Genomic DNA, 72,089 nt, shown 5'->3' on the forward strand with positions numbered 1-72,089 from the left:
CTCTGCAGTGTTCCCGTTGCCTTTGCAGTTTGGGTGTTGAGCTGTCCCAACGCAGAGAGCGCAGGGTGCACAGTATTCACTCACTTCTGTCGCTCTGTAAAATTCCCTCTTGTGTATATTTTTATATCTCTGTATATACATAGCGTAGGTGATGGTACCCTTCCATTCGTGTCGGAGACTGTACGCCCTTGATCAGGAAAGCCAAGTGATAGTTACGTGATTAAAGAACTTCTTTTCAGATGCATGCCGTGTATAAAACCCTACTTAAAATAAATGTTTTGTCTTTCCACGTTTTGCTAAATTAATTTATATATTTGAAACTGTTGCAATGACTTTAAATGTAGGCTTTTGTTCTGATAGAGCCGCTCCTAGACAGCAGCAGAACTAGAACAAGGAATTGCTTTGTAGGCAAGCTGCAAACTAAAAGGGGACGTAAACTGGATTTCGACTTCCTATTCAAAAAGGGAGTGGGGTTTTTGTGTTTCTTTTTGGTTTGGTTTTTTTTTTTTTTTTGTGTGTGTGTGTAATCTAAATGCTTTCCCATTCAGAAAAGTATTCGGGATTTGGAAAGAGGCAATTTTGGACCAGATTTTGGAAAGATTTCAGGTTTTGATTTCAGGAAAGAATTCAGATTTTGGAAAGAGGCTTTTCAGGTTGAGAACTAAGCAAGCACTGAGGGATTTAACGGACAATGGAACCGTCGTCCTCTGTTCACCTCTGCTACTTATGAAAGACTTAAAAGGGGGCTTCTTGTCATCTTTCCTGGGAGGCTCTAAAGTGTAACTGCAGCTGTAGCCCACATCTGTCCAGCAGTCACTGAAATAATCGTTCAGTACTAGAGCAGGCATTTCACCGTGAGCTTTGTTGCAAGACCAAAGGCGGTACACTTTCTGCAGGAATTTCTTGGGAAACAGTGGAAAACGGGCATGGTGGTGCTTGTCGATTTGACTTTTAAAAATTGACGGAAAGTATTTAAGGTAGGCCTGCGCCCCATCTTGCTGCTCAAAGACAGGGAAAGACTGAAATATGCAGAGCTAATATTTTCTCCACCTTCACTTGATTTGTGTGGTTTCCTCCTTTTGCTGAAAGAGCTGTAGATTGATTGGCCAAAGCCCTTACCCAGGGCAAGATGGTTTAGACTGCAGGATCCCACAGGTTAGTAGTATTTAGCATATAGTGAACTGAGATACACAGCTTCAGATGTTTCCTAAACCACATCTTTACCTTACCCTAATTAGGAGTAATTAACAGAAGATGCAGAGTAACTAACAGATGTAATGGCTTAAAAAAAAACCAACCCAACAAAACCAAACCCCCAAAAGACAAACCACTGCTGTCTCCTGTAACTTAGGAGGCAAAGATGTAAGTTAAGCAAGCCATGCCTTCTCTCAGAATGGTTTTCGCATGCCAATGAAAGCAGAACACAAAACTGTTGCATGGAAAACACCGTTCCTTACTTTTAAGACATATAGCTCACGTTCTTTTTACATCTGTGAAACTTGTGTAACACTTGTACAGGAACCCCTTAAATATAGGCACTCTTCCCTCTCTCTCCCTGAAGGACATTTATATAGAAATCAATTTTAACATGCTATTTTTTTATTTACCTTCACTTTTTTTTTTTCTATTGGAAGGATCAAGTACTTCTTGCATCTTAACCTTGTAGAAACTTAATCTTTCCATGGAAAGAGGGGGGTGCCAGCAGTTGCCAATGGAGGAAGGAGTTGGTCAGCAAGTCTGAAGAGGGAATCCCTTTTGTCTCAGTTTCCCTACCCAAGAGAACCAGTTACCTTTCTATAAACCCCAGCTTTGTTGCTGGAAATACTGTGTACATGTCCCTGAAAATGGCAGGTTTTAAGAATATTTAATCTACTAAACAATACATTACTTTAACGTGCTTCTAGAGACTGATGTCATCTTAATCTTGAAGTAGAGAGAGTACTACTGTGACCTGTCACAAGGCAGAATCACTGCGTTGAAGTCAACTCTACACAGGAGGAGGATGGTTTAGTAAAGCAAGTGCGGTAGTAGCTGTTTGCAAAGTGAAACGTGCTCAGTACGACACAAGGGGCTCACTTACCTGTCATCTTGGAAACACCCGCTTTGGTTTTGTAAATCCCCTATTACATTGGGTGCTATTAGAGCCCTTGGAGACAAAATACGCTTCGCTGTACGTGTGAGAACCCTTATTCTGTTCAGCTTTTTAGAAAATCCCTAAATATAGGTACACCCTGTGCTGAGAGACGAGCTGCCCCTACCCTCTTTAACCCTTAACGAGACCTGTATGTAGCTGACTGATTTGCTACAAGCTTTTAGGTAAGTGTTCTCCTCTGTGGCTCTACCACAGTACAGGAGGAGGGGTTTGCTGACAAGGTGTCAGTACTTTGTGAAATCCATGGCTTTGTTATTCAAAAACCTACTTCCTGTAGTATATGGTCACGTCTGTAGAACAAGCAACTGGAAAAAACAGCCATTAACCTTTCCTCGCTCTGCAGGTTTAAGTTACAGAAAGGATTTTTAGTATGTTCTTTAAGACTTTATTTAGCTGATGGTTATTCTCTTGTAAGTAGGTCTGAGAAGACGCCCAGGGACAGATGACTAAAAAAGGTGTAGATCTCTTCCTTGATATTGTTATATGAAGCTTGTACTCCATCTTTTGTGTGTCCTTTCTACAGTATGAGAAAAAAAGTATGCTTGACAACATCATATACACTTTTTTTGAATTATTAATTCAAGAATTTTTGCACTGTGTCACAGAAGAGCTGTAGGTTAGGAGGATATTTATTGATGAAACCCTCATCCAGAGAGATTCGACCTTTTTAAAGTAGTTGTTTCTGTAGCTCGACATTCTTGGTAAGCCTCCCAGCTTCAAAGATACTTAAAATGAGGAAGTTCAGTCAGTACTTGGTACGTGAGTAGGATATATTGAATTGAAAACCTCCCTTAACATATGAAAAATCTGGAGACTCATTTGCACGATTTTGAGGTGGTCTATTTTGAAATTATTACACTGAAAATAGGGCTGTGTCACCAAAATATAGAAAGTGGCAGTTTTACTCAGACTAGGATTTACACTGCTACTGGTCTCAGATGTTACACGCAGCAAGAGATTTTAAGCTCCCAAAGATGAAGTGCTCTAAAACCTGATTGAGCCTTCTCATCCACAAATGTTTAGATTCCAATATGCATTTTTATACGCCGGTTACAAAGATGCTCAGATTCACTATTTAGTCATCCAGGAAAAAGTAGTTTCCACTCTTCTTTTGTTCCACATCCTTGGGAAGAGAAAAAAAGGTCAATGTTACTTACTTGAAGCAGTCTTTGGCAGACTTGAACGTAGCTGAAATAGAAAACACTTATCTCAACTCCTTCCTACTTTCCTTAGTGCTCCTAGTACTTATCTCATGTGCCGTCTTCCAGCACAGCAAAACTACCAGGTTAGTCTTCACTTTATTCCTTATTTTAAAACCTGGCTTTATATTAAACAGTCACAGCTTCTTTACTGTGAAGGTGCTTCTCTCTTACCTTGATTGAATTGAGTTTGTTTATTCTTGGTCTGTAATTGTTGGGGTCTCTTCTAAAAGTGATTTCAAGTTGAGATAAAAACTTATTCATTCCAGCCAAAAGAGTCTGTGGACTGTTAAGGGAGAGAAGAACAGGCAGTTTTGATGTCTGTCCTGACCTCATTTGAGTCTGGTAACACGAGCATGAGCTGTACTTGACAACACCAGGATGGGCTACAATTTCAGTCAAATCATCTCTCAGCTGAGAAGTCACGACCTCAACCCTCAACCTTCCGCAGTATCTCAGCAGGGTGCTACACAGCCAGACTGCTGCCTTTACGTTCTTTTGACTTTGGGTCCACACATGTGTGTGCTTTGAATTTACATTCAAAGAAAGCTGCACCATTAGCCAGATAGATAAAACAAAAATCGTAACATATACTGACGCTGAGAAATGTTTATGTGATCATGATTTTTTAATTCAAACAAAGAAGGAACACCACCAATACTATAAACACAGTAAACCCATTGCTAGACCGATGCGTTTACTTCATCTGGCTCATGTTAAGTACTCGGGAATTACACCGTTCTAAAAGCCTGGTTTCCAATAAGGCTGCTCCTCAGAAAGTCTCTGTAGTTTACATAAAATTATTTACAGGAACAAAAGCAGACATATCTCAATGGACAGCTCTGGAAGAGTAAAAATCAGAGCTAGTGTGCATTGTATTTTGCAGTCAAGCCTTGCACTTCACGAGACCTGCATATGTGTACCCTTAGTGCCTGGCTTTCTTTTCACACAGCTGAAAGTTATTTTTACATGCATACTTTTTCTTTCCTCACAATCAATGCCACTTATTTGTTCTCTGCTGATTGCAATTTAATTGGTGTGCAGTTGCTTAAGGCCAGGAACTGGTCTAGTTTTTGAGGGCTTGGTTACATTCTCCAACTATGCCCCAACTCTGTGCCTAGGCAGCTTCTAAGTGTGGGCCAATACCATTTTCTTGCTTCAAAACAAAAAGCCAAAACGACACTCTTGGATAACTTTAAGTGCAGCTTATATTTCTACAGACAAGGATGCTTCACTTCCTTATTGCTGTTAATGCTTCTGATAAACAATTAATTTTTCTATGTTGTCCTCTTTTATCTTGCTTACTAATCTGAACAAGTCTTACCTGTTGGCAAGTGTGTTCTTGGAAGGGATACCATCAAATACAATCACACGATCAGCAAGGTACGTAGCCATGATAAAATCATGTTCTACCACAAAAGCTGTTTTTTTAGCATGGAGAATGAAACTGAAATAGAAATACAAAAAAAAAAAAAAAAAAAAAAGAGAGCGTGCTGAATGTAAACTTACTGTAAAACTACCTGAGAAGTGTCAGGCACTTTTGCCATCATGCACACTTTACCGTTTAATGACTCTAGCAGCCATTAGACGTTGTTCAGAGTCCAAATATGCTGAAGGTTCGTCAATCAGGTAGACATCTGCAGGTTTTCCAAGACAAAGAGCTAACGCAACGCGCTGCAACTCCCCACCAGACAATGTCTGAACCTATGGGGGCAGGGGGAAGGGGAATAAGGCCGTATTTAGTTGAGGTACAAGTAGAGAATTAAAGAAGAAAAGTTAGGATGTTGTCTCAGGCAATTCGTACCTCCTGGTCAATGATGTTTTCTATCTGAAGAGGTTTCATTACATCAGTTACAAACTGGGGGTGTGTATAGGCATCTCTGATCTTCTCATGCAGTAGCTGACGGACGCTTCCCTAGTAAGAGAAAAGTGTTGCCACTCAGTTTTATGCACCAAAACAAGAAGAAATAAAATTAGAGCTTTTTGTTCTGGGCATAAAGAGATTCTACCTGTGTGCTACGAACATGCTTTTTGTAGCAAACACAATACTTAATAAATAAGGCTTAAACGTACTGTAGATTTAGGACTGATCTTCTGTGGTTTGTAGCTGACATTTAGAACCGGGACCTCACCTAGAGAAAGATAAAATTTATCTTAATAATGAAAACAAGAGCCTTTCCAGTATCTTCAAAATAGGTTTCAGCTAAGGTATTAAGCACTACCTCCTTCATCAGGCGTAAGTCTTCCTGCAAGCATTCGGATAAATGTAGTTTTGCCAGTTCCTAAAATAAAATGCAAGTTACATATTACTTCAGACTTTTTAGTAACTTAGACCTCTAGCAATTAAGTCACTGATACAAAAAAAAACACCAACAAAGACTTAATAAAGAATACATTTTAAAATTAGACTGCTTTGAAAAGTCCTATATTCACTTCCAGCAAGCAGCGCTTGCTATTACTTGCTTTTTCAAATGGAAGAGACATCTAGAGCTACAATAGTCTAGGCTTGTGGCTTAGCTCACCAGGTCAACGATCATCCTGCCAACCTAAGTTCTTAAAATGGGGTAACAGACAAATACATTGGCATCATTAACATTCAAGAACTTCAAGTTCCCATTATTTAGAGCGCAAGTTCGTGGTGTGATATCTTCCCTAGGAAACAAGCAGTTCAACCTGACTCAAAACCAGTCATTTTGAAGCCCGGCTCATAGGCTGAAAAAGGGGGATTAGGAGCGTATTAAGGGCTGTAGAAGCAGTTTCCAACAAGAACTGCACTTACCATTTTCCCCTAACATCACCATAATTTCAGAATCGGTGAATTCTCCAGCTACTATGGATAGTTCAAATTCTCCCATCTTTTTTTTCATCCCCGGATATTTGTACATACACATCTTTTTAACCTCTTCTTCGTTAGCCGTCTCAGCCACTTTAAATACCAGAGATGCATCTCGAAACCTCAGATTTTCTGTTGGAACATAGCCATCTAAGAAAATGTTTATGCCTATGAAGGGAGGAAAAAAAAAGATCATTAGAAAAGGTCTACAACAAAGCAAGACTAGATGAAGTTCAATTCTTGGCTGTAAATTCCAATCAGGTAAAAAGTACATTGGATTTTAAATGGCATGTTGAAAGAGGCAACAAAAGCTTCTATTTGAATGAAGAAAAATCTTACTAAAATTACAGAAAGGCTATAGAAGCTCTTCCTGAAAATCTAGTATTAGCAATGTGTTCAGGGTTTAAAGAAACTACTGCTGTTGGACCCCCATTCTCAGAGCAACAGTTCTTACTGAGTCCCAGTGCTACAAGTACAGTCAGTTCAGCTGAACACTACCTACCTCTGTACTGTGCAAACTGCCTCCTGCCCTTTCTCTACCATTTACAGGGTCTTTTGTGTAACTCCACTGTTTACAAAACACCTGCAAGTATCAAAATTACGTCCATAGCAAGAGACAAAGGGCATTTCGTAATTAAGACTTTTTGGGTTGAGTTATAAATTTAGGATCACGTAAAACAGAAATTCTACACAAAAAACCCAGTAGATTTTTTTAGTTGCTGAACTTGAGTGTTTAGTTCTTTACTGTGAGGGGGGTGAGACACTGGAACAGGTTGCCCAGGAAGTTGTGGATGCCCCATCCCTGGAAGTGTTCAAGGCCAGGCTGGATGGGGCTTTGAGCAACCTGCTCTAGTGGAGGTGTCCCTGCCCACGGCAGGGGGGTTGGAACTCGTTGATCTTTAAGGTCCCTTCCGACCCAAACCATTCTATGATTCTATGAACTATAACAAGAAGAAGAAATGTTCACGTAATAAGACAACTAGCATTTTGGTACCTTTTTTCCTTCTTCCACAGAATTTTTTTGGTATGTTGAAAAAGAGAAGTGTGGCAAGAATTACCTTCTCTTACGCTGAAAGGCATAGTAACAACACCGTAAGCACTTGGCACACCATACAGGCAGCAGATAAAGTCAGAGAGATAATCTAACACGCTTAGATCATGCTCTACAACAATAATGTACCTGAAAAACAGAACCAGAGAGATGCTTTTATGCTTCAGTACACAACATTTTTTCTCCCTTCCATACTCTAGTCCTGCATAAGCAAAAGCTGTCGACATGATTTTCATTTAATATGGTTTCTTAGCTTTTTACTAAATAAAGATGGGGTTCAAGTCTCTGATAAGCCTTTTTTTTTTTTTTTTAAACGGTCCAACAAACAGACATTGTGAATGACAAGTTGAAAGTCCACCTTCAGTGTAAACTGGCAGCTCCTTTATGTACAGTAAGTGGAAGGATATTGATCGACTGGAGCAAAAAATACTTAGCACATTTTAAGAAAAAAAAAAAAATTGTGAGAAGGGGATAGATCAGCAATATTCAGATGAAAAACCACCTATATTTTCATGTCCTTATTACAAAATTTACCCCAATGCTGAAATAGTACAGAAACTATAGGAAATAAGTTTCCAAAATGCAAAGGAATAGAATATTACTAACTTAAAATTTTTATTTTAAACATCTATTACTGCAGCACTTCTAGGGAAATGATCTGGAGGTCTCTTCCCTCTGTAAACAGTCACCTATTATAGTCAAGCAAAACATTTTAAGTCTGTATTTACCTGTCAGGGTTTATTAGGGATCGAATAGTAATGGCAGCCTTCAAGCGCTGCTTGACATCTAAGTAGCTAGAAGGTTCATCAAACATGAAGCTAGACCCAAAAGAAAGAATGAAGTATTAGTGAACGCAAGCTTTCTACATATTCAAACCTAATAATAACACTTCAACCATTACATACACAGAAATAAAAAGTTACCATTATTTACATTGAGAAGCAGAGACAAAAAAATGAGAATTATGTACTGACACCTGCCTTGAATCTCTGATGACTGTCACGTGAAATTATAAAAAGGTTCAAGTTAAGTATAACTTTGCTAAAAGCTCTGACAAAGTTATCACGTTACAAGAAATCAGCTATCAGTTAGGAATCCCATGCACTCAGGTCTGATTCAGCTTAAATTTTGCATGAACTGAAGAGTGCCAAAATACTTTAGCAGACTCAAAGAAGGTCATCTTCCAAAAGAAAACCAAACCAACAAAATAAACAAGGAAACCCACCCAAAATCTGCACCAACCAACAAAACACCTGCCAAACAAAAAAAACCCCACAACCCAAACAAACACAAAAATAAAAAAAATAAATTAAAAAAAAATATATAAAATCAAAGCAACACAAAAAACCTAATCCCCATAACTTTTCTTGATCCAAAGGAGTCAGGAAACATCATAGACTAGACAATAATTTCCTGGTTGCAAGACAGGACAAGAGCGGACACAAGTTCCCAAAGGTGGGGAAGGATCTGTCCGTTTTGTACTCAGAGAGGCTAAGTGAGGTAATGCTGTCAAACAGGATACCTTTATGTGGTATTAGGGACAGGTTATGAAGTTGCGATGGTGAAATTTAACACTGTCCTCTGAAATTAGCAATTTCCAGTCAGATGAATTAAAGTATAAAAACCATAAAGATTATATATCGAGTAAACGTGGATCTTGGCTGCTGAGTGGTTAAAACCAGTATTTAAAAAAAAATAAATCCTTTTGTTTAAATATTTCAAACAACAGTATTACTTCTAACAATAAATGTAAATTAGAGGAACATATTCTGAGACAGATTATTAGAAGCCATGTGTAACAGAAGTAAATTAAACATACATGTCAGCCTTCTGAATGCAAACAACTGCACAAGCAAATCTCTGAAGTTCTCCTCCCGAAAGGTCCTCAACATTTCTTTCTTTCAGATGGGTTAAGTCTGCAAATAAGCGGTTAATATTAGGTATGTTATAATCAACACAACAATTCATATTTAATCACAGCAGACATCCTACACAGGAAAAACCAGAAAGTAGTAAAATAAGCATTCAGTTTATATAGAAGCATCATAGTGCTATTTGTAAGTCACAGCACGTTAGGGCTTCTCTGCAGCGTTAGCCAATTAACTTGTATGGCTGCTAAGAAGCCATGCAGAAGGATTACATTTCTATTTGGTTTTCCACAATATAGTTGGTAAAGATTTCTGGCCCTAAAAAGAAACTATACCAGTTTTCAAAGTGTTTCTTGTTAGACCTGGCTGACGAGTTCGGATTTTTCAGGAAAATCAAGTCCCCCACACGTTACAGCAAATGGGTGAAGTCAGTATTCTCTCATCAGCTTTATGAATGGCAAATTTCAAGAATACACTGTTTCACTAATAAACGGGACTCAAAGACCACGCTCTTGGTGGCACAAGGCAGCCCCACCTTTACCACCCAGATCTCTCCAGAAGAACCCTGTTGTTAATTTAGCAACACCTAAATTAACACCTACATTTACTAGCAACTTAATTCCTACACCTACAAAAAACTACGAGGGCTGGACTATGCAGATGTTCTTCTCATTAACTGCATTATTTGCAGAAGTCAGTATTACTCCCATTATAATTAGTTATAGACAGGGCCTTTGAGGGGGTGGGGGAGAAGAAGAAAAAGTTTTTTGGATAATATTTTCTATATGCAACAGTTCTCACAAGAGGGGATGCTAAGATTTTGCCAGAGTTGAAAGCAAGCAAGAGCAACAGATGCTAACTGGAATTTTTCCAGATGTAAAAATGAACACTTTCTACCATGAAACAGAAACTGCATCAGATTCTGTTAACTAACATGTATCAATTAGTTTGCCTTTGCCCCTAGGACGTATTGTTTGCACTGGTTCAGATATGCTTACAGCAAGCCCTAGGCTTTAAACTAAAGAATCTTTCCTTTTTTTTTTTTTTTTTTAATTGGTATAATTTAAATCTACTATCACATTAGTAGTAACCTTTTTTTCCCCAGTAAATATGAATTTCTCAAAAACACTTTGTAGTTTGACTTTACAAAATTACTTACCAAGCTGCTGACAAACAACTGTTTGTGTCTTAGTTTCATCCTTCCTATCCAGAATTGATCCCACTGTTCCCTGCATGAGAAATAATAAAAAATCTCCACATTATTTCAACATTAAAAATTTCAGACAGTAGTGGATTTTTGACACTCAATTATAGTGCTAAATATAATCTTTAAACAGAAGAGAAGTATGACAGGAGAGGCTCCCGGCTTTCTATCAGCTCATGAAATTTCCCACCTTTGCAGCTTTAGGGATCTGGTCCACGTACTGAGGTTTAATGATAGCTTTCAGGTCATCTTCCAGGATCTTGGTAAAATAATTTTGTAATTCAGATCCTCGGAAGTAAGTCAAAATTTCTTGCCAGTCAGGTGGATCCTGTGACAAAATGAAAGCTTGTCTTTACTTACACTGTTATAAAAACATAATAAAAAATATCTAATTTTAAAATTCCAATCAAGACAGCAAATAGAATATGCTTGCAACACTAAAAAAAAAAAGCCTGGATAAAAGCTAGTTACCACAGTGTTATCTTGTCTCCGCAAAGTTTCCATTAAAAAAAAAAATTAAAAAATTAGAAAACTGCAAAGTGGAGGGCAGAAGTTCTAGCGTCACTAGCCCTTTCAAGAAAAAGCTTTTTAAATTTGCAACCGGGATATCCACAACTGTCCTTAGACCGTTAAGAAACTACAAGTGAAACTACTTCATGTGCAAAATTATAGAATGGATTAGCGTAACTGCACTGGATCCTTTGGGTCCAGCTAATCCAAAGGAAAAAGGTTGGACCGATAAAATCAACTTGCGCAAAAAATGCAATAAAATTTAGTCATTTTCTCTGCTTCTAGCAAAGACTTCCAAGGAAACAGAAGGAGAAGGCAAAAGAAAAATGGAAAAAAAAAAACAAAAACTCTTCAGAGCAACCGCCCAGGAAAAAGGCCCAGCTTCTAACAGTTCTGTTTTACACAGCGATGGTACTGCTCTGAATGGTGCTTATTTTGATGGTAAATGTTACTTATTTTGGCTCTTCACAGGGAAGTCTGATTTTGGAAGCACAGTAATTCAATTAAGTACACATTCAGAAAGTCAAAAGTTTTGCTATTTCTGCAATACTACCACCTGAAACAAGAAGTCCACAAAATAATATAAACCAAACTTGAAAGAGAATGGAAACTGTAGCTGGGAAATTATATTTCTTTGCAGTTTAAAGTGGCAGTGGTGAAATGAAAAAAAATTATTAAAACGTTACTCTTTCAAGTAAAGAAACTGATGAAGAAAGTTTGAACACGCTTGTTCCTACAAGTCCTTCTTGAAGGACAAAAATGAGCATCAGAATTCGATTGTCACCATGTGATTGGAAGGTGAGAACTGAAATCCTGTCTGATAAGAGTCACAACAGTTATTTAGTCTTTTATCTAATAATATTCACTCTTTGGAGTAGTGCAAGGTAAACAAACCCCTGTAAATTATTTTGCTTGCTGGCTGCAGAGTGGACTTAGTGTAAATACACAGGAAAATGGATTATGATCTCCCACGCAGACCAGTAGATGTAAGTTGTTCTGTGTATGCTTCTCAAAAAATACTACCAAAATTTCTAAGTATCTAGCAATGTAAAGAAACGAAGGATTTTCAGAACTCATTATTAAAGCACAGAATGGGAAATATCTTCAACAACAACCTATGATAACAACGTATTTTATAAGAGATCATCTTCAAAAGAATCAAAAAAGCCTAAGAGATCACAAGGATACATTGCTAAGCGCTCGTAGACACTAGAACTGTTCAGATAAAAACAATGTTGAACTTAGAAGAAACTCCAAAACACGAGCTACCTAAATCCCTTGATGGGGAACCGGTAAGTTATGCAGGTGAAAAAATTTGACATTTTTAAAGACTGATATGAAAAAAACCCTTAAGCGTGACTTAAAGACAGAATCCTACCTCTGATATTTATCTTAAGTGAGTTACAATTATAATTAGGATTCTTACTTTTCTTGAAAGATATACAGAATTTGCAAAAAAGCCTTTTTGTTAACATCCTTCTACCATTGATTCTGTGTGGAGTGGGACACTGGATGTTAACAGGAAAATCACCAATGTCCTTGCAAATTCTATTGCATTCACAGATACGAAAATTCAGTGAAAAAGATATAACCACAGCTATCTATGCCAACTCTATTTTATTGCTGTTACTTACATCATATTTTCCAAGATTTGGCTTCTGTTTTCCTGCTAAAATTTTCAAGGCAGTTGATTTTCCAATACCATTGGTTCCAACCAATCCCAGTACTTCACCTGGACGAGGGATAGGCAACCTGTACACAACATCAGTAACTTTGGATTATATTAATGCCATCAGACAACAACACTTGGTGGTAAACTAAATGTTATGACCTGTTTTCAGACTCATTATTTCAGCCTACTTTGTTGACTTGCCAATATGTAATTCAGATTAAATCAATATTCCTTAAAAATAGAGTATCTAAGAGATTTGGCAGCCAGTTGGAATCCAGTTGGCATCCAGTTGGCAGCCGGTCACCAGTGGTGTCTCTCAGGGCTCAGTTTTGGGGCCAGTCTTGTTTAATATCTTTATTGATGATCTAGATAAGGGGATTGAGTGCACCCTCAGTAAGTTTGCAGATGATACCAAGCTAGGTGGGAGTGTTGATCTGCTTGAGGGTCGGCAGGCTCTACAGAGGGATCTGGACAGGTTGGATCAATGGGCCAAGGCCAATGGGATGAGGTTCAACAAGGCCAAGTGCTGGGTCCTGCATTTCGGTCAAAACAACACCAGGCAGTGGTAGAGGCTTGGGGAAGAGTGGCTGGAAAGCTGCCCAGCAGAAAAGGACCTGGGGGTGTTGGTGGACAGCTGGCCTAACATGAGCCAGCAGTGTGCCCAGGTGGCCAAGAAGGCCAACGGCATCCTGGCCTGTGTCAGGAACAGCATGGCCAGCAGGAGCAGGGAAGTGATGGTGCCTCTGTACTGGGCCCTGGTGAGGCCTCACCTCGAGTGCTGTGTTCAGTTCTGGGCCCCTCACTACAGGAAGGACATTGAGCTGCTGGAGCGTGTCCAGAGGAGAGCCACCAAGCTGGTGAGGGGTCTAGAGAACAAGTCATACGAGGAGAGGCTGAGGGAACCGGGCATGTTTAGTTTGGAGAAGAGGAGGCTGAGGGGGGACCTCATTGCCCTCTACAACGCCCTGAAAGGAGGTTGTAGAGAGGTGGGTGTTGGCCTCTTCTCCCAAGGGAATAATGACAGGACCAGAGGAAATGGTCTGAAGTTGGGGCAGGGGAGGTTTAGATTAGATATCAGGAAGAATGACTTTCCTGAGAGGGTGGTCAGGCCCTGGGACAGCCTGCCCAAGGAGGTGGTGGAGTCGCCATCCCTGGAGGTATTTAAGAAACGTGTAGACATGGCACTTCAGGGCATGCTCTAGTGCCCGAGACTGTTGGTTTGTGTCTGTTTGTGGGTGGGGTGTGGTGTGGTTGTGGGTGTTTGTTTTGGTTTGGTTTTGGTGTTGGTGTTCTGGGATTTTTTGGGTGTGCCTTTTTTTTTTTTTTTGTTGGTTGGACGCGATGATCTCAAAAGGTCCCATCCAACCAAAAATATTCTCTGATTCTGTGATTTAATAGCAGTCTGTTCTTTAAACAGGAGGTCTGTTAAATGAGCACTAATATTTTATGTCCTAATACTTTTTAGTAAGAAAAAAGAATTAATATTCAAAAAGGAAACTACTGAGGTAATAACCAAGAACACCTCAACATGCACGATGTTTAGATTATCTTTTATGTTGATTTGAAAAATAAAAATACCTGTGAAGTTTGAAGGCATTGGCACAGTATCTGTGCGTTGTTTCTTTCTCCAGGTTGCTAGGTAAGTTAACAATTGACAAGGCTCCAAAAGGACATTTCTGTAATTGAAATAAATTTATAGATTACTAGTGCACACAAACAATTTATTAACAAAATGCTGTATTCTGTACTGCACTGAACTGTACATTGAAATATTTTTGAAAGTACTTTTACCAAATTACTTCATTTACATAGTCAACTTTCCAAAGAAGATCTATACCACATTTTTCAAATTGTTAGCAATTTAGACTGTCAGTCTACAATACAAATAAGGCACACTGCATATATTCCCTAGCTCTTTCACAGAAACATCCTTCTACTGCCAAGCGTCTATAGCCACAAATAAACAAACAAAACCAAAGCTACAAACAAAAAGCTACAACCCACACCCTGCAACCCAATCAGCTCCATAAACTGACACAATACTTCACGTTCTATAACCAATAACAGTTAACAAGGTCTAATTATTCAGGGCAACAAAGTTGCTTTTTGGAGTTACATTATGTATTACTAAACATAATAGCATAATAAGGCAATTTTATCATTTTTAATAAAGCAGCCTAACTTTTACCTTGATGCAAATACCACAACCAATACAAAGTGTTTCTGAGATCCATGCTATTTTGCTCTGTGATGTGACTTCTATGCAAAGTTTTCCTGGTGAAAAAGAATAAGATTAATTCAATAAACTTTCTGATGAATGAGAATTCTTGCCAGTACTATTAACTTCCACAGAGGAACATGCAACTAATTAACGTTCACTGAAGCTTCAGATCATCCAAAGACCTGAAAAGTGGCATTATTTCTATGAATTGTTCATGCTTCCAGTGATACTTCTAAAGGCGTTATGAAACAGAGCATGAATGATAAGCAAAAAACTAACAATTATAAAGAAATAGCTCCTTCTGGTAGAATATTATTTAAAACTTCTCCAATTGCTTAAATACTTTGTTAAATTACACCTCTTACCCATTCGAACCACAGGACAACTCTTCTTGCATTCTTGACGGCATTTCTTTGGCTTACACTTGTCATGGTTGACAATCGCAATTCTTGTTAATTTGTCTGCCATAATGCACAATTTAGGGTTAAACACTAATTATGAGGAGTAGTGGGAATCTTCCAGATCTAAAGAAAAAAAATAATTCAAAAGAGAGCATAATTACTGACAGCACAGAGAAGAACATCCATATCTGAAGTTATTACTAGCAGAGTTCAGAGATGAAAAAAGCAAAATTATTTGATTTATTCTTCTTTTAAACAAGATGGCAAACAGGGCAAAGTCTCAGATACAACTAGTAAGGGTACTGATGTGTAAATAACTACACAAATCTTTAACATCAGCTTTCCACTCCATTACGATTTCTACACTGTAAAATAAAACTGTGATTATATCCGAGAATGTATTTGTTTTCAAGAAAAGTATACTGTAATAAGAACAGAAGAACCTATACTGCTGCCAATTTCAGTTTTACAAGCTGCCTTGTGTAAAGCAACCTTGTTCATGCTACAGTGTCTGGTAAGGTAAAACTGTGACTACAACTGTTACTCCAAGAATCTGATTATAATATTCATTTTGCAAACTTTATGTGAATATTCTATCTTAAATTATTAAAATACTGTAAATTTTAAACAAGTTTTCAAAGTGAAAATCTGTGGTTGCATATAGAAAAGTAATCCAGGCAATGTGAACACACATGATGAAGTCTGATTCTTTTATCTTGAGTTTCATTAGTATTTCAATAAGTACACCTACATTCTGTATTTCCTACTATGGTATCAATGACTATAACACATTCCAATAAAAATAAGCAAGATTCTTTACAAAATGACTTAATTTTTAGAAGAGAAAGGTCTTTGAGTACTAGATGATTAAATATTCCTGAAACCACAAATAAATGCACTCAAGGAAATGAAATTACTACCTGTATTCCTCTACATAACTCTTCCCTTGCTTAGATATTTGTACTACTTTGACAAGCACTGGATTGTACTGGGAATTTAGGTCAACAGTTGTAGCAGGAAGGAAAGAAGGACAAAGAATTTAAATTTAAAGTCTTGATAAAGAAAAGCAGGTGGAATGTATTTTGAAGTGTATTTATATTTCCTTCACTATATTCACACACAGTACTGAGAGTAACAATAATAATAATGACTTCATTTTCCTATGAACAACACACACCTAAAGGAACTCCCTCTACCTGCTCCTGCTCCAGAACAAGGACAACTGAATTGTGAGGCTCTCAGAAGTTTATCAGAAATTAAGAGATGACAAACAGGTTTTATTTTTTAGATCTAAAGAAAGACTGTAAATAAATTACAAAGCATTTCCAGTTCAATGCCACTAAATAAAGTGATGGCAGCCCTATTGGTGGTGCCGATTCAAAATCATTTCAATCCAATGCAATATGTATCAGTAGCTCAAAGATAACCTCCCAAAGATAAAGCCCCCTCATAACTGGGAAAGAGTCTTGAAATACTTCAGGTTTCCACACAGTCCACACGTGCACTTCCTTCCAAAAAAAGGAACCCAACATTTCTTATTGAAGAAAGCATTTTCTGTTGGATATCCAGTTCATCTTTGCTCCACCAAACTAAAGTATCCTGCAGTGGTTTAGAGACTATTTACCACATATGGCTATTACATGAAGAAAGGTTGTGACTTTTGATCTCCTGAAAGCAGCAAGAATATAACAGGTGTATGGCACATGTATCACATTAAACTCCATTCTTCCCTACACCCACCTGTGAACTTCAGTTGCATGGAATCCTACAGATATTATTGTAATATGAAAGAAAGGAAGAGACTGGAATCTAACAGGTAACAAAGGTCAGAAATGAAGATGTTATTCTATCTTTAAATCCATTATTACCACACTTAGGAATATTTTAAGTGGTTCCTTTTAGAAGTGACAGTCTTATTCCTCTTTTCAATTTCCAAAGTATTTTTAAATTAATGTCTAAAAATATTCTTCATTGGATATAAATGAGTGCAATGATTAGTTATGCTGCCAACCTTATTACGGCAGTTTCTACTTTTAATATTTCAATTGTTTTTCTTTTAATCTTTTAACATTTCCTAAGCCAGAAAGTCCTAATGACATAGTTGATGTTTTCAAATAAATGACCGAATATTTTAAAAAAGAATTAAAAACTGATTTTACAGTTCTGTATCGTCAGACCAGATTGACAAAGTAGGGCTGAACACTGCAATTACATCCATAGACCAGGCCAAGAGGCATGGAATAGTGGGTTTGTCATTCTCACTTTAATACATTCTTCTTACGTAAGAAAACAAGAAATCTAAATTCTTATTCTTGAAAACTATGAGGATGTCTGAGTCAGGGTAATTTTCTAAGAGACAGATACTGGATTTTGTCAGTGCTTCAAATAAAGATACATGCTTTGGGAACGTATTCCAGTGCTTTTAATAAAAGTCCTGTAGTTTGCGCAGGGTATTTGTGAGTCAAGCACTCACTCTTTGGTTTCTCAAGGAAAGTGTCTGATCTGGGTCAGCCCTTTCTCCAAAAACCCCTGTGTGTCACAGGGCTCTCCCTGCTAGTTATTTTAGCTCTAACTAGCGTATAAACTATTTCTATGGGTTACGAAAACAAGCTCTAGGAGGCAAAGCTGCTGTACGTCAGGAGCTTGCCTCCCGTGTCCAATCCCCCAAACCTCTGTTAGAGGTTACTGCCTGAGCAGTAAAGATCGCAGACCAGACAAACTCTCCCCTCAGCCATCCACCCCTCCACTCTGGTGTTTAGCTTAAAGCACCAAAGCAGCAGGATAGGATGGGATGGGAGCTGCACTAAAAGACAAAGTCAAATATAGCTTGAAACAACTAGGTTTTGCCACCTACCTCAGCAAGCTTTCCACCCAGTCTTGGTGGAATACTCAGACTGAAGTTTACACTACTACCCATTGCTGATCAGACCATGGTTGGTAAGTAATAAAGAGCCTAAAATATTTTTTTTTTTTCCTTTCTTACTTATATGGGAAAATGCCCGTCTGTGGTAAAGAGTTTTGAAGGGGCTCTCCAGGGTCTTAAACCATTTTCAGAAAAAAATATTTGTGACTTCTGTCACTTCTGCAAATCTGGCACTGATGTCTATGATGATAATTGCCCACAAGACAAAAAAAAAAAAAATTTCTACTTAGAACTGACAGTTTAGAGCAAATAAAACAATACCGTCCAAAACCAGACTGAACTCAAGTTCCATATTTATCTGCGGTTACTTTAGTGACATTTAACTTAACATACTGAATAGGATTGTCTGATTTCAAGATGCAAACACCAGAACTCCCAATACACTGAACACAGGTCAGGAACACATCCATCTGCTACAACATAGCATACCAGTAATTGTTAAGTACAGTCAGCAGTTTAAGGGCAGGAGAAACTGGTACTCAAAAGCATTTAAGTTCAAGTCTGTATTTCTCCTTTCCGAATCAAGAACAGAAAAAAAAAAGTACGAATATATTAATTCGTTACTAACAACAAAAGTAAAGCGTTATTTTAAATTAGTAAATTATGATGGAGTGACAACAGAAAATCTTTCCAGAATGATGGACTGATGACACAGGTGAAAGAATGAGAGGAGTAACAATTGCTAGCAAAAAAAAGTAGTTCTAAAAAGAGTTTTAAACATCTTGACAGTATCATTTATTGAAACCAAACATTAGACCAATTATGACACTTAATACAAACACTAAAACATGTCTAAAAATAAGGCACAAAACATGTTATCACCAGCATTTAAATCAGCATTCTTAGGCTCTCTGACACACCAGAAGTAATTAAGAAAAAAAGTGCACGTAAGCAGACCTTGCTACCTGTCACAAAAGGCAACAGGACAACAGCAATGTACAATCTGTAGGACAAATGTACTTGCATTAAGAATGTTTATTTCTTTCACATGCATTCGAGTTAGACTAGAAATTACTAAGTCAAGTCAATTATGACCAAGAAGTATTTGTAATTGCATTGAATTATTCAGACTCAAACAAATGAAGACTGAAACATAACCAGAGACAATTCAATTAATTATGTGAAGGCAAGATCTGTGCTCAGAATTGAGCTATACTTTAGTTACTTTGCAGAAAAACAGTTAACATTTTATTAAATTACACTGCATCTGACCTCAAAGATAAATGCTGTGGAAAAGAGTAAGATGAGCAGCATTTGCACTTTCCTCTGAAAATAATTAACCTCAAGAATTTTCTCTCAAACCGTTGCTAATGGACTACAAACTGTCACTCCATAACAAGAAAGTCAAGAACTAGAATAGCCAAAGAAAATTTAAATGAAAGACAACATATTTTCAAACTGCATATGGGAGATTACTATATTTGTAAATGTCAAAGCAGAAATAATAGTAAATGCTACGAGAACAAAATCTACTAAGAATTAAGAACTAGTCAATGCTTAAGATTTTGACATTTGTTTTAGAAACGGAGGCAATGTACAAAAAGAAGTTTAACCAAGCCCCAAATCTCCCTACTGTATTTAACTCATTATATTACTCATAAGGCACGACATGAATATGAAAATGAACACAATGTTAACATGAAAAGCATATGGTCAAACATACTGACGCAGCATAACGAGTGGGTGTGTTTAGCTGGTGCTGAGCAGCGTTAATTATCACTCAATCTTTAATAGTCCCTTTTAACGTGAAGTGAAATGCATGAAAATAAACCCATAAATTGGCAAACTACCACACGAAAGTTACAGAAATATTTCACGACCACTTGTTTAGGAAACCATAGCAGGGAAACTTAAAATTAGAACTTGAAAACTGCAGGGTGTTTTTTTCCACCAGCAACTTGCAGGTCAAACACCTAAGTGCATTCCAGAGACAAACACTACCATGGTCCTAGAGAAAAGCCCTGCCGAGTTTTGGGTTTTGTTGGTTTTTGGGTTTTTTTTTGTTTGGTTGGTTTTTTACACACACTTCGTGAAAAAACAGCCTTACCCCTATCAAACCTGCAAGAAGCCTGGGTCTCCTCACCGCACAAGCACGCACGCGGGTATTTCCCCAAAATAAGGCAAAACACGGCTTTTTGCCTCCAGCAGAGGAGGTCCCCACTTCCACAGGAGAAAACCACCGGCTCTCCCCCACCCCCACACCCCTCCCTGCCGGCCCCGGGCCGCCGCCAGGAGCCTCTAGGCCAAAGCCATTCCCGGGGCTGAAGGAAATGCGTTCTCCCAGCCCCGCCGCACGGCACAGGCCGGCTGACAGAAAAGCAGAGCTCTGGAAGATGACGTACAACTGGAAGATGACGCCAAAGACGACGAACCGCATGTGAGGGCAGCGCCGGCTCGTGAAGGGATGGGAAGGAACGGGCCGATCCCCCACCACACGCCGGGAGCGACTCCCCCCGTTCAATGGAGCGTGCGGCTAGGGTCTTTCTTCAACCAGGAAGACGACAGCTCCCGGGCGGCTGGGCGCTGCCGTGCAGCCGGGCCAGGCCGGGAGCAGCCGGCACCCAGGCCCGGGCGAGGAGCCATCAGCCAGCCTCCCTCCCGTGGTGGCCGGGGGCGAGCCCCAGGCCCTGAAGAAGAAGGCCGAGCCTAGTGGCGGGGGTAGGGCCAACAGCACGGGAAGCCGGCGGCGGCTCCCGGTAGAGGAGAAGAGGGGGCCCTTTCCCTACCCCCAGCAGTATGAGAAAAGCTACCGAGAACGCCGGTATCCCTCCACCCACCCCGTCGGAGGCCGCTTACCGGGAGATGGGGGAAGAGAGCGAGGTGCCCCCGCTCCCCGGCCGGGCCGCAGCGGGGAACCTCCTCCCCTCTCCGGCGGGCCAGCCCGCAACGTGCTCCCGCCGCCGCCACCCGGCCAAGATGGCCGCCGCCCCCGCAGGGCGGGGCCTGGGCGCGCACCATAGAGAAGAGGGGAAGGAAGGGAGGCTCACCATAGAGAGAGCGCATCCGTTCGGGGAGAGAGCGGCGCCTCCCGCCACAAGGGTGGGGTGAGGTGGGGCGGGGCGCAAGCAGTACCGGTCCGCGCGCTCGAGGTGGCGACGGTTAGTGACGCCATCTCCGGATCCCTCGTCCCGGGGCGCTCCGTGAAGAAGGGGGGGGGGGGGGGGGGGGAGGGGAAGGGACACTGGCCCGTTATCGGCCCTCACCAGCTGCGGCCCTGAGGGGAGTGTTCCCTCCGGGGGGGGTGTGGGTGGGCGGCAAGCCCCACCCAGGGCCCCAGCGCGCGCCGAGCTCTGGCGGCACGCGAGTACAGCCGCCCCAACCAACCCCCGCCGGTAGCTTTTAAACCGGGCGCGCGCGGCACGTAACGGCTTCTGCGCGTGCGCGGCGGTGCGGCGGGAGCCGGCCCAGCGGCTCTCTGTGGCGGCGGGCGGTCGTCCCCCCCCCACCGGCGCTGAGGGGATCCGCGCGCGGCGCCGGCCCTCTCCCTCTCCCCCTCCCCCGGCGCTGAGGGGATCCGCACGCGGCGCCGGCCCTCTCCCCCTCCCCCGGCGCTGAGGGGACCCGCGCGCGGCGCCGGTACTGCCGCCCCTCCGCTGCCGCTCAGGTGGGGACGCTGCTCCGGCCCGGGTGGGCGCTGAGAGACGGGGTGGGGGGTGAGGATGGGCGGCTTCTCCTGTGTCTGGCTCCCAGGTGTCAAGGCAGCCGCCGAGGAGCCCCGCGGGCTGGCGCGGTGTGCAGGGGCGCCCGCCCGCTCGGGGTAGCGGGTCGTTCCTCCCGGTTCCTCCCCCGGTGCGTGGTGGTGTGTTTGTATTGACCCCCGCCCCGGCTGGGAGAGGGGAGCGCGGTCTGGGGGTTAACCACGGCCGGCGCGTTTCGTGACTGGGTGTTGCCGATCTATTTCCGATATTTAAGTGTTTTGTAGGCCTGGGGGGTAGGGCCATAGTACAACGTTGTAAAACTAATCGATTATACTTCAAATTGCAATTTAAAGCTCTACAAAGAAGCCGTGGGGGGAGGGCTACCAAGGATGCCTGCGTGAAAGCAGCTTAATTTATCAAACTGGCTTCATCTGCTGGTTACTGGGTTTTTAAAGTCTGCTTTCACTTAATATAAGCACCCTTTATAAGTGTTTGTGTCCTTTAAAGGACAGCTTATATCCTTACTAGCATCCTTACTTAATATCCTTACGTTTGGAGCCTGGGCTTGTACAAAAATGCATTTTTTAAAGGGCTATTTGTTTAGATTGATTGGGGATACACATATAAAAATTGCTAATGTAATTCTCTTGTGCAGTTGCTCTAATTACCTTGTTTCTGGTGAAATGTTTTTATGTTTGTGACAGTGAAAGACAAGTAATTTTTACTAAAGGCTTAAAATAATATACTGAAGGTAGAGTAAAAATAATAGGTGTTTAAAATGATATTGAGAGCATAATCTGAGGGAACAAACGTACAGGTGAGCTAATTGTTGAAATATTTTGCCACTGAACTTACTGTTGTTATTAAATATTAATTAGATGTTAGAAATTTGAATATTCCATGTTACTGTTTAATCTTCCACCCGAATAAAAAATAGAAAGCGTAGTAAGAGATTAGTTTCTGGCTGTATCTTGAGATCTTTGAAGGCCTTAAACCAACAAGGTTCCATCCAAAGAAAATGAGAGCAAGGAAAGGAGCTTGTGAGGTAAAATGAGTAGTGCAAGTATGAAAGTCAGGGAATCTGAGGTATGAAATCCCCTTCTGCTAGGACCAAGAGGAAAAACAGTCTTAGAAATCAGATGTTGCAAAAATGCTGGAGTGGTCAGTGCAGCCTTTGTTCAGTTTTGCTGGAAAAGTTGTAGCCTTGCTAAAACTAAATAAAATTATATGATGGGCATGCAATCAGAATAATAATTTTTTAAAAATAGCAAGACTAGCCAAGCTTTGATCCCCTGAAAGATTCTGAGGGAGGGGGTTTGGAAGGAGAACTTGTCAGTAAGTAGAAGACAATTAAAAACAATGTGCAAGCAGAAAATGGACTAATTTGGTTTGTTAAGACCAGTCTGGGTCAACCTTTTTTTTTTTTAATGGGGAAGGAATAGAAGGAGTTTGCCTTGAGTTTTACAGGGTTTCTGCCATTGTCTGGGTTGATGTTAAAAACAAGCTACTCAAGTGTGGTCTAAAAATAATTTTTCTGAGATCTTGTACAGCTGATTGAAAAATTGCTTTTGAAGCCGGCTTGTAAATAATTCACTTTTAAACAGGGATGTCGTGAAGTGTCCTCCTAGGGAGTTCTGTTTTGAATGTATTTTCATTGTTTTCTGTAATGGTGAACACAAAATAGATATGTTGCCAAATTGGAAGAATTGCAAGCATTGTACAGCTCAGGGTCAGAATTCAAAATGATCTTGAGAAGATTGATAGCAGATTGGAAATCAATGTAATTAAGCTCAGTTAACAAGAACTGAGGGAAGAAGAGAACACAGGGAGGAAAAATCAAAGGCATAATTAGCGGAAGGGGTATTACTGAAGAGCAAACAGTATCCAAAAAAAGCATTTGAGCACTGTAGTGCATAGTAAATTAAATATTAATTGATAATATGATGACCTTTAAACTAGACAAATGTTATTTTGGCACATTAACAGGTGTGATTAAATATAAAGACAAGGAAAGTGATTGCTCTGGTGAATAAGGCCTTAGTGAAAATGATATGGCTGTTTTTTTAACCATAGTATGTAGACCTCTAGACTCTGCAGGAATATCAGGTTTATAAAACTTGATTTGTGAGGGGAAACTTGAAAGGCGTAGGCACAGTAGAAAAGAAGCAGCTGAGAGCAAACTTGGTAAGTGCCCTCACATCTAAAAAAGGGGTGCTATGTAAAGGCTGGTGATTAGTTTCTGTAGAGCAAGAGAAGAAATCATGCTTGATTTTAGAAGGTAATACTTAGTTTGGATGTTAATGAAAAATGTTGGACTTCAAGGTTGATGAAACACTGAAGCTAGTGACCCACAAAGATTGTGAAATCTCTTTTGTTGGAGAAGTAAATGGCTGGACAGACATCTGTTGAGGACAGTCTGGTCTGTCAAAGATCCTTACAGGTGTGTGTGTAAACAGTTCTGTGCATACTACCACGGTGGAATTGGAAAACTTAATTGCAGAAAATTGCTTTGGAATCTGCAAAAGTTTCCTTGAGCCTGGATTTTTATGGTGCTTTAGTAGGAAAGCACCACAATGTATCCTTCTCTATCTCCTCTGCAGTGTGTTGCGGGAAGAGTATGTATGTGCCTAGTGAAAGATCTGCTTTCAGGTAGGCACCTTTTCAAAGTGTCTTCCACTGGTGTATCTGAGAATGAGCTGGCTGTTTTGATTGTGAGAGGTAGACTGTTGAACCATTTAAATCCATTTCACTCTGTTTATAAACCGTATGTTTGCTTAAACATCTTTAATGGCTGATACTTCACAGGGATTTCTCTGGAAAAGAGCAAACTTCTCTAAGGAAGATGCTGAGGGATAAAGAGTCTAAGGAGGGGGGGAAAAAGGGCTTAGCTGCCTTCTTGTTTTGATCAAAAGGTGTGTGTGCCATATAGTGGAAAGTGGGACAAGTGAAGTTTGAGGTTGATAATGTCATTAAGACATTAGTATAATCAATGTTGTTAATAAGGAAACAGCAGCCTATTAATGGTCTTGGAATAACTGAATTGGAAAATTGGAGATGTTTCCAGCCAATGCTTCTATAGACGCGGTGTGTCTTTCCTTTTTTCGGTACATGTCAGGGAGAAGGGCTTCTAGGTAGATTGCTTGTTTTTACACAGCCTGGAAAAAATAAGGAAAGCCAATTCTCATTCTGTTATCTTCTTGGGCTAAGAAAATGTTTGTATTTTTTAAAATTTATTTTATTTGGTGAGTTAAATTGCTTTTAATGTGTTTGTGTCTTGTCCAAAATGAGATACTTGTGCTTCTGCTAGTAAAATGTCCAAAAGTGTTACGTGAGTGAGCTGACCTGTTGCTGTATTGTTTTTCCTTAGTACTTCTATCAGTTTTCTGCTTTTAAAATTCTTAAGAGTATTGAGAAACTTCAGCAATGCTATCCAGAATGTGTTGGTACTAAGCTGGTTAAACAGAAGTTCTGTCATGAAAAACTGACTTGATTAGTTCAACTTATTTGTTCAAACATGAAAGATTTTCAATCTAATCATCACTAATGCACAATTTGTGGGTGACTTATTTGCCAGCAGTGGTTTGGAGTTGAAATCTCGTGCTTGAGTAGCTTTGCCTGTTACATAGAAGGAAGGAACCTCAGTTTAAGACAGTAGGAAACTTGGATGGTGTCTCTTGCTATATATATTTAAGACCCCCAAAGTATACGCCTCAAACTTTTGTGAAGCAGTGCAATGCAGATCTTGGCAGTGTTATTTGTGACTACCCTGTGAGCGCTGAAGCTTGTAAGACATCTTAACATCATTGTCTTAAGGGACTCTGCATACTTTAAAATTCTAGTAATTTTTTTTAAAAAGCATGTGTAATCAACTTTCTGAGATAACAGAAATTACATTGTACACTCAGATTATTTACCTTATTTTGGTGGATTTTGACAGGATGTTTGCACATTCCTTATGTCTTAAGTTTGTGTTTTTCATTAATCTGACTATAGCTATTTCTAGGAATGAAAATGTAACTAGCAGATTTGGAGTTTTTTGTTAATTTTCTCTTGAAGTCAAAATAATAAAGAAGTGTGAAGACTTGCTGGTGATGATATTCCAGAGTTGTTTTGTATCAAATGAATAATTTAGCTTTATTTTCTGAAGTTGAATTTTCTATGTTTATGTTTAGAGGTGGGAAGAATAGCATTATTGGTTTCTATATAAATCTGAGAATTAAAGTGAATGCAACTCAACCTCTCTTAGTTGGTTTATTGTCACCACAAACATAATGAAATAGTGCAGAGTTAGGACTAGTAGGTGATTTGAGCTTCAAAATTCATAAGTCCTGGAAAATAGTCTCCCCAATGCTTAATAAACATAATTTGAATTTTGGTGTAGGATGGGAGTTGGACTTGGTGATTTTTGAAGGTCGCTTTCACCAATCCAAACCATTCTGTGATTCTGTGAAAAATATTTGGTTTTCAGGTAGCTGTGAATGAAGTGTGTTGTAGTTTTTCCAAGACTGTTTTAAATTCTTAGAAGATTAGAATACTTGTGACATTGTGTTTTACTGAAGTTACTATCAATAAATTTAAAGTTATATTAAGTAGCAAATAGAGTAAGTGATGTATTTTCTATTCTAGTCCATAATCTACAGATATACAGGTTTATGGTGTAGTCAATTCAATAGAGAACAGCTACATTTTAATGAGCCTATTGTCAATACCTGATAAAAGTTTTAAAACAGATAATGCAATATGTTAATACAGTGACTAGATAAGATTTAAGTGCTAATGTCTTGTTGTAGGAATGGCTAAATGGATTGCCTGTTTCATTTTTTTTAGTAGTTTGATATTTTTTTGATTAAAAAAATTTCTGTATGGACAAGGACTCCAAAACATCTTGTTGCGTGAGGTTTGTTTTTAATTGGATAGTATTAGGATTAGTATATCTTTTGAGTTATACAAATATATATCTAGGATTAGCTGTGTAGTGTTCAACCCACTTTTCTGAGAGCATGGTGTTTGAGCAAGGATTTCTGTTTGTGGCCTTTTGTGACACTTGCTGTTGTCAGTACTTAGATTTTACTACACATGTAATTATGTCTTCAGGTTTTTTTTATGGTAGTCAGAACTGCCATCTTGTTTATGAGAAATTAGCAAAAGAACCCTAGAAGTCTGTGTTTGCAGAAAAAAATATTAAAAAAATTTACGAAGGGCCAATAGAAAATCTTTGGCATAGACAGCGATGTACACTACAGAATTCACGTTTCCTGGGTCCGACAAAGTTTTTAGCTGCAGAGTTATTCTTACATGAAAAATCTTGTCTCTGCCTTGTATCACTTCTGTAGTGGGCAAGGTCTGGATCCTGTGGATACCAGCCTAGCTCAGTACCTCATTTGCTATCTAGGAGAGGCACTGGAAGACTTTTTCTGGTCTTAACAGAGCATAATACGAAGTCATGCATGTAAGCAAAGGATTAGAAGTCAACCCTACTTCCCTGACATTTGAGTGCTTTATATTTAATTTTAAGCTTTAATATAGTTCCTTGCATGGAACTTACATGTCTTTGGAATCTTTTTTTTTTTTTTTTTTAAAAAAAGTCTTTTAAGCTACTTTTGAGGAAGCAGTAAGGTGCTCTCTACTATATGAAACCCGATATGATTATGTTGTAGTATATATGGCAATAGTCTAGGTGTTGAGAGTGAATGTGATTACTTGAGGCAGGGCAAGTCACAGGTTAATGGTTCCAGATGAAGTTGTGGAGTTAAGGAAATGGAGCATGGATGAATGTGGCAATAATCAATCCCTACCGAATTAGAGGCTATATGATTTTTTTTTAAACTCCCATTTCTTGCTTTTAAGGAGAAGTATCTCCAGGAGGCTTGCTTTAGCTTCTGAATAGGCTTCTGAATGTGCAGATTAAGAAAACTCTTAAGTGTATGCAGGGGGCAGGGGAAATGAAGTTGTATTGCTAGCCTCTAAATCAACAGGGTCTGTTTTAATTTCTTAAAAACAAACAAAACTGTAAAAAGACAAATTCTGAAACCCTGACTAACTCTGTATGTGTGAATTGGAATGATACAAGTAAAATGTGTCTTATGAATGTTCCAAGTGTGTTTTAAGGACACAAAATTTACGTGTATGTGGAACCTCTTATTTAAAGATACATTTACTTTTTTACTTTTATATACACGTTATTTCATTATATATAAATAAAAAGTTCTACAGACATGCAAAAATGTATACAAATATGTATATGTTTATATGTATAAACCACATATTCTGTAAATTACTGCATAAGTGTGAGGCCAAAGAATTGAAGTGCCTGTATGAACAAACACAACCCTTTAATTTTCCTATCAAGCTAAAAATATATCAACTAACTCACTTGTTTTCTTTCACTAGAATGACTACCCCAAACAAGACACCACCTGGTGCTGATCCAAAGCAGTTAGAGAGGACTGGTACTGTTAGAGAAATAGGCTCACAAGCAGTTTGGTCTCTTTCATCCTGTAAGCCAGGTAAAATCACAACAAATGATGTAAAAACCTGAATGTACATTTTTCTTCTTAGAATATATAGTGGTTTATGTTTTGATAAGAAGACAGATACAGATACAGAATTTTTGATACAGAATGTAGCAGTGAAACCACTGTAGTGTAAGCCGTACGTGTAGCCACTACAAATAATTTTGTCCTAGTCTATATTTGATGCAATATGAAAGTTATATCTACATCAGAAATCGTACAATGAAGAAATATCGCATATTAACAAAACAGATCTTTTACTCATTTTGTACTAAATTGGTTTGGGGTTTTTTTACTTGCACAGTGAACAAACTAAACCATGTGAACAGAAACACAGCACTGAGCAATTGCTTCTATGCTTCAGCATTTTGCCTGCGTATCTTCAATTTTTAACGTAGAAATCAACGCATCTGGGCAACCTGAATGTTCTGTCCAAAACTTTGTGTGGACTTGGCTGTAATAGTGTAGCTCCCTAAAATCCGGCAAGTAAAATGAAATTATCGCAAATGGTCCTGAGATGCAGTTAATGATACTTTGAGCAGGTATAAACTATCAGAATATCTGTATTCTTTTCATTTGAGGTGGTTGAGTTGCTATTTCAGAAACATCTGTTGGAAATTTATCTGGTATCTTGCTGCAGCCTACAGTCAATGATCCCTTTATGTAACAATATTGTGTTCAGGCTGAATGCCTTTGGTCTGATATCCTGGTACCTTACTTGGAGAAAAATAGCATATGGTTTGGTCGCTTCAGACAGAGTGAAGGTAGTTTTTTGTTGCAGTTAAACTTCAACCGCTGAATTAAAACCACAGCTAGTGTAGGCAGTCAATAAAAGGGTGTAATTATTAAAAGGATAGATAATGAGGGAACGGAAAAATTGGGATTTGAAGTTTTTCTTTAAATGTGATGGCATTAAGTTTCGGAATTACTGGTTTTGGCATCTGTTGCTTTTTCTAGCTGCTAACTTGAAAAAGTAAAAAGTATTTCAGGAGACTACTTGAAAAGAAAATGTTATATTTGGCTAAAATTTTATAATAAATGAATGGTCTCTGCTAAAGATTTTCCTTTAAGTTCAGTAGTTAGCTTATAGAATAGGTAGAAAAGCCTAACCATTAAGTATTGTTCTTGCAATTAGTATACATTACTACTTAACCATTTGGAATTCCAGGACATGTTGAATGGCTTCAAACCCCACAGACTTCAATAGGAAATAAGAATGTAAAGACACTTGAGTACTGAGCTTTGATTCACAGATTCCCCTGTTTCAGTTTTGTCACAAAAGCATAGGCACAACTCTGATATCTCTATAATTTAGGATACATATTTTAGTTGGTAATAGCTGAAGAAGACTTACGTCTGTGATGTCTACATCACAAAAATGGCATATTCAAGACTATCACTTTTTTTTTTTTTGTAGGATTTGGAGTGGATCAGTTACGAGATGATAATCTAGAAACTTACTGGCAGTCAGATGGATCACAGCCTCATTTGGTCAACATCCAATTTAGGTATTAAAAGTTACTCTATATGGATGTTGTGGTTTGACCACAGCTGGCAGCTGGGACCATGCAGCCGCTCGCTCAATTCTCACCTCCCCTCTTCCTCCCGCAGGAGTGTAGGGAGAAGAGGGAGAAAAGGAGAGGAAAAAAAAAAAAAAAGCCGAACTCATGGGTCAATATAGACAGTTTAATAGAACAATAATGGAAAGGGAAATAACAGCAATAATAATGGTTAAAAAATGTACAAGATAAAATAATACAACACAAGTGACTCTCACCACCTGGTGAATTGGTTGCCCAGCCCAACTTGAGCATTGATCATGGATTCCTGACCCCTGGACAATCCCCATTTATATACTGAGCATGAAATCTAAGGTATAGAATATTCCCTTGGCCGGTTTGTCCTGTCTGTGCTCCCTCCCAGCTTCTGTGGGAAGCTGAAAAAAGTCCTTGAGTAATATGAACATCACCTGGTAACAACCAGAACAATATGCATTATTGACATTGCTTTCATGCCAAATCTGAAACACAGCAGAAAATTAACTCTGTCCCAGCTGAAAACAAGACAGTGGGTTAGGGTGTTTTGTGTAACTTGGTATTGATTACTGTTCACCAAGATAGGAATTTTGGAAGTGCAAGGACTCTTGGGTTAATCCTATTACCCAACTGATAAGAAGCTGGTTAGATAGCATTTATAAAAATGAGATTTTCAAATGTTACGGTTACTAAATGCCTGAATAAGCAACAAATAGGAATGTTTAATAGTATGTCATTTGTAGCAGTTTCACATTTACCTGCCTATGGTGATATTTTTGTCATGATTTTTCTGTCTTTGAGTGTAATTTGAAGGGTAGATATCTGTTGTTAAAGTAGTCCTGTATGACTTAACAACTGATTGTTTGAGAAACCTTTTCCTGTTCTGTTCTGTGTAGGATGCTTTCAGTCCTTTTTCTTTAATCAGACTCTTAGATTGAGGTTAGATGTTTGTCACCTTTTTTATTTGCTTTCTGGAGAACTCTTTGGTATAGTATTAGAGCCCATAGTTGATAAGCTAAACATATGCTTCATCACACTCAAGTGCTTATTTGGCATCTTGGCCTTTTGTTGTATTTCTTGGTATACTGACGCTTCTGAAGGCAGGCAAAGGAGAACAGTGAAAATCAACTCTGTGTGCATAAGTTAATGTGGAAAAATACCTAGTTGCTTTAACAGCGGGGTATTATAAACCCATAGACACACTTGTATTAAGTTTTAGAGCATTTAAATCCTTAGCTATTACAAACTAGCAACAAACTTCTGAATATTTCTTTACAATGCTTACATAGATTTTGTTGTTTCTTGCAGAAGAAAAACGACAGTGAAGACATTATGTATTTATGCAGACTACAAATCTGATGAAAGCTACACTCCGAGCAAAATCTCTGTCAGAGTAGGAAATAATTTTCATAATCTCCAGGAAATCCGGGTAGGTCAATGATGCTTTGCTTTCTGTCTCATAATAGTGCTCTCTCATTAGGACATCTGATGTAGTAAAATTGTTTTTGGGGGTGAAATATAGCATAGTGATCGGAGGGGGAAAATGGCAGGGTTTATTTTGATGTTTGCTTCTAGTTTTTATCTTGTAAATTTCTTAGGCTGGTTTCTCTTTTTATCAGGCTCCATTACCAATATGGTAATAACAGACTGGATATATAGGTCCCGTAATGGGATAAAGAGTGGGGTTTTCCAGAACAGGGCTGTTTAGAATTGGTTAAACTTTGAACTCACTTAAAGTATCTGCAAACCCTATGCATTGCATACATCAAAGGGGCGACTTAGCTTTTAAATACTTGCATTTTTCAACTTAACTGGAATTCATGCTTTTTTTTTTTTTTTTTGTGAATGGGTTGCTCAGCTATTGATTCTCTTTAGGAATCAGAATTTAGAATTATAGGTTTTAGCTATGGCTGTGCATAAATCTTTGGAATCTGGATTTAATTTCTGGGAGGTTGCATTTACTCTAACTGGTAGTATCTGATTCAAAGCTCACTTCGAGATTTTGGCAAAAAGAAATTGGGACACAAGGCCTGATCATCAGTTATGCAAAGGTTTCTTTGTATTCTGCTGATTAGAGAATCTTCATGTAAGTGAGAATTTGTTACATATTTGCTAGTAGCTGACTGTAGCCTCTACTGATGGTGAGAGCTAGGGGAATTGCAACACTAACTTTTCCAAAATCATACATAAAGCAAGCAGTATGTCTAATGTAAATTACAGTCAGATGTGTTTATAAACGATGCTTTACTCTTTCCAATGCTCTTTTTTTTTTTTTATGCTGGACTGTCATGGAGAAGTAGAAATTTTGGAAGGGATGCAGTATTTTGTTTTTAACAATACAGTGCAAAAATCCTATTTTAATTTCTGTAGATAGGATATTTGATGCTTAAGACTTGGAATGGGTATAGATTTGTAGTGTTCTGTTAATGTTTTAATTTACAAAAGTGTGATAGTCAAAACCAGTATTTTTTCAGGGTAACACTTCTGGCCAGAAAAAATTTCTTTGATGGAACAACTGAAATCAGATTTTTGAGTTGCTTTAACTGCTTAGTTTTGCTAGCCTTTTGGTAAATAGTAAAAGCTGACTTAAAATAATCCATGACCTTTGTAGAATTCCACCTTGTAAACTAATCGGGTTACTCATCAGCAGGTATCTTTCCTAATTTTGAGTTACAGTAGCCTCATGTTTCAGTTTCCTCTTCTCGAGAGCTACTGGCTGATATATTGGGAAGGTTTAACTTACCTCCCTTATGCGGCAGGTATTACAATAACAGAAGGATCAGAATGATGAGAAAAGGGAGGTGCTAAATAGTGGTGTGAATTTTTACTTTTGGCATTTTTATTGTTTTCACTTTGTTTTTCAGTGTTTAAAGATGCAACAAGAGCAACTTATAAGTAGAAGGTTATAGATGCAGCAGGAATAGGAAGTGCAGGAAACATGTCCACCTCTGTGTTGGCACTATGTATCTGTCTATAACTTTTCAGTGATTTGTGATGTTTTCTCAAGTTTTGACCTATACTTTTATCCAAAATCTTAAATGAAAGGGTCTTGGTGTTTTGGGTTTGTTTTTTTTTAATTAATTGAATATTCTTTTGAAAGAACCGAATCATCGCATTACTTTGACTTTAATCAGCTGCAAATTCTGTCTTTTAATTGCATCGTAGCAATTCGGGAGTTACGCATGGTATAGCAGTAACAGCAGCTGGAGCAGTAACCTTGTGCTAGGCTACCGGTCTGTTTTCCGAGTGTCCACTAGATGTCAATGTTGTCTTTAATTATCAGTTTGATTTTCTGCTTGTAGTCTACTCTTCCGATGACTAAATGATTATCCTTTTACAATAATGTTTAGTACAGCATTATACTTATAACTGCAATAATTTCAGTTTCTTATACAGTGGTAAACTTCCACCTTTGAGGGTATATGTTATTAAAGTTCTATAGAAACAATAAAATGTATAATAAGCATGTTAGTCTTCTACAGTCTCTCAGGTAATATTTCTTTAGCTCTTTTCATGCTAAACACAGGATTCGATACACGATGTTATTTAGTTAAAAAAGGCACTTCTAAATGAAACAAGTTACTAGTATCTTCTATAGTGTATTAATATGACTGTAACATGTTGCATGAGAGTAGTAATTCTTATGCATACCACATGCTCTCATACTTTTTTACTTCAAAACTGAGATGAAAATTTGGTCAAGCTGCTTACTAATGAGATACAATACTTTGATGTTGTAAAATACTAGTGACTAACTTTGTCGCCACTGTAATGTTAAATATTGCTATCAATTTTCATATTTCCTAAAGTGCTTGATACTCAGAATATGATTCTTAAATTTTCCTTCAGTCCTGAAACTTTCTCTTTTCTTAAGCTTCTCTGACACATAGGTGGATTATTAAAGCAGCGTGAACTGTTATGAGCTCTTTAGAGAAATCTGCTTAATTATACAATAATTCAGTTGGCTTCAGGACTGATTAACTGGGTGGAAAATCCAGCTAAATCATTTTATATTTTTCCGTGGATGCTTGCCCAGCTCGCAGTGTCTAATGAAAGTCCTATGATGCCTCCATGTGTTTTCGTCCTAATGGTCTAATTTTCAAAACAATGTGATGTGCTTTTAGGCTAGGTTTTTATCACTAATTTAAGATTAGCTTTAGTTTGTGGTCTAGTATGTAGGCATGTCCTCTTTGGAACCCAAGATGAAATTATTTTCTAAATGAAAGGGGTTTTTACCCTCTGAGAAACAAGTCATTTGTACCCCATCCTATGGGTGAGAACAGCCATCCTAGTCTGGCAGTATTATTCCTTTGCTCAGCTGGAGGAACTACAGTTAAGATGTGTGCAGTGAGCCTTCTCCTCTGACTTAAGTGCCTCTTTATCACAGCTGTCAAGCTTGGAGAGCAAATATTTTCTCATTTCCAGTCTCAGAGTTCTCCCACATAGTGGTGCAAACAGTCTGGATGGACAAGATAGTCTATAGAGGCATTTTTGGAACAGCATCCAGACTCTTCAGTGTGTGATTTAAGTTATTGGAATTTCTCATGATATGAAAATAACCCACCGCAAAGGATGCGAGTGAAATGTTGGCTGCAAGAGATCTCTGGTCTCTTCAAATAATGCTTACCTGCTCGTTGCCTTTGTACTTCTCCAAGACAATTTAGGTCATCAGCAGTTCATCTTGCCATAAAATGATTAAGTGTTATGACTAAGTGCAGGTAGGGTTTCAGGTTATATTCACCTAGTAGTTTCAGTGGCTTCTGCTGTCAGCCAGTCATGTAGGTACTTTACACAGCAAAGCAAGACACCTGTAAAGTCTTGTAGTAGACAGTTCTACGTCTTTGGATATAAAAGACACTCTGGGAAGGTTTGGGTCAGGCTTTTTGAAAATAGTTACTCACGTGAGTTCACATCTGAGAAGCCACTGGTGTCTAATCCCAAAAATAAAGTTGATTTAAAAGGCAGAAACCCTCCTGAAAGAGGCAAAGTCTATTCTGCTATGCCCTGTAGAGGACTCAACAACAGAATGTGGCGTACATGTCTTGGCTGTAACTAGGTAAGATGCAACTAGACAAGTATAATGTCCTGCCTATTCCAGTAGGAGTTAGTTATTCCAGTACACTTCTTGGACTTTCCTATGATTTTTAATTTGGAGTAGGACACGTCTTTTATTTCGTTGTTTGTGTAGTTCAGAGAATTTGGCAAGCTTTGTGATAGGATCAAACCACTGCTAGTGCATGACATTGCTATGTGTACTTTGCTTTTCAAATTGCTTAAGAGTAGTAATAATCCACATGACAGATAAGATGTATTAATGTTCAGGCCTAAAAGGAAATTATCAGAAGTACCCCATTGAAGGGGCGGACAGGAAGCCTCTGGCCATCAATATGCTGTCTTTATGCAGTAGGGCAAATCTGCAAACAGGTAGCATCGTGGCTTTGTGTAACCTAGGTAAGAAAGGGGTTTGCTCTTTGCGTCTTTGGAAGCCATTCAGTCTGAAGCAGTGCTGCTGGAACAGGGTAGCTCCCCTGGTTGGACAACCTTTGTAGGTACACAATACTCCACCATTGGGCGGTGATGGATAGCTGTTATGTAGGAAACAGACACTTTGCTTTGGAAGAGGCCTGCTTTAACTGAGTTACTGTATGCTTTCCTCCTGGAGCAAAAGCCTACTTAACATTTCAACAAGACTCGGCTCTGAAGATGACTTTGAAGACTAAGGTGAAAGCCCTGTTAACGTAATACGCCTTTCCTGGCAACAGTGCGAGTCCTTTGTTTCAGCTTCTTGTCTTTTGTTGAATTGCTATTTATTTTGTTTTCAGTTCGTTTTCTAGCCCTTTTGGTCTTGCTTGGTGTGTTGTAACCAGGTGCTCCAGAGCTGTCACAAGCACAGCAGTCTCCCCGGTGGGTGGGATTGTGACCAAGCACCACGGACAGGGCCACCTCTTCACTGATTGAAGAGCTTCTGCACTACAGCAGGGAATTGTCAACCAGAGGAATGCCCAAACTGGGAAGCTTTTCCGAGAGGTAGTTAAGGAAGTCTGTTGCTATTGTAATTTCCTTACTCCTACAGTGTCCGGTGATTGTAGTGAAGAGACTGGACTTTTCTAGACATTTTCTGTAAGTCAAGAGCTAGCAATCTCAACCTGTTTTCTGTATGTGGAGTAATCTTAGAGGAATAAGGTAACGCTAACTCATCACAGGACATGCAAGCTAATGAATCAAGAAAATGTGCTGCTTCTGAGTCTCTGATCAGGCATCTGTAAGGTCCATTTTAAACTGCTTTCCTTTGAAGATGGAGTACTGAGTTGTTACTGCTTTATTTAGATTCCTGACTAGTCTTTAAGTACTTTGGTTAGAAATCATTCCTCTGTGTTCGTTCTTCCATATAAGAAAAGATGGATTTTGGACCCCTAATTATTTCTTAGGTTCAGAATGTCTATTAAAAATATTCAGTTTGCTTTCTGCAAACTACACTTGATGTTAAGAAAAGACTGAGTAAGCTTTAGTTTTAGAGAATTTCAAACTGTAGTCTTTCTTGTTTGTCTCTAGGATGCTCTGCAGATGAGGTCAGCACATCAGCTTGTTTGTTTTGATTGTTATCTTGCTGTTGGTATGGATTTAGTTCATCAGGATGCACACAGTACCTGTTCCTTACATATACAACTTACCAGTACTGGAAATTTGCAAAGTATGGGAGTAGAATCATCCACTGGTTAGTTATTAAATTTTGTGATTGATGCCAAGGGTAGGAGTCAAGTTTAGGAAGCAGGGTTACTTCCATTTGATTCAATTGGTACTCCATATTTTCACCTTCTAGCAAAGACAATGTTTTGTGAGTCACCAGCTGGGATGTTCACATGAACCCCTCTATAAAGGAAAGGCTAATTTAATGACATGACATCATTGTTCCCTGCCAATGCCATCAATCACTGTGTTGATGATATGACCTACTCATCATTTCTGTGCTTATGGAAATCAACTAATATATGCTTAAAACTGTGGAAATTATGAACAGGATTGCAGCTTTCCTGCTCTTTATACCCTGGAATGATAATAACATTGAAATGGAGCTTCATATGGAATCATAAGAAATGCAGTTACTGAAATAGCCTTTTGTGCATAGGAGATATGTGTGTACAAATAGTGAGATTCATGCCAATAGCTAGATCTAGAAGAATTCTGAAGATTGGAAGATTATATTGGTCCACACATCACAAAATTGTTAAGCATTTTTATCCTACCTTACTCTGAAATGGTATTTTAAGAGAAATAAACATCTCTTCTGTTGGATCTTAGGGAGAAAGAGGAAAACTAACCATTGTTTTTATGCTGTGGCTTGTGTTGTATGTAGAAAGATAATTATTCTTGTTTTGCATCCCAGTATTCAAAAATGAATTTATGAAGGAACCTTTTCTTGCCACAGAGGGACTCAATTAGGCAAGGGTACATTAAAGAGGCCCTCTATTTTTAGTGCTGTCAGTCTGACTTTACCTTCTGAAGCAGAGGGAAAGCCATGTAAAAGAAAGTGGCAACAGCTCCCTGGAAGGCAGGAACTTGATGAAGTACAGAGCTTTCCTCGAGGGAACTCGAGTATATAGAGTATACTTGAGAGGGAACTCGAGTATATAGAAGCTAGGAACTGATCGAAGCACAAAATTTTTACATACGTGTGAAAGTCTCACCTAGAGTCATAACCTTTTTCATGATTATTTGATCTAAGTTCCACCATGGAAAAGAAATTAGAAAATGTGTATGATTTTTTCATGTATAAGTGGAAGAGCTTCTCTCCCTATTGCCAATAAGAAAAGGCAAGACAACTAACTAATCAATTTGACATTAATCACTTATGTTATGCTGTGTAATACCTGTTTTGTAGCAAGTGTTTGGTTTCATGGTTTCATCTCTTCCATGCATGAAGTTCTGGTAGAAGGATTTGAAGAAATTTCTTAAAAAACTTGTTGGTTACTTATTTTACTTCTGTAAAAATCTTTCTAGTATGGATGGCTTAAAACTTCAGATTAAAAAAAAAAAAAAGTGTGTTATCAGTGCAGGGAGACTGTACTCCAATATGATTGGGGATTTTTTATAGGCTAGTGTCTTCTATGTTACAATACTATGAACAAATTCCAGTCTTCTCTCTGGTGGACAAGAGGAGGTTGCAGATAGTGTTCTGTGTGTGAGAGGGAGAGTGCCAAATGCTTGAACTTTTTATTTAATTTGTATTTTTAAAACAAGTAGGGATAGAACTGTGGCCTTATAGCAAGAAACTAACTGCAAATTTAGATGAGCATGTTCTCCAACATTCTTTTGAAGTACACAGGATGAGAATACTGTTGTAGAATGGTAGTAGTATTGTAGAATGGTAGTAGTAGGGAGGTTAAGTGATTTGTTTGTAGTCTATGCAGATTTTCTATGCTATTGAACCAATATTGCAAGTCAAAGTCTACATCAGGTTGTGTCTAGTTTATACCTGCCTGATTGAAACTCCTAATTGTGATGTTCATTGGTACCAGATTGTGAATGCTTGACATTTTTGTTCAAATGAATCGGTTCTGTCTAGAATTGCCTGGTTTGCACTGATATAACTTACCTCTGCCTAAAAAAATAAAACCAAACAAAAAAAAACCAAAACCAAAAAACCAAACCAACCCACAAAACCAAGGTAAAGCACCATACACGCTTATGTATAAAGTTCCTCTTCAGTTAAGCCATGATAAAGCACTCCCTCTTCCAGTCCTTAAAACTCTTGTTCCCATTTGTTCATCAATTTTTTTATACTGACTCAACATTTCTTGGTAACATTTTTCAGGAAAGCTATTTGTTTTCAGTGGTGCTTTAATATTGATTAAATAGCTATTAGAGATTGAATATACTGTGTATACTTCTGTGTTGTTCACCAAGTTTATTGCTTTATGGAATCAATATTTCCTTATTGATTATCTCTGTGACTTTTCTCTTGTAGTACAGACTTCCCAGATGGTTTCAGTAGGCTTTTCAATTTGTAGTATCTGTATAATACCCAAAGTGGTAGAATACAGCCATGAAAGATTACTGGCTTTCCATGATAGTTTTTTACTTTCTTTCTATCCCTGAAGGATTTGTTCAGGGAAGACTTGAATAATGAAGGGCAGTGTACTAGTAGACTAGCTCCTTTACCATTCCTAATTAGTAAAATGAAGAATATCTTCTTTGCAAGATTTTTGTATGAAAGGAGTACATATATGTATTAATAAAAGTTCTGTGAGATTAGAGTCTGTCGGTTTTTTCCTCTTTGTGCTACAAAAATTATAGCTAGAGCTGTGGAATAGTGTGTTTTTTTTTTTTCTTCCCCCAATTTTTTTTTAACTCTACCGACTTCTGCAGCTGATTTCCACTACCCCACCCCCCCTCACCCCTGTGCTTCTGGCTTTTGTGAAGGCATTTTATGTAGCCTTTAACCCTTAGTGCTACATATAGCATCTCTTTGTTTCTTTTAAACCACGGCTTTTTTCTTGTTGATGCCTGGTAGAGCAGAGATGCTGATCTGTCTCTCTTTGATAGCATTACCAAATTTTTGGGGCTCATATAGAGATCAGTCAAGTGTCTGTGTTATTTAGCTCCTAGAAATTGGTCCAAATATGTATATTTAGGTACAATAGATTATATATATATTTAGAACTGTAGCCCTGCCCCTCCCCCCCTGCCTTGAAATTCAAGCTGTAATCAAACTTATGCGCTATCAGGCTGAGAGAAGAAAAGCATGTTTTTCTTTTACATGCTCAAAATGTAGTGAAAATCCCTGTGGACAGTCGTGTTTACAAGGGTAATTGTCTGCATTCAATTGTGGGTTATAAAAGTGCTTGCTTGAATAAATACACTGAGCTATCAGACAGAACAACCAATAGTTTGTTGGACTAATTGACCTTGTCAGTAGAATAGAAACACTTGCAAATAAAATTCTGATTGCCAGCAAAGTTGCAACTGAAAACCCCTGAAGAAACTGTGTATATCCTCTAACTATCTTGGAATGCAGTGATTCAAGCAGCAGACATGTGCGGTGGGGGAGTTGGGGGGGGAATCATTAACTAAGAAAGTTTATACCAGCATTTTTCAGTGATCTTTATTCGTAGCATGAGGTTGTAGGTGTTCCAAAAATCATTAAGTATTTCATTTTCCCTATTCAGTTATGTTTTCTAACAGTTGTTATTACTTTTACCATATCTCAGGTCCCCTTGCATTATTTGTTTTGCTGGTCTGCTTTTATTATAATGTACCCATTTCAGGAAAGGCAAAGATGTTTGGCTAGTAACCGCAGCATGTTGTAATGAGGGTGGAGTATGTTTGTCATTCTACAGCAATGGTTGACTTACATGAATGTCAGTGTCTATAACCACACATACTGTGGCAGTTTATCTTTTTGAATATATTCAAATTGCGTAACAATGGAGAAGAATCACAGTAAATAACAGAATATCTGGTCTTCCAATCAAAAGCATGGTGGAATCATTTTTTACTTTACCAGTGATGAGTCATGTATCTTCTTATTAAGAAAAAAAGGAAAATATTTCACTCCAGAAATGTCTTCTTAAATGAATTAGTCATATATCAGACATTTCCTTTCTAAAAGTTGGATAATGTCACAGGTGGAAGTAGTATTATAAAAAAAAAAAGCAGCAGTGACAGACATAACAGGCTTCAGTATGTACTTAAAAAAACAGGATTTTATTTTGGTTAGAAAACAAAACAGGAAAAATGGCATTTGGAAAAAAAAAAGTCTGAAAAACAGTCTAGTTAGCTGCTAAATAAACTTCAGAGTTGAAGGTTTTAAAAAAGCACCAAGGTTTGTAAAAGGGGGGGGATAGCGTATTTCACCTTAAGTAAGGGACAATGTGTAATAAGGGATTTTGTGGTTTTACAGCTCGGTGCATGTGTTTGAAAGCTGTTCTCTCAGCAACGTGGGTGGCAGGTTATGCTACCATATAATGTATTGTAGTTGGCTCTCCACACTTGTCAGGGTTAGCGTTCAACCATTCGGAAAATTTTCCCATTGTTCTATCATGTGAACCAAGGCTAGTGTTGAATTCCCAATAACCTTCTGCAGGAAAAAGAGGTTTAATTAGAAAGTTTGAAATTTGATTACTTCTGTTATTGTCTTAGTGTACTTTTCCCTAATTTAGGTGCTTATCTGCAAATGCAATCAATTTTTGCTCAGAAAGATGAAAAACAAACTTAACACTGTACTGCAGTTGCTTCAACACTTCTTTTAAAAGAAAACTTGTATACTCAATTCTGTCTTTCTTCAGCATTAACACTCTATTTCCATCTTAAACATGTTTGCTTTAGATGGATCATAGCTTTTGGCAGCTACTGCATTTTTAGCAAATAATACTGTTTCTAGTAAGAGTTGCAAAAAAAAAAAAAAACTTTGTGTGAGGTCCTTGTAAACTGAACCTTGGGAACGTTATGTTATTTCTGTATTTTCCCTTCTTTTGTGCTTCTTCTCTATTTGTGTCATGGTTATAAATTACATCGTTTGAACTAGAGAATTAAAAACATTTTATTTTGTGATTCCTGTAATTTAAAAAAGAGAATGTTTGTTTTATGTGTGTTTTTTCTTTCTTTTTTTTTTTTTTCCTTTTTACCTGTTATTTCAGAGGCTGGCACACAGAGAAGTAAGCAATTATGGTATTGAAATTCCATTGTGCCAGCACCTCCAGGGCATAATCCAAAAAAAACAGAAAAATCGCCTGCTGGGTTGTATGCAGTATGCTTGTGTGAACATCAGTGTCTGCTGTTCACACATCATTTTTTACTGAAAGTTCCTGTTGGAATAAAGGTTCTGTGTTTGGAGGGTGCACTGGGATATTTGTTGGTCAATGGCTTTTCAAAGTTTGTAGGGATTTCTAATTACAGTTTACCAACGTAGGTTCACTAGATACTTCTTGCAGATAATCATTAATGTTTGAGAAGTAAAGAATTGAGCAGAGATTTGGTTTTGGCAACATAAAACCTTATCAAGAAAGTGCTCGGTGCTCTTCCCTTCGTTTAAGCATTCTGCTTGAAGACTGAACATTGGAGTGAGGAATAAAGTGGGTGGGTGGAGGGGGAGATGATAGCATGACAGAAGAGACTCAAATACTTAGGTTCCCTACTCCAGTATTTTAACACCTTCCTCCTGCCCCCCCCTCCTTTTTTAATGCAAGCATGTTGTCTAGTTGACATTTTAAAACAGTACAAGTGCATCCAGTGTTACAGCTCACACTGGTTTTCAGTGTGCAGGCTCATCTAGAATGTCTTCATGGTGCTCGATCAAATCACCCCCCTCAGTTGATCAGAATTTGTTTTAACTGTATCTTGCAAAAACGTGTAATGTTATTCATTTGAAAACCGTAGTGTGTAACAACATCTATTTTCTCATTTGTTTTTCATCTGTGTGCACTTGACCATGTTGTTGGAGACCCTGGTAGGCAAACTGTTTAATGCAGGGACAGATCATTAGAGTTTCTAGTCTTTTGCTAGGCTCATAAAAGTTAAGAGAGAAGGAAATTATTCTAAACGAGATTATAAGGTTCATGATGAGTAAAGTGTGATAGTTTACCTTGGTACTCAAGATAATTATCTATTGATCTGACTGCCTAAACTCTGCTAAAATCCTTCTGCTAATATAATTGCCAGTGGCAAATGATGTCAGTGTATGCTTGCCAGTATAGAAATTATGCTTTTGGTTATCTATCTAGAAAAAATACTACAGACCGAGTTCACTGGTGGATTTTCTTTTGGTTCCTGCCCCCGTCAGGTGTGGTTGCTGTAACAACCTTGTGCATCTCTTTTAGTTTTTCTTGCTTGCAAAGATTTTTAAGGGAAGTTTCTAGTAACAATTTTAATTACGTGTGTCCCCAAGGGGGAATTGCTGTGTGGATTGTCACTTAGTTTTTTTCTTAGATGTTTGAAGAGGCTCCTGGTCACATAAGGCTTCAAGATTTGAGCTAAGGAAAGCTGAAAATCTTTGCTTTTTTTTTGTCTGCCGTGTCATTTATTGGCTTTTGGGGAAGTGTGAGAGGGAATGATGAATACTCTGGGACGAATCCCGACACCTGAATTTACCAGTTATTTAGCAGAGTAAGAAGGCAGGTACCATTGAAGAAACAGTCTGGAACAAGGGACTCTTCTTTAATCTCTAGGGAGCACCATGTTAGGGAGGAGGTTTTGGCAAAGTGCTTTCTGGTATCAGTAGATTTGTATTTGAAAAGGAAATTATGTTTTTCTGTAGTAAAGGGACCTGCATACTGCATGAAAATTGTTAAACAGAGGGCTGATAACCTATCTCCTTTTCTTTTTCTTCCCCTCTACCACGTTCTACAACCATGCTCTTTCCCATCCTTGAAATTCAGCAGACCTGAGAAATCCAAAGTTATCTGCTCTGGTTTTGGATCCTATATGTAGAAGAACATCGTGGGAGTCCAGTACTGAATGCCAGCAACTTCCTTGAGAGATTTAAAACTGAGTTCTTTTGTGTCAAAGATGATAGTAAGAAGTTGCTCACTCTCCTGCTTTTTTCTTTCTGGAGAGGTTGCTAGCCAGTTGAAATATCTTGCACTGGCATTTGAGCTATTTTTTTTCCACAAACTGTGGATCGAGATTTGAAGGATAAAGTCAGTGAATTATAAATAATCAGCTTTGATTTACCTGATTGTCTTCGCAGCCTTAATTATGGAAAGTAATCCTTAGAGGTAGTACTAGATAATTTCAAACAATAAGAAGTGCTAAATATGTGCAGAAAGTTCGAATAAAAGATTGATTCTGATCCCTCTGGGTGCTACTACTAACACAGTATTAAAATCCTTCACAGAAGAAAGGCAGCAGTTGACATTTAAATTCGGTTAAGCATAATAAAAGGAATGGGAACTTTCTAAGATACCTAAGAACTAAGAAAGTCTTGTGCTGTCATCTCAACTGGTGCTAGTGAACTAGTAGACCACAATATTATTTTCTGTTTCACTTAAACAACTTGTAGCCAACAGAAGCTGGGAACATCCTGTGACTCCTCTTTGACAGTTTAGCGGTGGGGTGGGGGAAGGAAGTGGCCCCATTGTAAAAGACATTAGGAGCCAATTGGTCCACCACTTACTATTTTCTGGCCTACATGTGGCTTCCGTGTTGTAAGTATCTTTATTTGCAGCAATACAAATTCAGTCAGATTTGACTATTTGTAGTAGGTATTACCTTGTGGCATGGTATCAGGTGCTGCTACTAAGTACAATTAAAAAAAAAAGGCAACCCCCCCCCCCCCCCCCCCAAATCCACCAAATGCACTGGATGTGCCATGCTGTATATCAGGCCAGCACCAAAGCAAGCAACCTAAAATTTCCATAAATTCACAAGTAGTATTGGCATGCATAAACAGTTGTAAGAATATATTATTCTGTATCTCTAAAAATTAAAAGATAGGCTTTTTCTTCAGGTAAAAGTAGATTAACGAATGTATTTCATGTACGTGTATGGGAGGGGGTTATCATTACAATAATCCTTTTTTTTATTATTATTCCTGAAGCTTAACATTTTAGTGGGAAAACTGAGTAGTGTCATTAAGAAAGTAGTTATGGAAAGGAATGCTGTTCACATGACAAGTTAAAGAAATCTTTGAGATTCAGATGAAGATGCTGCCTCGCAATGATAGCTATCTAGAACAAATACAGAGCTCTTGAGCAAGAGATTCAGTTGTTCCAGAGCTATCATCGTGACAGTCCATTCTAGAGCTAGGTCTTGATCCCTTGATTGCTGAAATGTTATTTTGGTCAGGGATCATGTGTCTGCTGGGAGCTTTGATGAAAATACTGCTGGACAGTGCCTACACCATATTCTTTGCTAAGTTTTCTGAGGGCGGGGGGGAAGTGCATATGGTTTTATCCCGTTCCTTATCTCAAGTAGTGCATGGAAAGGTTTTGATAGATCTGAAGTATAATTTATTTCTTTCTGGGGGCTTTTCTCTTTCTTGTTCTGTCATAAGATAACTGAGATTATGCATTTGAATTGGAAAAACCTTTCCTAGGATTTTCCCATTTTTTGCAGGAATGCACAAGAGGGTGGAATGAGAGTGATAATGTAGCATATGTCTGGCTTGAGGGCCTGTGCTCTCTGGCCTTCTTCGTCCAATTCCTAAACTAGGTTTATCTCACACTTCTATTTTTTTTTTTTTTTTTCAGAATGAATTCTGGAGTGGTTTGTCTCATGTTAAAGGAATGTTAACAAATAGAATTTTTATTGAGGCTTTTTATGAACGCTGTTCTCAGTCACAGTCTTTGAGTGAATCATGAGAGTCTAGCCCCTAATATTTTTTTTATTTATTTAATATGCTCCTTTTTAAAATTTTTGTTTTTTCCCCCCTCTGTATCTGTCACAGGTCAAATTCAACTGTGTGTATGAAGGAATTTTTGGATAATTTCTACTAGCAAATGCAGAAAATCCTAATGAATTTCTTTTATGTTGAGCTTCATTTGTTAATTCTTAGTAATATGATGTTACTGAGGATAATTATTAAGGTTAAATCAAATAGGGGTTCTTTTGTTGTTGTTGCGAAAAGAGTTACAGTTCCATATCAGGAGAAATGATTTAGTAAAATTTTCAAGTAGGCTTCTCTCTTTTTGAACAGGTCTCTTTTGTGATTATGACAGTCACCGTGTTCAACGGAGAGGTTTTCATAAATCGGCTTTGGGTAAATCCAGCGCTGCTGGAATAAGAGCTTATATTGTGGAGTTATTAGACTTCCTTCTTTTTATTTATACTGTCTGTCATGAGGAGATAAAGATTTACTTGCATAGCAGAATTAAATTTAGCAGAGGAGCATACGTACACACAGGACTTTAAGATATACAGTAAGTCACCTACATTTGTAGTCCAATTCCATCAGCTTGTTACCGACTTCTCTAAGCAGTTAAGATGATATCCAACAGTAGCTCTAGATTTAGGACTTAGTAGGCCTAAGTAAGCAAGTTTTCGGTTATGTCATTCACGTGTTCTGTTTGGTTTGGTTTTTTTTCCCACTGCCCCCTCATTTTTCAGGACCATACATGATGTAATTTTATTTTGATTCTCATGCAGTTTATGCTGAAGAGCTGATATTCTTACATCTGTTGAATGCAGTATTAAGACTATTCCAGACTGCTGTTTACAGTAGACATGTTGTTGCGATAAGGTAGTCATTCGTTCAATACTGTATAGCTCCATCTGCATATCGCTTTGTACTGCACATTCTTTGATTGAATGGTGACTTGAAGAGTCTCTGAGTCCTAGAAAAAAGTCAAGAAATAGAATTCATCTAGATTGATAGAAGCGGAGTCCAAAGTCTGACCTCCACACTAAACAATGAAACATAGCCTTGCATTTTTCTGGACACACTTAAATATGGATTTGTAAGTAAGCATAAGCAAAAGGTAAAAACTCTACTGCATTTGTACCAGTACATTAAAGCAAAAGAAATGGTGTGTAGATGTAAAATTAAATGCTTCCATTGGGCAACAGTCCTGATTCCAGCTTAGCAAATTTATGGAAGTGTATTCTGGCTCATATAAAACTACTCACTGAACCTCTGACAGATATACTCCTATTTCTTCTCTTTTAAAGTTCAGTCATATGAAAATATATCTCCAGTGAGACATGTTTATGAATTTGGGATCTCAGACATTGCATTGCATTTTAAATTTACACAAATAGTTTTCACAACGGTCTCTTGCATTTGTTTCCAATGAGTAAATATTCCTTGAGTTGAGCATTACATGTACTATGGATCTCGTGAAATACTACTCTGCATTTGCTTATTGAAATCTGGCATGTTATAATGAACTTGTGTAATGTTACAGTTTATCAGGTTTTGCCCCACTCGCCTTCACTGAATGTCTGCATCCACAGTCGTTATCCGGATGCAAAAATGTTTTACTTGTTCATATACTACGCTTCTGCAGGATTTGGGGATTATTTACTCAGGTTTATGATCTTTAAATCCCTTGATTTTAGGAGAAGCAACGCTCTTACATTCTTTTCTTCAGAAACAAGTCATTCCTATGCAACCAGGAGAAATGCTTTCACTTAACCCCAGTGTTTTTTGTGTCTTAGAAAGCAACAACTTACCCTCTTGCTGGTAAAGAGTAAGTAGGATTTTTTTAATTTGGGAGCACTTAGGTGTAATTTATTGCAGTATTTTTCTAACAAGAAACTTGGGAACTACATTTTTGAGTAACAAATAAGATGTTAGAGCCATGCAGTCTTCTCTTCTTCCACCAGAAGACTGGTCCACAAATCTGGTTCTCTTCAATGCGTAGTAAGAACCCTTTTTTGGTCAGGAGGATATACTTTCTTCGTCTCACCTATAAAGGGTGCTTGAGAGCCTGCAGTTGTCTGCTGCAACTACTACTATTGACATTTTTAAATCTCGCGATATTCCCATTTTTTGGTATTATTCATTTCCCATATTAATTTTCTGAAGCATTCCAGCATTCTCTGAAGTGCAAAGTGCAAGGCATGAAGTGTAATCACTAGGCTATCTCACTAAGTTGTTCAAGATGATTTGATATATGATTAACTCAATGTGGCTAGCTTTCAGACACTTAATCTTTAATATTCATTGCATAATCTGATTTTTTTCAAATACTTTCTTTGTATAATTTAACTGTAGCTATGTCTAGACATATTTCCTGGATATGGCTAAACAATTTTGAAGGTAAATTATGAGCGGATTTTTTTTTTTTTGCACTTTCACACGAACATAGCATCATTCCATTATATACGTTGGAACAAATGGGAACTGCAGACATCGGAAGTACAGTTCTCATCTATTGAACAAACCTCTGCACCTTTGTAAGATCAGTTATTTCCTAGTGCTATTTTCAATTATTTAACTTCCATTTGCAATAAATTTGTGCAGTGCATCCATGCAGTCCATTTACATTGTTTCTGCCCATACCCAGCAGTTCTAGTTCGGAAAATACGATAGGACATCTTCCTTTATGTTCTTCAGTCTCCTGGTTTCTGATATCTTAATTCTGTTTGCCTTAAGGTCATCTTGTATAAGGCCATAGCTTAACAAGTAACTATTGTAGAATTTTCTTTTAAAGCACTTGTTTCTTTGCTTGTAGGAAATTCTGCTTATTCTCTCCTTTGTTGTAGGATTCTGTGGTCGTCTGTTACATTTTATAAAAGGCAGCTGCCAATATTAACACCTTGTTCTGTTCTTCGGGCAGCAATTTGTAATGTGAGTTCACCTGAACTTCGGAGGGTTTTTTTAAATATCTTTTCAGACCTTTTTTCTGTAACATGTTCCACTGCTCTTGTTCAGTCTGTTTTCTGTTCTCTTTGTATAGCTGTCTGCTCTTCCACTTCCTGTTACCCTACATCCAGGTTTCCCTACCTCTCTTCAGTAGACGGTTGAAGTGCTTCTGTCTTCCCTGAGAGCAGCCTTAATCACCTGGAATTTGTAGGAGATAATGTCCTTATTTTGGACAGATGCTGCTTTGAACAGGGACTAAGATTTTTAGATCTTAGTGCAGAAATTGGAAAATCTTAGGTCTTTTCAGTGCTTTTTGGCAGTAGAGAGGAACTCAAATTCATGACTGAGTTAAGAATTTAGATAAAAGTGCTAGTTATGTATCATCTTAAGTAAATTTTAAGAACATTGTGTCCTGTTTTGTTTTTCTGTGAAAACCTTCATCCGTATACTTAACTAGATGGGGGGTTTTTTTATAGCTCTGTCACTATCTTGTATTTTGTGTTGTGACTAGAAAGTTTGAAAGCAGATAGTGCCATTTGTTGGAATGATCTTGGGAAATTGTCACACAGGATACCAAAAATGGCTTCTATCAGTTGGTCATCGTCTGCCAGACTCGTACTTGGTAGGATACTTGCCTGTTACATTGTGTATATGGGGCCTTCTCCTTAGTTACTGGTCCATAAAATGAAAAAACATTGCAGTGAGATAAGCTTTTATGATTTGAAGTGCTCCTCGAAAGGTAAAAAATGTTTGATTTCACTAAACGAGATTTGCACTTCTTTCTAAATGTGCAATGTTTGCTATATATTTTCTAGAAATTTCTTGTGGGTTTTTTAATATACTGTTTCCTTTCTCTCATCTGCATCTCTAATACTCTGAGCTACTGATAATTTTGGTTGGATAGTATGCTGTTTTTTTTAAAAAAATAATAAATAAAAAATCCCTTATCCTTCTTTCAGAATGCTGGAATTCTGGAAAGTTTAAAGACTTGCAGCAAACCCCATAGCTTTTCTACCATTCATTTTTAGGACCAGACTGTCCAGCTGCAGTCTGTTCCAGTATGTCTCCAACTTAGACTTTAAACAACTTAGGTACCAGAAGCAGGCAAACTGAAGCAGAAAGTTTGTTTTGGGCTGCATTACCTATTTTTGACACTGTCAGCCAGGCCACTACTCTAGAGCCATAAGCTCAAGAATTTTTATTTTTTTTGTTGCTTTTCAGCTTCAGCATACTATCTGCCAAGCTCAAGGGAAGTAACTGAGATTCACATTGGAGCCAAGTTCCTGTAGGTCTGAAGGATTTCCCCTGATAGCAGGAGTCTTCCCAAAGTTTAATAGCAGCGCACCTGTGAAGATATGGCATTCCTGTCTATTGTGACAGCTGGTTAATGAGACAGAGGTCCCAGCAGGAGAATGCTAATGAGTTTAGAATATGTTTGCCTTCCCTTCCTCCACTCTTGACTGATCCTTAAATGAATTATGAAAGTAATTTTTCATTAAATCGGAGATCCAAAACTTCACAGCTGTTATGACTGATTTCAGGTGGAGACAGTATTTCTTCTGGAGCAAGAGGTTCCTGTTAAAATGGAATCTGTTTTAGCTGAAACCAAACTAAACTTAGACGGCTTCCTGCTGTGGGTTGAAGGTTTGCTTTGGAGTTTTAGGCCTTATTTCCATACATGCACATATGAAACTCCATGCCAGACTGTGTTGTCATTCTATATTTGCTGATTTGATCACTCTGCTTTCCAAAGGGACAAGGAGAAAGTTTTTGTGTTTTTCTTAAGATCTAGTGGATAGGATGGCTGCCACTTAAAACATACACAGACAGGCAATTCTTCTCTAGTGAGATTTAATTTACGAATGTGTCAAGCATAAACTTTATTATGTAAAAGTTCAAGTGACCTCGATCAACAAAAAAAAATAGCTTTAAAGATATGGGACCTGAGAGCAAACTGTTCAAGCATATTTAACATTTTTGACCTTCTCTGATACATTATATACATCTTGAGACATATATTTTTGTAATGAATTTTGTTGTCTATGCATCACCCCTCTCAGAACATACTAAAAAAAAAAAGTGTATATGGCACAACAAATGTGAAAACAGTGTTCTTTTCTTTCCAGAGAGACTTTACTAGCAAGCAGTCTGTGACAAATTCCTCATGGTTTCTGCAGATACATTTTCTAGAATGAAGAGTTGTTTTCAGCCAAATTCTAGAGGAGAAAGTGTTCAAAGATTATTGTCTATCTTTTTCTTTCCTTTTGCTTGCTCTTTTTCTGCCACCCAGAGTTAAGCAGACAATTTTTTTTTTTTTTTTTTTTTTTTTTTTTTTTTAAATTACAAGCGGTTAAGACAGTTTTGGCTGATGGATCCACAGTAGCTGAGCATTTGGCAGGCTGTTTATTTGTCTCAGGCTGCACGTACCTGATTGTAGGAGTGTTACCGGCAAGTCCTCTGAGTAGACGCAGCAGCGCCAGTGTGATGGGCAGGGTGGTGGTTGCTTAAGTACCACGGACAGGGGCCCCTCCACACGTGTCTGGACCATCCATTTGTCAACTGCTGTGGGACTTCCACCAAAGTGACTTCATCTGTCAGGAGCTTTTTTTTGTTGTTTTTACACAGCCAGTTTAGCACAACCTTCACCCTTTTGCAAGCATCAGTACTTACAGTTCTTTATCAATTGATACTTTTGAAACAGCTGTTTTTTCCTGTGAGTCCACGTAATAAAATTCCTTGTGTTCCACAGCATGTGCAATTGTACACTACTTTCTCCCATTTAACAGTAGTCTTACTTACTCACCAGAGACTCCCCTCCTGACTTAATTGTTGTCCTCTTACATACTCCTCATCTGATTTCAGAAGACTTCAATCACAAACTATGAGGGCAATAATAATGCAGAACCTCACCTTCCCTGTTCAACATTTCACAGATTAAATTTCAATGTTGTATTCTTCCTAAATTTATTCGTGGTGTTGTATTGAAATTCTGTCTGAATCAATTAACTACAGCTAGTAAGAAATTACATTGTTTTATCAGCAGAATCAAATCAAATGATTCCTTGGTACTTTTTTTTTTTTTACTGTATTGGGAAACTCTAATCAGGACACCTAATTCTAAGATCAAAAGGGACCAGTGAATGAAACCATTTCTCATGCTGGCTGGTGAATCACTTCTGCTAAATGAAATTTAGGTTACATCATAGCTCAATTGATGTTATGTGCTTACTTCAGAAACATGTCTGTTTCTGTGATCTATAAGGTGGCGATGTGATATAATCCACTGACATTGTCCAACATGTGTTGTGACAAAGGCAGTGTAAGAATCTCTATTTAAGCATCCAAGATGCTAATCCTCGGCCTACTATGCAAGATGGATATGACTTGCTGGTTACTCACACTGGATACTTCTGTAGACTAGCTATTTACTTTGTGATTATTGGAGGTGTTGCAGTTTAGCTGCTATGATTGAACCTGCATTGTTTTTATGGAACTGTAGGAATTTAGGTGTTAAATCATAAGGAAATGAGAATGGATAAAGTTTGTTTTTTATGTAGGAGACCACTAGGCAGTATAGGACTTACATATGACACTGTTTTGAGGAATTCTGGTTCTTCAAACATATTTTTGTGTCCCTGAGGTGATGCCCTCTGGCAATTCTCTATCACAGTTCCTGTTGAATAGCCATGACAAACTTATACTGGATGCTCAGGTTGGTAATGACGGCAATGAACTGGAGGAGAGAAAGGGGGCATGGTTTTAATAAATTCCAGATCAGGCTTTAGACAGGTTTGTCAACAGGCTCTGTTGCATTGTATCAGTGATCTGTCTGTAGATATCCATCCATTCTAGTTGTGTGTCTTGTGTAAAAACTGCTTGCAAGTTTTCAGTAATACTGTGTAGAAGCATTCTGGTTTTAGTTCCAAGCATTACACTACCCTGCAATTTAATGGTTTTATGCTACTTATCAAGTATTGTGGTTTTTTTTTTTTTTAAAATCTTCTGTGGCTTGAATCCTTTTTGCAATTCAGTCTGTTGTTGCTTCACAACTCATCAAGTGTATTTAAAACTTCGCGGATCATATTTTAAAGGATGAGATCCTCGTAGTGGGATAACATCATCTTAGCTGATTCCTTCCCCATCAGAGGCTATCACTCCAGTTTTTAGATGTCTGCCTTTTACCAGGGGTTCACAGTGAAAGGTCCTCAAGATAATGAGGTGAGCTTCTCTTGCTTGACATAATAAAGCAGAAGTGTCACTTTACAGAGCATTTTTTCTAAAGAATACTTACCTTTTGCAAGACTTACTGCTTCATTCAGCAGCTCAGAAGTAAGTGAAATAAAGACAAGCTATGGGTCACTTAAAACCAGCTTAATTTCATAAACTGAATTGGCACACTTGATGCATTTTATTATCTATATGGGTACAAATGATTCTGAGAGAAACTCAGCAAGATGGGTTGAAAACTGGTATGTGCAAAATGAGGTCAAACTTAGTGCATTCATGAAAATGGTGGCCTAGCATATTTTGTCATTTTTTGTAGTGTTTCCCTGTTATGTTGAGCTGACTGAGCATTTCTCTAGTATATTTTCAGGATCTCTGTGGTCTAGTTGACTTCTGTGCTAAACTTGTTAGCTCAGATACATATTCTGTGGCAAATATTTATTTTTGGTAGTCTAGATTAGTAAACTTTACTCTTGCTTGCTTACGTGTTTAGTTGTCTTTATTTTAAGCAGATACAACTTTCTAAAAGCTGGGCATTGGTTAATTTTTCGTGTCTTAATCTGGAGCAGAATAGTCTGAAGGAAGACATTCTGTAAAACTTTTTGCAAGGATTTTTTTGACCTTTTTCTTTTTCAACCTTCCCAGTCTTCCCGAAAGTTGTTTCTTTTAGCTCATTTGAACTAAAAGCTTACATATGATAGGAATTTTCAGTATTTTCCCATTTCAATACCTAATATAGCTTATTCTGCTAGTCTCCTGTCTGCTCAAATCCATAGTTGAATCTTCCTGAGGGATGGACTGTGCTCCTCTAGAATCTTCAGGAACTGCTATTTGGAAGAATGGAAAACTTCTCCTACCTAATGGACTGAAGTTAGATTTCTTGACCGTTTAAGGAGGTGACTGATTAAGACCACAGAGCCACCTCCTTAGGTGGTCGTTGCTTCGTTAGAGCAAAGAAGTGTGCTTTTCACAGTGGGTCCTTTGAGCATGTTTCTGTGTTTCTTGTTAAGCTGCTAATGTGGTGTCCCTCCTTTGACTCACTTGGAACTTGTGGAGTTTCTTTTGGACGTGCTTCACTTTTCTGCTGGAACTGGTGCATCACTGCTGTTAACTGGTTCTCTTCCTTCCTAAGTGAAGTGATGGCTGAAGCCCAAACTCTGCTGCTTCTTGTGTTGACAGTTCCAATACTTGGAATTATGCAGAGGTCTACTCATTCTGAATCATGGTAGCTATGTGGTAGGACATGGCAGTTGTTAAGAGAATTTTGGAAATTTCACCAGCCTTCTTTCTCCTTGCCACTTGTTGTGAAAACATATTTGGATAGCTGTAAAAAAAAAACAATGGCTCAACAGGGAAAAGCCTTCCCCATATTTGACCTCTCAACGTGGAGAAAGTCTGTGTATTGATAAATACTTCATTTCTGAAAATAACATTTATTTTCTCTGGAATTTAGTTTTATAATCTTCTTCTGCTTAGAAGAATACATTACTTATTGAGATGAGAACTTATTGAGAAGCTTAGGTTTTTTATATAACTGTGTGGTAAGAACTAGTTAAGCATATAGAAAGGCAAAATTACATTTGAAGAAGAGTGTAGCCACTACTTTTAATTTCAAAGGTGGTGAAATTAAAGAAGGAGTTTTACCAGTTTTATGAGAAAAGTAGAAGGAGTAAAATCAAATGTGGCTTAGTTTCATAGCCTGTTTTAGAGGCAACCACCAGAAATATGTTGCCATTTGGATCTAGTAGTACAGATGATTAAATGGAAATGTGATGAGGTACCAACATCTCAGAATCGTGTTGTATCATGCTGAAGCTGTGATGGCAGCAGTAATTCTCAGGTTTCTGTCTGTATGTGTGTGCAGAAGAGGATTTTTTTTTTCTCCAGAAGCTGAAAACAGGCTGTGTTTTCTTTTTATATATGCACAGAAGAACTTAACAGCCCTGAAATCTGGGAGTCCTGTCTAACATACATTCTGGGGTGTGTTTGTAATGAACCTGAATATGAAACTACTTACAGTGGGTTTTTTTCCTTTCTGTATCTTCACAAGAGATATCTTCATAGCGCAACACAAATAATGTGTTGTTTCAAGGATGTTAGCCTACCCTAAATATAGCAAACAACTTGGGTTGGGTTTATAAGCCTAGTAGAAGTAGCAGTTCGAGTTATATGCCACTTTGGAGACACCACAGAATTTAAGCATAATATCACTGAGTATGGACAAGAGGTTAATATTCCATTTAAGTAGGATTAAGTATGAAAGAAAAGCCTTCTTTGGATAAGTAATTTCCTGTCCTATAAGGAGGCCAGGAATACCAGTGAGGAAAAAGCTTCCTCTTAAAAGCTCTGGTCTTGTGGTCAGTCATCTTTCTGAAGTGTAGCTTCAAGTTGCTTTGGCCTTGATGTATTTATTTATTTAACCTTTATTTTGTTGTGTGGTTTGCATCTTCTATGGTAGAACACCCATTAGTTGCAATAGAAGCTTTGCCAAATGTGTATGGAATTCTGTAGAACCTCTGCAACATACAATAAAGTGAAGAAACAGGGATATTCAAGTGGCTGGGAAGGAGATTTCCATTGAGAACATTATTTCTGCTTTGGCTTTCAAAATAACATGGATTACTGGAGTGGAAGTATATGTCCATAGGTAAAGCTGTAGCACGCAGAGGACAGGAAAAATAAGAAAGCAATGGAGAGAAAGCAGGAGAAGAGATAGATAAGAGTATAGAACAGCAGCAAAGGACAGGTGAGTGATTTTTCCATTTAAATTTTTATCCCTTTGTTCCTTTATTTTGACTTTCATACTCTTCTTGTTTATCTATTGTCACAAAATTCATAGTACTAGAGGCAAATTTAAAAAAGAAAACAAAAGAACCGAAATCAACGAACCAACCATAAAAAAAAAAACCCACAAAAAAACCCAAACCAAACCCAAACCTTAGACTTTTTAGTCTAGAGCTGCAGGAATTGTCCTGAGTTACTAATATTGAACTCGCATTGATTCTTTCCTTTCTTTCCCTTTTTTAACCTTTTCTGGTAAACCGCATAACAGAAAAACTTCCAATTTTTAATTTCACTCAGGTAATTAATAGTATAGCTGATATTTAAAACTTTCCTGAAAGCCAGTTAATTGTGACTGATTCTTAATGACCTATATAGGAGTTAAAAACACAGGAGGAAACTTAGTCTAGTATGTTCTCAAAGTGGACTTATGCTGTAGAGTTGTGGTGAAACACAATATGTGTATATATGCACATACATACATACGTATATGTAGTGGCTAGTGCTTTTAAAGAACAGGGTTGACAGCAAAATCATCTGAAATGGATTTAAAGTATAGTGTTCCCTATACATGGAGCTGCTAGTGCCACCTGTACTTAAGGTTGCATGACCCTTTACATTTTAAAGCTTAACTCTTAGTTACTTTATAACTTTTGCCAAAGTTCAATTCAGACAGATTTTTCCATGCCAGATGTCTGCTTTGGGTTGAGTTTTTTTGAAAGTTTCAGCCAAAGCAGTTCTGTTCCAAGAACAAGGCGAGTGAAAAGTATGCTATTTTGCTTGTGTGAGAATATTCTGGTGTCGTCCTTTGATGCTCCAGTGCCCCCAAGCTCTGCAGCAAGGATTTGAAATTTGGCAATAGTTCAGCCTTTGTGTTGGGGATGTGCCTTTTGCCTCCCTGTAAAAATCCACCCAAATTTCCAGACCGGTTTACAAGGCTTTGAAAGATTGCCATTTGCTTGGGCTTAATAGGAATTTCTTAAAACTTCACAGTAAGTTTCCTTTAGATTCTGTTCACACTGGGAATGCTCCAGGCAGAGTAGAGCTGCATATTTCATCCCACTTCTGCTAGGAGTTGTAACGGCTGGATCTGGGTGTTGACATTGAACTAAGAGTGGGCAGCGTTTTGTCTTGTACCACCACCGCCTATTCCCATGTCCTATTCCCTCTCCACGGTGAAGGACCTGGGCCCTCTGGAAAAAGAAACTGTCTCGCTCATCTGAAAGAGCATGACAGATACGATAAGAAGAATTTAGGAGCGTGGGTGTGTGTGGTTTATACCATTCCTTTGGTCAGGGAAAATGTGTGTATCGTACTGGCAAAATATTACTTTCTTTTCTAGTGGATGTTCAGATAATAATCGTTAGGTTTTATTGTATTTACAGTTAAGTAGCTGAGTAGGTCTCAAGGTTTTAATCATTTAACTGAACTATGTAAGCATCAATTAAAAAAGAAGTTAGACTCGGAAAAAGTCACAGTATAGTAATATTCTTTAGAGGACAAAAATCAAGAGCTCACTTTTTTCAAACATTTAAGCTTAACTCAGACCTTTTGCACTTAGTACATTGTAGTACAGCCTCCAGCTTCATCACAAGTGTTGTGTGCTTTGTCCAAGAGGCAACCATTTGATTGGAATGGGGATGAGTCCAGGATTTGTAGAGTAAAGGATGTGTATTCATGTGTTACAGCAGCTGAAACATGTGGAGTAAGTGAAGCAGAGATTTCAGGAATAAAAAAAGGCTTTGTGGCTAAGACAACTGAATGCTGCTTGATGAATTGTGTGCAGTCTGTGCTTAGTCATGGTGTTTTTACATGATGCACTCAAATAACTGTTCCTAGGTGGCTGGTTTGAGAACTCTTACCAATTCACAGAAATGCAGACACTTATAACTGCAAGTGAAGTCGGTGGGAGCTAAACCTCCTGTAAAATACTGTATATTACTAAGGACAGTAAAATTCAGGTTCAAAGTATGTGAAATTTGACATCTGGAACTAGGGAATGTTTTAGTCTAATTAACCTAATGCCTCAGTTGCCTGTTTTACAGATGTAGAAATTACTTGTCCCGTCTCTGTAGAAAGGCTCATGAGGAAATTGGTTGCATTTGTAGCACGATTGAAAAATGAATATGCTATAAATAAAGCATATGACCACCTCCCATTGATCAGGGATGAAACAAAGCATTGGTAAATATGTAGTCGAAAGTTTACTTATGTAAACATTAGCAAAACTCCCTTTGCAACTCTTAACTTTCCAATGCTTACCTTTTTGACCCTAATAATTGTCTTAAAATAAAAGATGTTATTTTTCTCTGTGAATTTAAAAGCATCCAACTTTCTTTTGTCCAATTGTGCCAATCCCTTGGTAGCTCTCTTGGTTCTGGAGGTGGAGTTATTTCACTCTTTGCAGTGTCTTTACCAATAAAGCATGCAAACCTGAACCATATTGGATCTGTCTGAAACCAATGATGTCAACCTGTAGAAAGTGGTACTTTTTAAAAACTGTATTAACTAATCCGTTTCATACTGAACCAAGCATAAGCCCCCCAATATCAGAGATCTGGAACTGAAATTTTCCACTTTGAATCAGCAGTCAAAATTTGTAAACTCTGAGAATAATATTAAAATGCAAATCTAATTAGCCATAACTTTTTAATTCTCTTCTAAATCATAGCAGCTTTATCGTAGTATTGGTTGAATAAAATATTACCAGGATCCTCATCTGTTCTGTTCACTGTGGAGATGGAAAACATATTTGCTCAAAGCATTGACTTCTACCTCACCATGATAAATTCCCCCTTGGTAAAGCTGCTTCAACAGTACCTCATTTTTATCACTTTGTAAAGCCAACTGTTACCTGAAGTTTCTTATGCAAAAAACAATTTTTGTATGTTTTTTTGAATGGGACAGGGTTACAACAAATAAGGGAATGTGTGTTCGTGGAAGTGTCTAGCTCCTGGAGTGAAAAGGTTTGCTGCTAAGGTTTAGTGAATTTAATGTTTTGGAAGTTGTTTGTTGGAGAGGGGGAGCCTGCAGTAGTGGAGAGGTTTGGGTTGTGTGGGGGGGTTTGGGTTGGTTGTGGTTTTTTTTTTAAGGTGTGAGAGGGCTTTTTTGTCTCTTTAAACTTAAAGTAGTCTTCAAACGTTTTTTACTTGTTTCTTGGATCATCTCCTCAGGGTGTTTGCTGCCTCTGAAACAGTAGCTCCCATATGGGTCTTTTGAAAGCTTGAGCAAAAACAAGGCATTTGACAGGACGTTTGTCATGCGGTATTTTCAGGAGAAAGATGGGAATTTTGTGCTGCTCAAAGCATAGATCTTCCTTAGAGGAGCTCAGCTGCTACGAACAGCAGTTTTATTTGCTTAGCCGTGTGAAATCCACTTGCTTATGGACAACTGTTTTGGGTTTTGTTCCCCCTTCCCCCCCCCACCCCCCCAAGACTTCCGGGCTCTTCCATATGTGTTTTGAGCTGTGCTTTGAAGTTGGGCAACTAGCTTTAAACAAAAGCTGTTACCACACTTCTGCATAGCATCTAGCTTGATTTCAGCATGCTGATGTGTTAGTGATGTGGTTTAGAGTTAATGAAATGCAATTCTTTGCTTGCTTTGACATTGGTTTCTGTAGGATTAAAATTAAAAAAGAAAACAGTCATCATATTAAACTTGGTTTGTTGTATAAAAGCCAAGTCAAAATGGACCTTAGAATGTGATTAAATGGATGTGCAGCTATTTTTCACTGGGCAGGCATCTGTCTTCACACATAGATGAGATGAAGTCTGTGAGTTATCCTGTATTTTTTTACTGTCACCTTCCTCTTACTCCTCCCCAGTCCCCCTCATAATCTAAGGTATTTCTGAAAACCCAGTCTTTGTGTAGATTTAGTTTCCTACATAAGTCATTCTAGCATATTTTAGTTCAGAGTGCCTAGATAAAGCAATTTAATTTTAAGACATATTTTCTGTCATCTTTGAGCAGTGTACTTCAGTAACAAGATCCAAATAGTACTACTTTGACTGTCTTGAATTTATACTCGTCTGGAAGACTCTACTCTATAAAACAGGTTTAATATGTGATCACTTAACGTTAACTGTTTCTGAATGTTTTGCTTTTTTGTCTTGTTTTTGGCAGCAACTTGAATTAGTGGAACCAAGCGGCTGGATTCATGTTCCTTTAACAGATACGCATAAGAAGCCTATTCGCACATTTATGATTCAGATTGCAGTTCTAGCTAATCACCAAAATGGAAGAGACACTCACATGAGACAAATCAAAGTGTACACCCCCGTGGAAGAGAGCTCTATTGGTAAATTTCCTAGATGTACAACAATTGATTTCATGATGTATCGCTCCATAAGATAAGATTTCTTAATGAGAAATAAAGGCATTTTTTGATGGCAGTATCATTGCTTGAGTATTCAAATACTTAGAGCAGGGTTTACTTCAGTGCAATTACATCTTTATGTTTATACTTTGTATGATTTTGAAATAAAGATAATATTGTGCTACAGTATATTGTAGTCTGTAGTTTTTCATTACTTTTGTTTGCGGTTTTTGAGTACTCTTATACTATCTGAGAGGAAGAAACCTGGGCACTTTAAAAGAATGTATTTGTGCCTAGGAATCAATAACTGATTTTTTTTTTTTTTTAGGTGATTTATTTTCCTAATGGTCATGCATGGAAATCGCTTGTTCTATGGTGTTATGGTTTATTCCTTTACCTAAAAGCGTTCTTCTTGAACAGACATAATTTAAAGACATTGCCAGTGGTATTTTCCCATCATTACTTATGTTAATACATTCTACTAATTTCTGTATAGATTTTTCTGCTTAATGACTGTCTGCACGGATTTAGCCTTCTTCATACCTGCGAAGTAGATCATAGAATCGTGGAATATCTCAAGTTGAGAGGGGCCTATAAGGGTCATTGAGTCCAACTCCTTGCTCCTCATATGACTACCTAAAACTGAATCACATGACTAAGAGCATCATCCAGATGCTCCTTGAACTCTGGGCTTGGTGTCATGACCACTTCCCTGGGGAGCCTGTTCCAGCGACCAATAGTGAAATGACGATGACAATGACACAAAGAAAAACCTTTCCAAATTATTCAGTATAGTGTATACATTAATAAAGATATACTGTGTATAGGTCATCTAAACATGATAGCTGTTCAAAATGAGAGGAGAGTTAGGAATGCTCCAACTTCATACAATAACAGTAGGAATGAATCTGAGGGTCCAATGCATCTTCTAAAGTACGGAGAACTCAAGTGTGTAACACAAGGTTATCTCAATAGCATGGGGTTTCTTTAACGTGTTTTAAACTAAAAAACATTGCAAGGAAACATATGTTTAGCCTACTTGCTGTAAGTAGGAGTATTTAACACTTCTACTAATGTCTCATAATCCTATTACTAGTTATTTCACCTTTTAAAAAAATTTAAGTAGATTTAGAAAGATGTCGAACTACAAGGGTTTCTTTTAAAATGTTCAGTACTGATTAAACCCTTTCTTCCTCCTAGCACCATAAAAACTGATGGTAAATCCAGACTTATCTCAGCCAAGGAAAACTTCTGACACTCTTCTTAATTATGAGCAAGGAAAGGCTAATAATAGTGGAGGCTCATCAAACAGTGATAAAGCATCCTCCAGAGAAAGAAGGTGAAATAGAGGAAAATGGGAAGGTTGTGAAGGAAGAATAAAGATTCAGCTGTTGAAATCCTTTATATACTTAATGAAGTAAGCTGTTTACTGAACAGTTTTGTCCTCTGGCTGAATTCCAGAGTCTTGAGCAGGGTGATTAAAATGGGCATTTCCTGATAATGAACCTTGCAGAGAAGTCCCTGACTGACCCGAGTTCTCTATTTAAATGCAGATTCAATCACTTTAGGAGTACGTTAGTGGTACTTTACCTTTCCCGTAAAGGATGTATCAACAGCAGAATTCCTGTTGAGCAGAAGCTGGTTGAAGCTTTTCAGAAGCTTTTCACCAAGTCTTGTCAGTTCGGTGGATTTCTTTATATGGTGTCAAGGAGTTGTACATTCCTATTCACTTATTTGAAGAAGAGTTTGTACTTTAGATGTAGCACTTCATAGGTTTTTTTGTCAAGAAAAAACCCCAAACAAACAACAAAACCCCAGCTTGATTTATCCACTTGTTTTGTTGATAAGTTATTGATAGATTTGTAAGAAAGGAGATTTAGGCATGCAATTTTCCTGTTTTTCTCCAAGAAGGTAAGATTGCAGTTATTCATCCTAGCTTTCTGCTTTCAAGTCACTGTTCTCTACTTAATGATTCTACCACAGATAATTCTAGTTCTGAATTCTCATCAGTAACACTTAAAATATTTTGATTCAAAGATGCTTTGAAGTATTCTTTTTTTCTTACATGTCATTCTACATTATTTATTACATACTTCAATGATATATGCATTTATTTTCTTATCAGTTCACAAAAGACCAGTACTTGAAATGAATACATTCTGCATGAACCATGCCCAAGAATGGTTCAGGTAGGAGTTCCATGGTTGCATAAACATTTAAGTGTGTCCAAGTTAAGGGTACGTATTTCAAAGCAGCAGCCGGTATCTTTAGGCTAATGAAGTCAAAGTAGTATTGCTCTATAACGAACAGGCTTGTCAGCACAGTCTTGTTCTGCTTGTTTCTGCCCTGCCTCAGTAGGCATAATTTTTGGATCATTAGAGAGCTATTCCTGCTTTTACTCTTTTTTCAGGGCTGCTGTGTCCATGCAGGATAGGTGCCAGTATTTGTCCCCAAAGTTCAGAATTGTTATTCCTGACAACGTACTTGAATAAGCTGAAACAGAGTTTGACTACTTGTCCTGCTACTCTTGACATTGTAGATGGTGTTCAAGTGTTTTAAGAACCTATGATACCCCCATTATACTGGATGATGTTAAGCTTTACTGTGGGGGAGGGAAACTGTATGTAAAAATTAAACTTAATGCAGTCTTTCAGTAGATGCTAAGGTGCACAAGGCTCTTCAAGTATTAAGGCCGTAGTTACACTTTGTTCTCATTCAACAGCAGATCCTGTCTGAAGCTGCACATACAAAATATTACAATATTTTTTTTCTGTTTTATTACCAGCACTTACCATCTCCATGGTTGAGCCTCTTCAGATGCTTCCGTGGCTGTTCATTAAACTGCATCTGTTAAACAGTTAGGGCCAAGGACGGACCAAGAATCTTTAAAATAAGTATATTCTTAGTATTGGGTGGAAGTAAGTAATCTGTGGTAAGACCGTGGGAGTGAACAGAATCATGATGATGAGGGTGGGAGTAGATTAAAAGGGAGAGTGCAACTTGTAATTCCTGCTGACAAAATAATATATGACCATGCCTGAAAGGCAGTATAAAAATGCAAACTCATTACTACAGTTTGTGTCTTGCTCTTTGATATTCAATGTTACTGCAGAACAAGTGCAGTGGCCCTTCTAGCTCCATCTTAAATCTTTTCTATGTTGTTTTGTAACAATTGCAGTTACACTGGTATTAAACATCTGTGCAAGTGTGTTTGTTTTTTAACATTCTTGGTGCTTAGTCACATAAGGCTGCTGATTTTTAAGTGATGAGATCCTAGAGGACTGTGTCTGAAAATAAAGCAAGTTGCTGCCTTTGTGTATTAATATAGTACTTGGTATTTGAATTGGGATAAACAAACCGGTCTGCCAGACCATTGCAGGAAGTTACTGCACATACGTAACTTGTGTTTAGCTGCCACTTTTCTTGCTGATTTTTTTTAATACACACAATTGTCTGGAATCTTACAACTTGAAAGAGCAATTTTATGTGACTAAGTACCAAAATTGTTGAGCATACAGGTTTTTCCAAAGATGGAGTTTGGGAGCAGAAAGTTTTTGTAATGTTAATTCAGTTAAAGCTTATATGTTACCTAGCCAGGTGCTTCCTTGGAAGGTGTCAACAAGTGCTGTAAATTGCAGTTAACTGCTAATGTGTGCTAGAGATCCAAAATTGCAAACCTAAAAAAAAAACAAGAATGACTTGCCTTTGCAGTGAAAATTCAAAAAGATAAGCATTCTTAGATTCATGTATATATATATATATATATATAGTGCTGATGGAATACTAGAACCATTTTGATGTTGGTGGTGAATTTGCAGGTTTTTAGTAAAAACAGGAATAACATTTTAGCTCAATATATGTCTCATATTCACTCCACTCAGTCTGAAAAAGAAATTTCCTTTGCATCCTTTAATGATATCTAACATTCATGACTATTTTGTGTTATTTGTCCCTACACGCGCACTTTGGCTGCTGTTTGGAAGGAGACAAGACCTGGGAATGTGTAGTCTTTAGGATGTCCAAGTTGTCAGCTTGTCAGTAGAAATGAATACAGAGCTATATCTCTAAAAAGCAGAAAGTCAACAATTGACCTATTTGCCCTACAAGGTGGTTTTACAAATGTTAACTTTGGGAGATGCTAAGACGAGACAGGCTGTCAACTTGTTGCTGGCTTAAAGCATACTTTTTTTTTTTTTTTTTTTAATGATGAGCAGACAGGACTGCTTCTTCAAAGTGAGGAAGAAAAAATAATCAGATATTCACAAACATGGCTTGCTAAGAATTATAACTCTGTGCCTAAACTTAGGGTAGTTACGTGAGTATTTTGGCTTGCTTCTCCAAATATGAAAGAGTATGGTGTACTGGTTACAAAGACAACTGATCTTAAATAATTTTGATTCATGGAAAAAAGAGCTTTTATAAAACTTTAAAAATTTTACATGGTCTATGCTCAGAGAGGACTTCTGTACTATTTGTCAATTAGAAACGTACAATCTTAGCATTGTTTTTAGCAAGCTGACTACTAATTGATGATATTCAAAGTTTAGAATTGAATTGAAATCAGTGACCTGTCTGTAAAGACAGGTAGCTTCTTTACACTGGTGCCTTTCTCCGGCTGGAGACTAAGGTTATAGTGCATGATTTTGTGTTATTACCGTAGCAGTATCAAAATCAGCTGGTTTATCAAGTAGTAACTATCCAAGAAACTGAACCAAGGGAGTTCAGAGTTGTTTGTTTCTCAAGCATTATAAAGCTCTTTAGAACTGTATGCTGAGAGTAATGCTGTCAGGGAGAGGAGAGGTAGGCAGGAGGCCATCTTTATTTTGTGATGGCCCATTGTGGCCGTACCTTAAAATATTCGATAATTCATAGTCCCTTGTGACTAATGTGAAATATGGAGGAAATTACAGAGATATTTATAAAAGCTAGTAAGTCATGAGCTTTCTCTTTTGTTTAACAATGAATTATAGAAAAATTACAAGTTAAGACTTGGAACGCTATCTCTAAAGCCTGCTCTGCTTTTTCTGAAAACGCACTCTGGTAAGTGAATGAGGACTTAATTTACTTGTTTCTGTTAAAGTTGATGGAATGGGGCTCATTAATTCCAACAGAGTATTGGGCTAAGTGCTTTTGCATAATGAATTACAGTTACTTTTAAGCCTTGGGTTTTCAAATTTTTGTTGAGTCTGATTAGTAGTGTTATCTTATGATGACTTTACCTCAGTCCTTTACATTTTGCATTTTTAAAATATTCTTTGCTTGCTAATATTGAAGAAAAAGAGAATTGCAAGTTGCACCATGGCTGGAAAGTTTGCAGTTATTCTAACTTCAGGCAAGGTATAAAAGTATATCCTGAACTTCTATGTTTAATGGCAGTATAAAAAGCAGAATTATAGGGTACGTGAGAAAAAAAAGGTAGGAATCACCTCATTTTAACTTGTGCAGTGCGGATTCCCCCCTAGCTGTGGCTAGAACATTATCCCTCACTGTCACAGCAGGCAGCAGTTTATAATACTAAATGGACTCACTGGAAAACTAGAGTACTATAAAAAGGGATAAATAACAGACTATTAGTATATTATGTGTGAATTTCTATGATTAGCTATATTATATAGCAAATACCACTCTTTGATTACTGGATTGTGTTTTCCATACATTTTTTCATGTAAGATGATGTTGCTAAGTAGTCTTTTTCTCTCATATGAGAAATATCTAATAAATATTGAGTAGTGTAATATTAAGGTAATAGTGAAAGAAATGTGAGACAAAATGGAAGATGTATTTGTTCTAAGAAATTATGTCCTGGCAGTGATCTGAATCATCACTTCAAATAATAGTAATTTAGGGGCTTTAAAACTTTTTTTGGAAGATACCCAACTAGGGCTTTCTGCCTTGCAGAATAGAAATTTGATTCCTAGCATAAATGGAAAAGCCTTTCTTTGAATAAAACCTTGGCTTAATTCTCTTTGTAGACACTAGGAAGAGGGACATGCACTTTGTAGACGCGAAGTGATCGGGAACTTGAAGAACTCATGCTGAAATGAATGAGAGTAACTCTGTTTTGACTAAGTCATGTCTGTGTGTCTTTTCATTACCACAGTGTAAACAAAAAAGGGAGATGACAGGAGAGGGAGAAAAGAGGTGTTTGCTGTTCCTGGTTGCTAAAATGGAGAATGGCAAAATAATTATGTTTTGCTTAAGCTTGCATAGGGAGTCTCTGGCGGAGCTGGAAGTTGAGATGGTATCTTCTTTGTGTGTTTTCTCTTCCACTGTGAAGCAGATTTTCAGATAATGATACTGTTTTAAAGACAAGTTTTGCAGTAATGCAATTTCTGTATGTAATTCCACTTAAAAGTTTACACTATATTTCTGCTTTTGCTGTTATAGTTCAATCTGTAGGGGAAATACTTCTGACAACACTGTGACTATAGGTGCACAGCTGAACGTCTTCAGTTGCTGCCTTGGTGCTTGCTCTTAGCTTACTAAAAAGGCATAGCGTACTGTTTAAGACATAAGCTACCTTACATTTTATGTGGCATAGTTGATATGAGATTGATACTAGCTTGCAGTCTGGCTTGAAGATCTGTGTACGTGCCATTTTCCATGCTTTTTTTGGTGTAAATGTAGAATATCAGACTTCTATTGATTTTTAATTTTATTTTTTTTTTATAGCTACTCTGTATATTACACTTCAGACTGTTCTCGCCCAGACCATCAGTTACTTAGACAGGAGTGACTTGCTTAAAGCATCACTTGCTGCCTAGTTCTGTAGTTGCCCTAGTCTTCACAAGTTGGCCTGCTACTAGGCTATGAGGTGCTTGGAGCTCTAATTCAAGCTCAAGTTATTGATAACCCAACATGAAGACTGTCAGACTAGGTGTTTACTGAACAACTGGCATGTAGGTAGTTTTCTGAGAATCGAAGGCTTAATCTGACATGAAGGAAGTACAAGAGATCAAGAACTGAAGTGAGCCTTACTCTTGGGACTTTTTCTTCATCTGTGTTATAATAGTTTAAGGGAAGTAATTGAAACATGATTTAGGCTTGAAATCTGTTTATGCACTAGAGACAGATGCCCAGATGCCCAGTACTGCTTAGCAAAACCGCATGAGTTTGTGAGTAATAAGTGAAGGGCCGGAAGGGACTGAAGGACCATGGAGAGCTACCGGTTATTTGGAAGGCAAATCATGGCTTCGCCTCACACCAAGCGAGTCACATCTCCAGGCAGCAGGCCGTTGCTTGAAAAACCCACGCCTCTCATAAACCAACAGCCAGCAATAATTGCAATTGTCTTGAGTCAAGAGCTGCACGTGAAACAGGTGCTCAGACAATTTATACCACCACCTTGTGAAGTAAGTTGGGCTAGCTACAGAGCAGAGTGCCATTTGCACTTCTTCAAGGTGACGAGACTGGACATAATAATTACAGCTGAGTCACATTACATCCTATAAAGAAAGAAGGAGAGTCAGAAGTTAGTGTAGTAAACTTCGCAGGAAATCCTTAAGACTTTAGACATTGTCAACCATAAATACGTGTCTTTGTTTCAAAATTACCAGTGGGTTTTTCTGTAACTCCTATTTTCAGAATGGATCAGGATTAGTACAAAAACCAAAAGTTCGTTGCTATGCCAGGTCTAACTGAAAGAATAATTGGTCATCGTTGCTGTTCCTGTGGTTTGGTATGTGAATGAATTATAGAGATCATTTTTAGTGGCTATTTTTCTTGAATTTACCATCCAGCTCTTGCAACTTAAGTAGAGTGCATCAGAATTGTTTGGGATCTTTGAAGTGGCCACAGATTGACATCAGCACGTGCCTGCCTACATGGGGGAAATGCGGGTTTGGGGCTCTGAAGCATACACAGCTAAATGTGCATTAGAATGGAATGCGTCGATAGCCTGACTTGTTTAATCAGTGATAACCTTTGGGCTCTTATTCCTAAATTTTGTCATTATATGTAAATGGTTATTAAACACTGATTGATCAATTACAAGAATGCTTTGCATTCCTTTGCATGTATACACAAAAACAGCTGTTTATTTAATATTTAATCACCACATTATTTTACTTCTATAATTAAATGCCATCAGTTTTTGCTGGAGCATGAGATAATAATCTAAATGCAATTAAAATGTTCATAATATTAAGAGTATATATACACTGCCCTCCAAAGGCAGGATTGCTCATGCTTCCAGGCAAAGGTGTTGGGTGGTCTGCTGTTGTTTTGGAATACTTAAATGTTCTGTTTTAGATCAGAAAGGTGTTAAGGTGCTTTTATAAAACTGTATAAACCATCATTAAACATTGTTCATTGAAGTAAATTTTAAGTAATCCTTCACATGACATATTTGCTGTAGTTCCAGGCTGACATTTCAACAAGCTGTTTTACGTCAGCCTAACAATTAGCTGTGACAGTTTCTCCATTTGCACTGAAGAATAAACATTTATTGCAGCCAGTGAACAGTCTTAGAGTGGTTTAGTTTAATGGAAGGAGGGGAAAAAAAACCCCAAGTAATGAAAATGATGCTAATACTGGATGCTGCTAGAGGATATAATCCAGACATAATTATATATGAAATGAGAAAGTAAGTTTGGGATCACTGAAAGTATTAAATATCTGAACTCTGATCCCACTGAAGTGAATTACCACTGTTAATTATAGTAGGGAACAGTTAAGCCAATATTTAATGCTTTAATTCAAGTAAATTAAATGGGATCAGCGACTTCCCAGTTATGTAGATAAAACCAGGCCGACCTGGAGCATTTTTAAAAATTTCTTTCTGAAATGTTTCTTTCAATATATAAAAGTCCTTTAGGAGTAAATCCCAGAGACATGCAATGGAGCATTAAACATGTCATTTGTTGAAATCTTTTACCTTTTGTGAGAGGAGAGCATCAGAGCTCCACAACACTTAAGTTTTGAGACAGTTTATGGCTGTAGATTTGGTTCTAGTGTTGACTGAAGATGCCTACCATCATCACACTGTTGACTGGTTATTTTCCCCATCTTCAGGAAAGTCCAATGACTTAAACCTGACGGCTGAGCTAAGTGTGATTTTTTTTTTTTTTAATTTTTTTTTTTTTCTCCTCAGGCAAGACAGGCTGATTTACAAACACCATTTATATAAACTATCGCTTGCTTTTGATTGAGTTAGGACTTGATCTCCAATGTATGGGATGATTCACCCATGTAATTGGCATACCTGAAGGGTAGTAACTGCTGGTGGGATGGGTTACGATGGGTGACTTGATTCACGGGTGAGGGTGGGCATGGATGCAGTAGTCTTGCTGTTGCTGCATGTAGAGCTGGGAGGTGTGTTTTTAGTGTTAGTAGTGCTTAAACTTTTCACTGCTACTTGTTTGAACTGGTTTGGCAGTTGAACTAACGCACGTTGAGAAGGAAAAGCACTGGGTTTGGGTTCTACAGCCTGATATTACATATCAGTAAAAAGCTCACTGAGAGATCCATATCAATTCCTTGAATTGATTTTGGTTACTGAAACCCAGCTAGCAAGAACAATTTAATTCTCTAGTATTCATCCTTTTATTCTTTAATAATTAAGGGAAATAACCCTCAAAAGAAATAATGTTTAGAACTTGAGTAAAAAAAAATTAAAGCTAATATAAATTTAGCTAATTAATCAATTCAGGCAGAATGAGATTTGTAATAAAAAACTGATATCCTCACCGCCTGACAGTGCTACTAAAATAAAAGTAATACTTAGCAAAAGGAGTTACCTAGGTTTCTTAAGACTGTAATACTGCCTGGGAGAAACATCTAGCTTACAGAATTGATCAAACAAAATAGCTAATGGCAGTTTCATTTCAATGTTTATTGTATTTTTGTACTGGATTTTCATATAATCTGTAATCTGAAGCAGCAGAGGAGAAAGCAGTCTGTAAAACGAATTCTCATTCACCCTAGAACAAGCATTATAATGACAAGCAATGAATTTATGAAAAAGTAAGGCCTAGGCATTTTAATTAGAAAACACCTCATGAAAGGAATTGTCTTATTTTTCTGCATTTGTGCATTTCCTTTAAAAATGTGTTTCTCTATTTAAAATGATTAGAAATTTCAAGTAAAAGGCGAACTATAAACTCCTACTGCTCTCACATATTTGTCTGATTTTCTGTACAACTGCTTCTGGTTGCTGTCCTGCTGCCATTGAAAATCAGTTGTAAAATAAATAGGTGTTCATTCTGGTGCTTCAGAGTAGAATCTTTAATCTTGGACTGCACATCTCTGAAGAGAATTTCTACTCTTAGGAACAAATAAACCCACGCAATCTAATCCTTCAATTGTCTTTAATCATCATGTTCTGTTTGCGATTTTTGATTATTTAAGTATTTTTATCTTTAAACCCAATATCATGTTTAATGTAATACCTATTGCTAGACCAGGATCTTGTGACATCTTGTATTCAAGTATTAAAGCTTATTCTCCTGCTTTTAATGAAGACTACTCTTGAATACTTTAGGCATTATCTCTTCTGTTTGTTGCAGATATTATTTCCCATTATTTGGCAGGTCACAGTAGAGAATTACAGCACTTTCTAAAGGTACATTTTCCATTGGAAAACCACCAGTGTGATCGGTAGTTTAAGGGCACAAAGATTTAAACAAAAATCTTAGTGTGTGGAAATGCTTACGAGCCATCGTTAATCTTCTAGCAGAGCTAGCTAGTCTTTCAATATGAGATACCTTCATTATGTTTGATTTTCCTATTCTTCAATGTATTGGAAAACCAGGAGAGAGTCTTCATTGTGTGTTGCTTCTCAACTAAGTCTCATGGTATTCTACACCTTCCTAGTATGTAGATGTGTAAACCTCAGCGTGGAAGCACACATACCACATCTTCTTGCTGTATCCTACTTATCCAGTCCTACAGTGTTTTCTTTTTTTCTTTCCTACTTTTATTCAATGTGTTTTTTTTAAAACCCCACAATAAAGCAGTGACATAGGTAATCCAAAAATAATTTTTTTCTATTAGTTTTTGTCTTCTTCCCTAACCTCCCTTTTCTACCTCCAGTAGCAATTTGCTTTTGATTCTTCTCTGTGTTTTTTTTTCTTCTCCTCCCTCTCCCCCCACCCCACCCCGATTTTATGAAGGCTTGTTATCAAGTAGTGGTACTTCTAAAAGGAGATAGGTTATCTGGGCATGTCTTTTAAAAAAAAAAACAAAACAAAACAAAAAAACAGCAGCATATGATTTATCTTTGGTTTTTACCAGTAAAGTGTTTGTGTCATCCCTGAATCTCTAAAAATACTATTTTCTGAGTATATCATTCCCATCAAATATCTGTTTTCCTGCCTTCCTCCAGATACTGTAGTTTTCATTTCTTCCAGACAGAAGAATTAATTGTGCTCTTATGTTAACATAAAGTGAGGGTGACCTCATTAAACCAGTGGAACAGTGTAAGTGAGGAGAGAGTCAGATCTTGCATATTAAATAAATAAAAAAAAAGATTGATACAAGGATCTTGCAAAGGTTGCAATGACAATTAGGTTTATCTATGTTGTAAAAAATAGGATTATCTACATTGTTTGTGCAATCCTCTTGTTCCCATAAATTGCAATGTGGTCTTTATATATTTCTTTTTTCTTTTTTCCCCACCTTGTTTTAGGAATGAATCAAAGCAGTACAGTGAAAGGAGTCTGTTACCTCTGGCTCATCTGGAAATTTGAAAAGTATGGAGTGAATGAGGGTGAAGTCTTGCAGAAAGGGAGGACGCGGTTTTTTGATTAAGACAGATTGCTGTTCTGGAAAGCTGGACTCCGTTTTCAGCTTCTCACATAATTACTCTAGCAAAGTCACTTGAATATTTTCATAGGTGATCACTAATTATCTGTTTCTTGGAGAATTTACTCTGAAACCCCTGGTTCAGATTTTTTAAAATACTTGATGTTCTCAGATGTTGCCGAAGGAAGAGGTTTGCTTGCATCATCTGTTCTACTAAAGAGTTGGCCTGTTTGGAAAAAAAAAAAAAAAAAAGTTTAAAAAAAAATATCTTTGAATTGAAAGCAGTGTAATTCACTTTTATTGGGACAAAAGTTTGCATTCACTTACTCCATTTCTCTGGCTTACGGTGGCAGCTCTAAATGTCTTGCTATAGAAGTCATCATCTCTGGACCCTGCTTCACGCATTTGCAGTGCTTGTTTCCTCCCCAGTCTTCAAATTGGGCCCAGACTCAACTCTCAAGTCCGGGTGCCCTCCCACCCTAGCCTTTGGTTATCCCCTCACTCCCATTCTCTTTCCCCAATTCTCTCTGTCCCTTTCCCAGATTCACTGTTGCAGCATTTTGTATCCTGTTTAGTCATAATTTTTCCCACCCAATACCCGTTTCCTCAATTTCCTCCTCAAATTCTCTAATCTTCCCATTTTCCTCCCCAATCCATCCTTTCCCAGCCAATCCCAACTAATACCACATGCTTCCTTCCCACATTGTATAATAAATATTCTGCCTGTCAGCTCTCTTCCCATCCTGCTGAACTAGCAAGATGATGAGATGATGGAGCACAGGGGAGAGATTTTTCTGCTTTTGGTTATAATACTCAACCCAGCCTGAGGATATGATACCTGGAAGCAGCTATTACAGCAAAGGGTTGACTTTGCCCTATAGCTTCACACCAGGTGATGTTCAGGATTGTTCTGTTGGGGTGTGCGTGCTTTTAGGCTTGGCCAAAATTGGACAGGCTTTCATAGAAGGTTATAGGTATATCTTTTCTCTCTCCTTTCCCATCTAATTTCAGAAACTTGACTGTAAAGCATTAGAGTGCTAAAAGTTTCCAAATAAAAGATTGTGAGA

At 37.9% G+C, this 72,089-nt stretch overlaps 2 protein-coding genes across 3 annotated transcripts; one reads left to right on the forward strand and one right to left on the reverse strand.

Moving 5' to 3' along the window:
* Positions 1 to 2,519: 2,519 nt before the first annotated feature.
* ABCE1 (ATP binding cassette subfamily E member 1) lies at positions 2,520 to 20,972 on the reverse strand. Its single transcript, XM_074154402.1, has 18 exons — positions 20,831 to 20,972; positions 15,076 to 15,234; positions 14,678 to 14,763; positions 14,068 to 14,165; positions 12,452 to 12,569; positions 10,498 to 10,635; positions 10,263 to 10,332; positions 9,055 to 9,151; positions 7,964 to 8,053; positions 7,243 to 7,364; positions 6,131 to 6,352; positions 5,574 to 5,633; positions 5,425 to 5,483; positions 5,156 to 5,266; positions 4,913 to 5,055; positions 4,676 to 4,798; positions 3,526 to 3,637; positions 2,520 to 3,275 (listed from the first exon to the last, which is right to left on the reverse strand). The coding sequence occupies exons 2-18, from the start codon at positions 15,176 to 15,178 to the stop codon at positions 3,228 to 3,230; spliced, it is 1,800 nt and encodes a 599-aa protein (XP_074010503.1). The 5' UTR covers positions 15,179 to 15,234; positions 20,831 to 20,972; the 3' UTR covers positions 2,520 to 3,227.
* Positions 20,973 to 21,091: 119 nt separating this feature from the next.
* Positions 21,092 to 59,468, forward strand: ANAPC10 (anaphase promoting complex subunit 10). Of its 2 annotated transcripts, none has more exons than XM_074154405.1 (5): positions 21,092 to 21,132; positions 28,063 to 28,178; positions 29,602 to 29,692; positions 31,028 to 31,148; positions 59,088 to 59,468. In XM_074154405.1, exons 2-5 carry the CDS (start codon positions 28,064 to 28,066, stop codon positions 59,316 to 59,318), a joined length of 558 nt encoding a protein of 185 aa, XP_074010506.1. In that variant the 5' UTR covers positions 21,092 to 21,132; position 28,063; the 3' UTR covers positions 59,319 to 59,468. The 2 variants fall into 2 exon arrangements, with proteins under 2 accessions (XP_074010506.1, XP_074010505.1); XM_074154404.1 differs by lacking the exon at positions 21,092 to 21,132 and adding an exon at positions 21,421 to 21,638.
* The last annotated feature ends 12,621 nt before the right edge of the window (positions 59,469 to 72,089 follow it).

Source organism: Numenius arquata, chromosome 10 (assembly GCF_964106895.1).
Source record: "Numenius arquata chromosome 10, bNumArq3.hap1.1, whole genome shotgun sequence".
NCBI classification, from domain to species: domain Eukaryota; kingdom Metazoa; phylum Chordata; class Aves; order Charadriiformes; family Scolopacidae; genus Numenius; species Numenius arquata.

Coding starts and splice junctions, on each gene's coding strand:
- ABCE1 (XM_074154402.1), bottom strand. CDS start 15,178: ATGGCAGACAAATTAACAAGAATTGCGATTGTCAACCATGACAAGTGT. Junction 8,054..9,054: donor TGCATTCAGAAGGCTGACAT/GTATGTTTAATT, acceptor TTTTGGGTCTAG/CTTCATGTTTGATGAACCTT. Junction 3,638..4,675: donor AAGAACACACTTGCCAACAG/GTAAGACTTGTT, acceptor CTCCCTTAACAG/TCCACAGACTCTTTTGGCTG.
- ANAPC10 (XM_074154405.1), top strand. CDS start 28,064: ATGACTACCCCAAACAAGACACCACCTGGTGCTGATCCAAAGCAGTTA. Junction 28,179..29,601: donor TCTTTCATCCTGTAAGCCAG/GTAAAATCACAA, acceptor TTTTTTTTGTAG/GATTTGGAGTGGATCAGTTA. Junction 31,149..59,087: donor ATAATCTCCAGGAAATCCGG/GTAGGTCAATGA, acceptor TGTTTTTGGCAG/CAACTTGAATTAGTGGAACC.